The sequence below is a fragment of the Cetorhinus maximus genome, chromosome 15, assembly GCF_964194155.1.
Source record: "Cetorhinus maximus chromosome 15, sCetMax3.hap1.1, whole genome shotgun sequence".
NCBI lineage: Eukaryota > Metazoa > Chordata > Chondrichthyes > Lamniformes > Cetorhinidae > Cetorhinus > Cetorhinus maximus.
The window spans coordinates 21,765,505-21,837,593 of NC_135893.1; the positions used below are offsets into that span (position 1 = coordinate 21,765,505).

Below are 72,089 nucleotides of genomic sequence, written 5' to 3' on the forward strand. Positions count from 1 at the left end.
TGCTTGATTAGAAGACTAAATTGAAGATAAGCTGAAACCAAAGACAAATCAACATTTTTAATAATCTAATTGGTACAGGACCAGTTAATACATTGAAAATATTGGGAAAAACCAGGAAAAAAAACATACAAAATACTCCAAAAACTGTTGGGAAAGCAATCTGATCAAGATGTGGACATCTGGCTGAGTTGTTAAAGAATCTAGGTCTCTTAGTGTTTTCCTCCTCCTGACCTTAGAAGATGTCAGCTAATCCTGTTTGTATGCATAGGTTCAGTGATGCATACCGTGCAGAAAATTTGAATCCCTGAAACCCAACCCTTTCCCCATCAGTAAATCCATTACGACAGTTTTTCAGTGGCCTCGGACATTTAATTAAAGTTTGAGGTCAATTTTGGCGCTGCTTCCACGTAGAAACTAAAATTTTAATTTGCATACCGCACCCTAAGCAATTTGACAGGCTGCTCAAAAATGGAGGAGGAACACAGCAAGGCCATACCCTGGCTGATTATCCCATCCATCCTGGCACTGAGACCAATAGAGGACCTCTACTTGGTTTTGGTTGAAATCAGTTAGCTCAGTACAGAACCAAACTCGGGACCTTCTTGGTCTCTGTGGCAGAGTTGCTCGCTGAACAATATGTTACTGAGACAAAGCTGACCCTCTACAGCAGACAGTGCCACCAACTGGTACTGCAAATCTACCGAATTACATATTAAAAAATTCAGCAATGCCACAATGAAAGATCTTGGACATTAAGTCAAGCCATGGTGTTTACTGAAACACTATGTATTGCAATTTATCACTGTTCCATTGTGAAGTTCACTGCATACCAAAATCACTAAAATATACATACACGTTGACAAATGAAATTCTGGTATACACGTTTTTTGTACTGATAATCTTGAATTAGCAATGCCGGCATTCTTCCAATCGTTTGAATTACTCCAAAGGGTAATTTTGTCACAGTAACACTGACTTCATTTATTTTTAATACATTTTTTCTCACTTCCGGCACAGACACGATGGGCCAAAGGGCCTGTTTCTGTGCTGTATAACTCTATAACATGGAATTTAGTCGCAATCCCTGCCTGACTCAACTGACTTTCCTCAATCCCAACAATCCTCAAAGTATTTTACTTCAAAACATAAAACATTTAAATAAATTTCATGTGCTTTTACTGACCAAAGTGTAAATTAACCAACTATTTGCTTTCCTGCCTCTGTCTTCTGCCCTGTACAGGTCCCCGAACTCTTACTTTCTCCTCCCATCTAACTAAATGTTGTCCTCCTATTCAGCTTCACTCCACCTACCCTCTGGTCCTAATGGCCATTTGGAAATTGGCACCTTCTTCCTCCCCTTTTTGCTGTGGTATTCTTTACTCCTGCACTTGCCTGTTCTATACTTTCCAGCCCATCTCCCCACACCGCCCCCCCAAACCTGAGACAGGTAACTGACAGAATGAAACCTGTGACCTCAATGAGCAATAGCATAAGAGATCTGCTAATATATATATATAAAAATATACTTTCCTCGGATCTGCTGATATAAAGGGGGACTTCTGCTTAGCAGTGGAGCTGGAACAGCTCTGAGGAAATTTGGCACTGTTGTTTTTAATCAGAACACTTATTCAAATGCAATCTGAGCAGTTCAGCCTTCAAAGTGACAATATGGTTCATGACAACCATATACCATCAAAACAGTTTGCTGAGATGCTTCACAACCTGATCTCATTTCAGACTCAATTATTCATTTGTAACCTGGTTTGATCACAAATCAAACTGTGATTAATCTTTGATTGAAAAAGCAGGCGCCAAAGGCAATTTTTGCATTTCACTCCAATCTATAACTAACTCCAAGGTGAAGTTGATACACAGTCCTTTCCTGGGGAATAAGAGGGCACTGCTGGATGAGTGGCCATGTTCTGTGTGCATCAACATTCCCCTTCCTGTTACTTCAGTAAATATGACAATAAAAACCAGAGCAAGGAAAATTCGCTCAGTAACACCTCTGTACTAATCACATGCTTGTTTATTTCCACTCATCCTCAGAAAAAAATCACTCTTATAGTCCCTAACTGATCCACTAATTAAATCACACTCTGCCCTCTAAATATATTACTCACTGTCCCTCCATGAATTATATCAACACAGTACTCCATATCAATTATATCACAGAACAATCTTCAGTTATGTAAACACAATGCCCTGCATTAATGATATGAACATGCATTCCTTGTCAATGATATTTACACACAGCTAAACCCAAGAATGCTATTAAATTCCTGCCCCCATCCCTTTTACATCAACATACTGCCCCATCAATAATACCCACAGTGCCCCCAACAGTAATATACAAACTCCCTCAATGATATCAAGTACACTTTCTTCATTCATTAACTATCTCAACAGTGTGCCCTCCACCCCCAGCAACAATCTTAATGTCCTGTCACCAACCTCTCTCCCCCCACCCGCAACTAATAATAACCACACACTACCCTCGCACCAATGATACTAACACACTCTTTCCTAATAATATAAGTAAAACTGTGATTCAACATGTTCTATCATCACAGAACAGCAAATAAACAAAACTGAAAGAATGCTGAACTGTTGGAAAAACAAGAGGGGACAGGTTGGAGGAAATCATGCTGAAATGTGAACAGATCATATTTAATCACAGAGACATTAGGGTGATCTTTAAATCCTGGAAGCAGTGCAGAAAATAACCAAAACAAATTACCCCACTAATGATAACTGCACAATAACACTACCAGCAATAAACACGCTGCTTCCCCGCGTAACGACAAACACACTGCTTCCCTCATCAACGATAAATGCACTGCCTCCATCAATGATAAACGCATTGCCTCCCCGTCAGTGAAAGACACTGCTCCCTATCAATGACAAATGCACTGATCCCCAGCAACAATAAACACTGACATCCTAATGATTTTGACACATAGATCTCCTTAATTATATCGGCACTCTGCCTACCCATCCCAAATCATATTAACGTGTAAAATTAACATTACATACCTGCAGTGCTTGATTCAGTTTCATTAACTTAAGCATTCGATATGTACTAAAAAACCTAAGAAATAGGAGATGTAGGCCATTTGGCCCTTTGAGACTGCTCCATCATTCAATAAGATAATGGCTGATCTTCCATCTCAGCTACACCTTCCTGCACAAAACAGATCCAGATAACTACATTCTTGATAGCATTAAATCAAAACTGAACAAAATAAATGATCAGAAGTAACATGGAGATTGTCTATTTGATAGTGATCTAGTAAATAGCAGCTAACAGGTACAAAAGAGGATGATTTTGCCTAACTAATCTATTTTTCTGCCTTGAAGAAGGGGCATGCCATCCCAAACGGATTGTAGAAAAACCCACGATGAGCAGCAGAGGTATCCCACCAGAGATGTTAAAGGGTGAAGTTGAAACAGATCTAGGTGTATAAGCGGACTTCCTGCTTGGCATGTGTAATCACTGTGAAGAAATCAATAAAGCAAAAGGAAAGCTAAATGAATTTTTACAAGAGAATAGGAGTTGGAGGAAGTCATAATAAACTAGTGCACCAAGCAGACCACATCTGGCCACCAAGGCACTAGGGAGATAGTCAAGCATTGGAAGTGATGCAGAGCCACTAGACTGATCCAATGTCAGATAATCTGAGTTATGAGGAAAGACTGGAGAAACTTGAGGCTTTCAACCTTGAAAGGAGGCGACTATATAATAAGTGATGGAATAAAAGAAAAAGTTAAACCAGGAACAGTAAGTTTTGACAGCAGCACAATGAGCTGAGGGCTTAAACTAATGGAAGGCAAATTAGAGTTGATGTCAGGAACATTTGGGTACCACTGAATCATTGATGAAACAGTTGGATGCTGTGATGGGAACGAAGGATGGAGCTGTAGGATTTTTTTCCATGAGTGAGCTAAGATGGGCTAAATGGCCTTCATCATATGCAGTATCATTGGATATATGCAGAAGTCACAACCACAAACAAAGCAAGCATATAAACAATTTAAAAAAGAACAAATGTAACAAACTCATTCACTTCCTGACAAAGAGTTAGAAGGTTTCCTGCAAATCTCTTCATAAATGTTGCATTCTCACAAAAAGCTGCAATTCCTGTGGGGCACAAGTGCTTTTCTTTCTTGCTTGTTTGGAAAAAAGCAACCTGGACAACATAAATCAGGATCAGACAGCAAAGTTCCGCTCTCCAGAAGAAAAATTTCAAGAAATCATTCGTATTCTTTACATGAAAATTCCATGTCGCTTGATGCAGTTACTATACTACCAATCTAATAATGGAAGCTGTACAGTGCGAGATGCAGCTGCAGGCTGCACATGGCTGTGACTCACATTCCATCTGTCTGCAGATTGCTAACATCTACAAGCACAGCTCCATTCCATCAGTGTTTTTTTAATGTTACTAGAAAGCAATGTGCCCAGGAATCTAACAAACCACCTTAGCACTTCTTAAATTTGACTTCACCCTGCAGTTATGGGCACACCTGCATATTCCTTAAAACTGCTTCACTCCAACTGGGATTATATTCCACCCAGAGTAAAGCACTTGTTCCTGTTGGAGATCTCACACTGTTTTGTTTTGTAGTGCTCTAGTGTCTCAATGAGACCTGACTACACGGAGTAATATTACCACTTTCATACTGATGCACTTTAAAGCCATCTTGTATGAATGCCTGGATGACTGAAGGTTAGCAGAACCAGGAGAATAATCACTGTTGAATATCATGCAGAATCTGGTTGTCTGTGACAGCCTTTTGGTGAGAAGTGCTCGGATGCAGAGAGCAGATCGTCCCGATAGCTAAACTGAGACTGCCAGTCCTTGCTGTTTCTTAACAGTTCACTGTTCTTGTGAGCTTCATAATGGAAACGAGATCCTTTCATTTCATACCTGAAAAGATGCAAAAATCAATCTCCTCACAATTCATCAAAAGCAAACTGATCCCAGAACAATAATCCCAAAATGTTATAGATCCATTTTGGATACATGGAACCACCTTAACTTATCTAAAATCTAAAAATATCACTGGGTCCCCAAGAGATTGCACTTCAAAAGCCTAAATCATGACAGCAAATGTGAAGTAATTTTTAAACTATTGTCTGAACTTCAGATTAAATTATACTTGTTAAATTGTCTTCCTTTTTATTAATAATTTCTGTTTGTAGAATTTGATGACTTCTAAAGAAAATGGCGGCTGATTCTGGCTTTTTTGCGTTCAACCGAGCACAACATCATTTTGTTGCCAGGAATGACAGAAACTGTCTAATTGCAACAAGATCATACTAATGTTCCTTTCTGATTGTAATCAATCCTAGACTGTGATTTATAACAGATTGCAGTCAGACCAGGCACTGGCGATTTACAACAGGCTGTAACTAGTCACAGATACCTATGATTAATAGTACAGTATACAAATTTTATATATTTCACACATCCTTGACTTGTGGTGATAGTTGCAAATGAATTATGCCTTGTTCTTCCAGCTTACCAGAACTCCTCAAGAAGATGAGTGCCAGCAGTCAAGCATTTTGTTTACATTCTGTGTTTTTTTTATTCATTCATGGGATGCGGGCATTGCTGGCTAGGCCAGCATTTATTGCCCATCCGTAATTGTCCTTGAGAAGGTGGCAGTTCACTGCCTTCTTGAACTACTGCAGTCCTTGTGTTGTAGGAACACCCACAGTGCTTCAGTAAGTATTGCAGTGAGACTTGGTTAAGTGGTGGGGTGCCTGAGCACTGCAGTGTCCCCTTCGGTTATGCAATGCCTCATTACCCTTTGAGGTGTTATCTACCCTTCTTTACTCTAGTTTTTAGTTCCCCTATCTTGGATCACTTTATTAGGTAAATTTAAACTCCCTGTGTCTTTGACAGTGTCGGCACCAGCCTTGTTATCAGGGAACGATACTGCACATAAGGGGACCATTAAACCCATCATATCGCGGTAGAGCTATCCAATTAATCCCACTCCCTTGCTCCTTCCCCATAGCCCCATAATTTTCTTTTCCCTTCAAGTATTTATCCAATTCCCTTTTGAATTATTCAATTGAATAATGAATTGATTCAATTATTGAATGGTTTTTAATCACCCTTTCAGGCAATGCATTCCAGTTCACAACTTGCTGTGCAAAAAAATGTTTCTTCATATCACCTCTGGTTTCTTTGCCAAATACCTTAATTGTGTCCTCTGGTTACTGCCCCTTCTGCAACTAGAAACTGTTTCTCTTTATTTACTTTATCTAACCATTCATGATTTTGAACACCTCTATCAAACCTTAACTTTTTCTATTGTAAGAAGAACTCCAGCATTTCCAATCTCTCCACATAACTGAAGTACTCAATCCCTGGTATTATGATCTCTTCCATATCCCCATCTAAACCTTAACATCCTTCTGAAAGCGTATGTTGCCATCTGGTTATATATTCAGTATTTTAAAACTATGTCTTCACAAAAATCTCTTTCCAGTCCTCAATAAGCAAAAGCAGGGAATAGCAGGCTCTTTAAAATGTCCTACATTGTGCCTTATTTAAAAGGGACCACTATCAAAACAAAGCAATTCAGAACTGCTTCACATCTGTCACATTCCTCACTTACCACTTGGGCTGTGGGCCCCGGATTCTCTCCAGTTCTTGTTGCCGTTTCAGCTCCAGGAGTAACTCTTCCTCTACACGGAGGCGTTGCAGCCTCAGATTAGAAAGTTCTTGTTGGTACGGAGACATTTCCACCAATGATTGTCTGACATCGCCATCTGCCAGCGACTGCAGGAACCTACAGGAGAGTAGACAAAAAAAGCTGACACACGGAGAGTGTTTCCATCACAAAATATTTCTTTCCTTGCTAGGTACTATGTCCTGGAATCACTGAATATTATTTGTTTCTCTCCTAGATTTTACCCTAATAAATATAATCTGTTGAAATGTAAATCAGCTTTTAGAAAAAAAAGTTTCACCCTACAAATCTGCCTACTGGCCATTTATTTTGAGCTGTTCTTGCTAAGCTTTGTCACAGCACCCATCTTTGGGTGATTTCAAAAGGTGAACAAACTATTCAGTATGTCTAATCAGCCATTTTCAAATTTAAAGTAATATTTACTGTAAATTGTACAATTTTGTGATTTTAGGTTTGAATTAAAATGAAGGCAAAGTAGAAGAGATTAGAACACTAAGTATTAGATTATCAGCTATAAGTGGAATTCCCCATTTTTTTGCATATAATTTAATCTACAGGAACAATTAGGTGGCTCTCTGATGTTCAATGGGTTAAAGCCAGTGAGAATTTAATTAACACATTGTTATGACATGGCAGATGATGTGTGCCAGGTGGACCAAGGAAAACTTGGTCCCGCTATCACAATGGTTTTGCAATTTGTATTTATTACGAGAAGATGTATGCACTGAATTCAGTCTTCACCAAGACCTTTCGAGATTTAAAAAATTAAATTAAAATATTTATTAACAAACTAAAAGATTTCAAGCACATACATAAGGCTACAATTACTTACTACTATAACAACTCCTAAAATTCCTGATTAACCTGACTTCCAGTTACACACCCACTTTGAGGCAACAGTCCAAAATAGATTTTAGATTTAAAAGAAAACCAGCAAGTTAACACAGTACCCACCTGACAGTGGGTTTCCAAATGATTTTCTCCAATTTCAGTTAATGGACACAGCCGACTTATACACTAATGGCTGGAAGCTTCTTGAAGGCTGTTTCACATACTCCTGTTAGATCTTACATGGTCCTCTCCTCACATAGCCTTTCATTCTCCTTTATATATGTTTCTCACCCTTTAATATGTAAATTCTATTGTTCCATATCTCTTTGGAATGGTACATTTCCCATAATATAAAAACTTTCATGTTGCCAATATTGTCAGTAACCTTTGGGAAAAATAAACACTCTCCTTAGCCTTGCCTATCTAACTAGTTGTAAACAGACTAACATCCCTTTGAAATACAATCAATCCCTTCGCTTATCTAAAAATGCAAATTCTCTTCACACCTTGCATGCTAAGCCAGGATCCATGTTTACTCATTAGCATTTCAAGCACATTTCTACACCTAGCTGCTTTTGATAATTCCAAACTTGCAGTCTACATAACTCCAAATGTAACTAAATCACAGACAGACCCAACTATACTCACACCCATAAACCTACTTTACAATAAATCAGAAAAATATTATGAAAATGATTATACTTTCAAAACACACATGCCCAAACTAGAAAAGGTTGCGAGTTTAATCCCTAACCTGTACTAAATTAGCCAATGTCAGGCCAAACATTTGGGTACTACAATTGGCCTCAGTGCCCTTGGGCTATATTGGGGTGAGGGGTGGTGAAAAAAGTACAAAAAGAGCTTATAGTGTAGCAGTAGTAGTGCTACAAGAAAGAATCGTACAATGACTAGAGAGGTAGGAGCAGAATTACAAAGGGAGAGGTGCTGCAGCAACACTGCGGTGAGAAGGGGCAGGAGTCACAAAAGGAAGGACAGGAAGTAATGGGTGGAAATACTAAAATGTAATAGTATTAAAATGGTTAGTTGGATCAAGTCACTAGGCCCACTTGGTTTTGCGCCTAAGAAAACTGAAGGAGGTTTGTTAGAAAATATCGTAGGTACTAAGAATAATTTTCAAAATATTATACAGAAATAAGGATTGTACAAAATGTGGGGGACAGGAAGGTGAATGTTATACTCCCGTTTATAAAGGGAAAGTTTTGTAATGATAGGTTAGTTAGCCTAATGTCAATAGTAGGGAAACTATCACTTAGAAATGCACTAGCTAATCACAGATAATTAATGTAAATTTGTAATGGACAGATCAGGTTAGACTAATTTAATTAAATTCTTTTGAGGAAATAGATTAAATCCAGTGCATGTGATATATTTGGGCTTTCAAAAAGTGATTGAAGAAGTGCCATATGAACATTTGTTGGAAATTTGAAAATGGCATTCCGGACGGAGTGATTGCATGGATAGAGAGACAAACTGAAGTATATAGGCAGTATTAAGTGGGTGCTGCCTATCAAACTTATTGGAATTCTTTGAGGAAATGACAGACCTTAGAAATGGAAATGGAAAATTCTATGGAAATATGATATTTTTAAATTCATCAATGCTTTTGGTACCTTGCTGTACCAACAATTGGTCCATGGGCTAGAAAGATATTGAATAGGAGGCAGGTTTCTGCAGTGGGTTGAAAATTGGCTAAATCAAAGAAAGCAAAAGGTGTTTGTGAAAAGTGATGGGTTATCAAAGGGACAGAAGCTGGGTGCCACAACGATCAGTGCTTGGAGCTGTTGCTGTTTACAGTGTATATAGAATGTTTTGGAGTTGGGACAGAAACAAGACTACCTTATGTTTGCAGATAATATCAACTTGAGGGAAAGAGGAAGTTAGAACAATAGGAGAGGGATCCCAGAGTACTGATGGATAGTTCACTAAAAGAGACAACATAGTTTGTAGGATGAGTAGCCAAAGGAATAGAGCACAAATCACTGGAGATGAATCTGTGCAAAACACTGGCAGTAATGGAGTAATCCATGGAGTAATTGTACACCATTCTGGTCACGGTGTTACAAGGACATTGCAGGCAGTGCAAAGAGGGCAATGAATCTGATGCATAGCTTAAGCTTTGGGAACAGGCTGAAGGATTCAAGATTTCTTACTGTGGATAAGAAGGTTCAGGAGAGATATTAATCAAGATTCTTAAGGGAGTAGATAAATTAAACCCCAGTCAAGTGTTCGAGATCACTTTTAACTCTAGAACCAGGGGCACAGTCTCAATATTAGAAGGGGAAACATGCACAGTTTCAACAACATTATGGGGAGGATCTTCCGGTCGGCGAGCAGGGACGAGGCCCGCTCGCCGACACGTAAAATGATGTGGGACGATGTTGGGCGGAACTCCCGACGTTACCCCGTGTCATTTCCATTTTCAGATCGGCGGGGGCACAGCCGAATCAGCTGTGCGCCCGCCAACCTGTCAACAGCCTATTGAGGCCATTTAAAAAAGTGCTCATCATTAATGGACCTGCCAATAGGGTTGGCGGGCAGGCCGGGAGCCCTGGCGGGCTTAAGAAAAAGCATGAAACCTCATCCACGGGCGGGATGAGGTTTCATGAGGGTTTTAAAATATTTAATAAAGGTTTCAGTAAAAGTGATGGACATGTCCCAATTCATGTGACAGTGTCACATGAGGGGGCATGTCAGGGAAATTTTGATATCGTTTCTTTAACATTTTTAAATTTGGAGCCGATGCCTCAGGCAGCACTTAGCCTCAGGGAGATCAGTGCGCTCTTTCACGCGCATGCATGATACAGCGCACTCCCGGCTGAGAGAATCCCCCCACCCACTAAAGGAGCGCAAAGCACTTCCTGGCCGACGTCACACTGGGCGGGCCTTAATTGGTCCGCCCACATGAAATCGCCCCCTCCTGCACTTCCCCCCTAACGGGGAGAAAATTTTTCCCTATGCAAAGGGCGTAGACATGTGGATTGGACTACCTAGGGAGGCAGTGGAAGCAAAAAGCATGTAAAATGGTAAGGGAGAAGATATTTGAGATTGTTGGTAATTGAGAGATATTCATTTTTGGTACTGGATAGATTGTCTGCAGGATCTTTCCCAATCCTGTAATTGTCCATGATCCTTAGTTGTGGAGCACAATGATGAATGCATCGAAACTGAAACAGGGATGCCTCAGGCAATGAAATGGATTTTAACCTAGCTCAGACCCGAAACACCAATCTAACCCTAAAGAGGTCCTAGCTATCATTCCTGAGGGTCAGAGCTGGGACTGTGGGCTTTTGACTGTTTACTGGTTTAGCATGAGCTTCTGCTGCCTGAAACCACAAAATTGATGTACAATTTCTACAACCTTGTTTGCAGCTGTATAGTATGAACTGCTGGAGCAAGACTACCTTTCACTGATTTGCTGAGAAGAAAGAGATGACACAGCTGGGGCTGTAAAACTGTATGGAGTCCAAAAGGAGCTCGAGCTGTCATCCAGGATCTGACTGGGCGCAAGTTGGAAGCTTGAGCTGAGCACTCCTGGTCTATAGGAATATGATCTGGTCAGTCTGTTGGAGGTCATCTTCTTGCTTCCTGACCTCTGCCTGTTAATGGGGGGAGGGGGCTGCCCACATGCATTTACTTTAGCAGAATTTGGTCTCCACACGGGTTTGGGAGACTGGGAGCGGGACTGTTGCCAATGACTTCTTTTGGAAGCTGGGGACAGAGATCGTGATCGGATGCTTCTGGAACGTCTGAGAGTCTGAGATCGGTCTCTGAGGAATGATGATCTGCTCCTTTCAGGGGATTGAGGCCGGACAGGAATCTGAGGAGGAAGAAGAGCCTTGACTCCAATTACATGTGGTGCACCCAGCCTAAGCGGAAAGCTTTCTCTGGAGGCAATGTCCGGTGAGATGGCAGAAGTTCTGTAGTTATTGCTGGAGAGCTCACTCCCAGTAAGATTCACCACTTGATCAACTGGTGACATGGGGCGAACAGGAACACCAAGGCCTTCAAGTGCTGGATATCTACCCAGCGACTGCACTAAATGCCTCGGCCTCAAAAACCAATCTGACTCATCAGGATTTTTTGCTTGTCCACCTACATCCTCCTCAGGTAATGTCCCATCAGCCGAGGCTAGCCAGTCACCGCTCTTGCCATTGGATCTAAAGATGCTCTCTGACTCTCCTATCTTCTTGTGCTCTGTCAATAATTCAGGATTCAGAGTCTCAGTAAGGCCTTTTACCTGGACCTTTAGTTCACTTAAACTTTGTTCCAACTCATCAATGCTGGGGCTATCCTTCCTGCTGCCAGACACAAGCATCTCTAATTTAAAAGATAGAAATAACAAAAGGTAAACAACACAAAATCAACAACACTTAAGCCAAATGAAAACTATTTGGTTCACATCCAAACATGATGGCTCCAACACAATATTTAACAAGGAATTCTATAAACATTTCAAGGAATATATTAAATCATAGGGAAAGGGCAGAAAAATTGAGGTAGGGAAGATATCTCTGATGCAGAGGATAAATGGCCTCATCTGGTACTGAAATGTCTATGATTACTTAATGGGACATTGCAGCTCCATCATTTGGTGCTACACAACATAGTGATTTGCAATGTTAATGTTCAAAGTACACCTGAATAATTGGGCCTCATTCTTTAAACCAGCTTTAATTCTCGGTTATCACACAGAATCATCACAAAATCCAGTATTAATAGGCAGCTGATAAATGTAGTTCCGGCAATATGGATGCAGGGATGCTCCTGCTTGGGCGCTGTGTGCACCTGTAGCACTTTGAACTGACCTCATATGGTCATGCAATGCCAACACCTCTGCAATAATATTGCTGTGGTCCTGAAGCACAGTCTGTGAAGCAAATGGCACATTACTTGGTGCCAGGAACTCTTAAAGGAATGTTGGTCATTTTAAAGCTGGAGTGATATTGAGGAATGGAACTGTCTGTAGTAAAACCAGAATGAAGAAAGAAACCCGATTGCAGATTTACCAGTCCTGTTGCAAGAGGTTCCGAAGAGAAGGGTGATCGTTTCTGGACCATAGCCCAAGATCAGTCTACATGGACGTCACAGTAAGAGTGAGTAATATCTTACGTGGGATGAGATGCTGTTGGTCTTTCAGGACTTAGTTACTGAGCCAGTGAAGTTAGTGCAGGAATGTAGTGCAAAATATCTAGTATATAAATTTTGCTGGAAAGCCACAGATACTTTTTTTTCCCTTTCTTCTTTCATGGGGTATAGGCATTTCTGGAAAGGCCAGCATTTGTTGTCTATCCCTAATTGCCCTTGAACTGAGTGGTTTGCTAGGCCATCTCATACAGCAGTTAAGAGTCAACCACATTGCTGTGGGTCTGGAGTCACATGTAGGTAAGACCGGGTAAGGATAGCAGATTTTGTTCCTACCAGATGGGTTTTTACAACTATCGATGATAGTTGTCATGGTCACCATTACCTGGATTAAATTCCACCAATTGCCGTGGTGGGAATTGAATTCCTGTCCCCAAAGCCTGGGCCTCTGGATTACAAGTCCAGTGACATTACCACTATCTCCTTGATATACAAAGTCCTTACAGTGAAGCTTTCTTGTTGTTCACTTTGTGCCCACTTCTCCCTTTATTTCTGCTCTTTGGAATTCTTTACCCCAGGGGGCCATGGATGCTCAGTCAATTAATGTATTCAAGGGAACAATTGACAGATTTTTGAATACTAAGAGAATTAAGGGATATGGGGATAACACGGGAAGATGGAGTTATGGTAGATCAATCTTGATTGTATTGATTGGCAGAGCGGGCTCAAAGAGCAAAATGGCCTATTCCTACCCCTATTTCTCATGCTCCCTCTCCATTAGCAGCACAAAAAGCTATTATGTCAACCCAAAACAATCATTGTTCAGATTGCCAGCATTGTTAAGACCTGATCCAATCTTGTGTAAAATGCTGATGTCTAAGTTTAATTTCTTATGCTGTAACATCATACCCTTCAGTTTATCATCCATGGAAGTCTTTGTTGAACTGTTATGGAGTCTCCAGGCTGCTGATAGGTCTCTTGGAATTTGTTGATGCGTGGTGAATGTCCTTTGGGAGTTTGTAAGATAACCATTTGGTTTCTTCCTGAAAATGAAACAAATATATTGGCTACAATATTTGATATACAACACTAAATCTCAGTTCTGCTGAAGGGTCATGAGGACTCGAAACGTCAACTCTTTTCTTCTCCGCCGATGCTGCCAGACCTGCTGAGTTTTTCCAGGTAATTCTGTTTTTGTACTAACGAAGTCTGATGGCTCTAGGCTGACAAACTAATCTGCTTACCCCTGCAGGATTGGACTCCAAAGGCTCAACCAAATATGAATTAACCTACACTGGGCAAATACCGCACTATTCCATTTTCCAGTTCGGCACAATTCCAGCTTGTCCACCTCGGACAGATGGAGCCATGTTATAAAAAGGGAGTTTCCACAGAGGCTCTGGAAGCACTCGTGACCCAAATGGCAATCTAACCACAATCAGACTTACTGCTCATTAAATGCTCCTCCTTGTATCAGTATTTACAGGACATTATGGTGACCAAGCAAAACAAACTTGCATTTATATCACACCATTCATGCCCTTAAGACATTTAAAGCACTTCACAACCAATTATGTACTTTTAAACTGTAGCCGTGTTATCAGGGAAAATTTGCATCCAGCAAGGTTCCACAAACAGCAAAGAGATAAACTTTGGTGAGAAAACTCAGCAAATTTCCCTGCTCTTTTTCCAATAGTGCCATGGGATCCTTTACGTCTGTACAAAAGGGCAGAAGTGGGCCCCAGTTTAATGTCTCATTCAAAAGTGAGCAGGACTTGACACTAAAGCGCCAACCTAGAACAAGTCTGATGTGGAGTTTTAATCACAACTAAAGTTTACATAATTACAATTTCATTTTATCACCTGTCATTACAGGATTGGGGAACAAGTGCTTTGAGAATTAAATTTCATTCATTTATAATTAGGTTCCATGGTTTATGGTGGCTCAATAAAGCAACTCCATTTTTAATACCTGGGAATAAGAACTTTTTCTCTGATTTTGAAACTGTTTTAGGAATCATATTCCACAAATAGGTCTATTTTTCCATGAAAAAATCACAAACCAGGAGCTTGAATATTTAGCATATTTGACCTCTTGATTTCATCTGCACATTTTGTCAGTCCTGTAAAGTGTCTCATTTACCTTGCCATTTCAGTTCTATCAAAGGTTTGCTACACAGAATGTTAATCTGTCCTTTTTCTTCCAAATACTGACTGACTTATTGTGTATTTCTAGTATTTCTTGTTCTCATTTCTGACTTGGAGATGGAGGCAGCCACTCATGTTCAAACTGGCCTGTCTAAACATCCCAGCTATTAGCAAAGTCCAAACTAGTCTATAAAAGCTGAGCATGTGCAATCGCTGGCTATTTGAGAGCCTACTCTGTAATACAACTGGCCTTTTTTAAGGAATGTTTTACTGGCCAGATTACATTTACTTCCCTTCTTTTGCTGTCCTGAGGAAGCGTCGGTAGGTCTTCTCCTTGAACTGCTGCGGTCCTTGTGACGATGGCGCTCCCACAAAAGGTATTAAGCAAGAAATTCCAAAACGTGACCCAGCAATCGACGAAATATATTTCAAGTTATGACGACGCGCGTCTTGGAAGGAAACTTGGGTGAGAGGACACCCATGGCATTGCTACTTTTCTCTTTCTTGGCGATAGGGGTAACTATTGGCGAGTTACTGCAGTGCCGAGATTATAGAACCGTCTTCAAGGCCGGAGACTGAGACGAATTCTGTCTCGAACCAAAACCATTCCAACCACAGTAACCAGAAACAGCATTTAAAACCCTCTAACACTTTATTTTACTCTTTAACCGGTCAAATCCTCTCCTCCCGCTTCCAATGAAAGTAAACGTGAGTACCCACGCAAACACAACACAAATATTTAAGAGTAAACGGGAATAAACATCACTCTCAACCATATTCGACATTCAAATAGTCTCACTGCTGCTGCCTCAGCGTCCATAGCAACCGCCCCAGCAACGGCCCGTAGGGACGGTCCGGCACCGCTCAGGCCCGAGGGCCGCCGTTTATGGCCTGGTTACCATGACCAGGGTGAGACCCGGGCACCAACTCCTACCTCAGGGGGCTCCTGAGCCCGTGCAGGACAAACTCCGGATCCGAGCTGAGAGCCATGGCCGCCGGAGCAGGAGCCAGCTCGAAACATCCAATCCCCCCCACCCTTACCAGAGTACCCAAACCTCTGACCTCCACGGATGACCAATCACAGCAAACCCTTGATTGAGGAAGACCAATCGGCATTCAGAATCGCCCGGCGCTTTGACCAATGGCGGCAGCGATGCTCGTTGACCAATCGGCGCTTTGGGCCGTTCGGCTCATTGGCAAATCGTTAGAGGGGTCAGGGGGTCAGGCTGCTCCGCGCCGACGCAGTGGCTGTGGAGGTCACCGTGCGCGTGTGGAGGCGCCGCCATGTCTTGGATCTTCGGTTTGAACAAGGGGAGCCAGCAGGGCTCCGGCGATACGGGCTCGCCTTTACCGCCCGTACCACCCGCTTTACCCCCTGCTGGAGGTGGGAGCGATGGCTCCGACCGCGATCGAAACAAAGACAAATGGACCAACTTCGACCCGACCGGCCTGGAACGCGCGGCCAAGGCGGCCCGGGACCTGGACTCATCCCGTGAGTGGCCCGAAAGCCTGGGCTCAGTGAAGACTCAGCATAGACTCGGGGTGCGGGGGGTTCACTGGGCCCTGACAGTTGCCTCAATCGGATTCCCTTTCAGTTATTTGGGGGGAGGGGAGAGACGAACTGTGACCTTCAGCATCGCCCCCCTGGATAGGAATAGCCAGGCCGCGCGGGGCGGCGGCGGGGGGTTGGGATCGGTCTGAGCGAGTTTAGATTTTTCCGGCGGGGCGGACGGGGTGATCGAGCCCCGAATATCTTCACTAACTTCCACCAATTTTCCTTTCTTTGATTCAGGTCACGCCAAGGATGCGCTGGATCTCTCCCGGTTACAAGAGCAAACCCTACAGATGGAGCATCAAAGCCGCATCAAGGTATGGCACCAGGGAGGAAATGGGGTTAATGTAGGGAGACGGCGGTACCTTTGGAGGTGAGGTGAAGGCAGGGTTTGGGGGAAATTGCGTAAGGTCAGGGGGGTAGTGGTACAGAGCTAGGGGTGGGGGACAGTGGGTAAACATCGTTCGGGGTTGCATGGGTGGAGGCTTAGACCAGCTTACTGTTTGGTTGCAGTGCCAGGAGTTCCATTGGAGGGAGAGCTGGCGCAACAGAGCTTACACATTTACTTGTTGACTCTGACCGGTGCAGGTGGCCTGTAGTGTGGACTTTGAAATTGGTAATTCGGAGATACAACAGTTTGGGTTGATTTAACCGGTGATATGTGGTTTACCCTGAATAGGTAAAAATGGAGCTGTTCATAGGTAGTGATTTAAATGTTAAAATCATTATTAGCTTTTGGAGTGAAGGCTTGATATTTGATGGTTTATCTGAAGAGTTCTTGATGTTCAAAATGACTTTGTTGCCTTGTGCTCATGAATCACTCGTGTGTTTTAGAAAAGTGTGGCTTGTATTTTTTTTTTTTAAATCTTTTTTTGTCCAGTAGATTTCCTGCAGCTGTGTGTGTGATTCGCAGAATATTTAATTTTTATATATTTCTAAATTCCTAGTGATAATTTCTAATCTGCTAATGTCCCCAAATCTGTTCCTGGATTGTTCCACTGACTGACTGGGTTTGATGTGATTCTGTCTGCAGGAATATGAAGCTGCTTTGGAGCAACTAAAAGGCGATCAGATCAAAGTACAGGGAGAAGAGAAGCGGAAAACACTGGCTGAAGAAACAAGGCAGCACCAGGCAGTAAGTTTTTTTGCACTGGTATTAATAATTTTTCCATGGGACCCTGGGGATGAATGCCTAAAATGAATGGACAGCAGCTTATGCGCATGAGTTCATGATTCTCATCTATTCAGAGTGAAGGCAGGTTGGGTGTACCTCAGCAAGACTGGGATTCAGAGGCAGGCACCTTGGGCCATTGGTGCTTGGCTCCTAGAGAATGGGTAAAATCACAATTCAGAGATACCTGGGAGCAGAGTATATCACTGTCTGGGAGCAGCCTCATCATTCCCTGAGCTTAGGGAAATGTATGATGTAAACATGAGCTGTAGTTTAAAGAGGAGAAGATAAAACCCTGGGAACATTTAGTCATTGGCTGTAATGTTGTGGCAGCAAAATTCTATGTGCATGTATTAGACATGTGATATTCCTCTGGATATAAAGATCAAGCTTTAAACTTGGGAATTCAAACTAAGCAGTGGATATTATCAATGAGACTCATCCACTGGTGGTATAATCACTTCAGTTGGATTGGAATTTATCTTGATGCTGATCCAATGTTTCTGTTGATAGGCGATGGCATGACTGGCTGTTCCTGTATCTATCAGAAATTGGCAAAGTTTCAAGTCCACAAACTAAATTTGGCACCTTGTTTTACAGCGAGCTCAGTATCAGGACAAACTAGCAAGACAACGATATGATGACCAACTCCGCCAGCAAGTAAGTAGCATGTAGCTTTGTTGTATGGTGACAGAAGACTGGGTGGCTTTCTTTTCAATGGTTTGGAGGTGTAGGAAATCTTTTTTTAAAATCTTTTGTTCTTTCTGAATATAGAACGTGAGTATGAGTAGTGGCTAACATCAAAGGGAACTCAGAAGTCTTTTATAAACACAATAGTAAAACGATAGTTGAAATGAAGAGTGGGGCTAATTAAGACCAGAAAGGGGGCAAAGAGCATGGATAAGGAGCTAAATGAATATTTTATACCAGAGAAGAGGATGCTGCTAAGATAACAGTAAAGGTGAAGGCAGTAATGATATTGGATGGGATAAAAATAAATAGAGAATGTACTTAAAAAGTTGGAAGCCCTTAAAATAGAAAAGTCATTCAATCCAGGTAGGTTGCATCCTAGTTTACTGAAGGATGTAAAGATGGAAGATGTGGCCAGAGCCTCTGCAGTGTTCCAAGTTTCTTTGGATATGGGACGGTACCAAAAGACTAGAGAATTACAAATGTTGCACTTTTGTTTAACAAAGGCTGGAGGGATAAACCCAGCAATTGCAGGCCCAGTTTGCCTGATGTTTGTGTGTGGATGAGCTTGGAGACAATAATTCGGGACACAATTAATTGACATTTGGAGAAAGTCAGTACGGATTTGTTAAAAGCAGATCTTGCTTGACTACCTTGGTTGAGTTCTTTGAAGTAATAGAGAGGGCTTATGAAGATGATATGTTTCATGTGTACATGGACTTTCAAAGGATGTTTAATAAAGTATCACGTAATAGTCCTGTTAACAAAATTAAAGTCCATGGAATAAAAAGGATGGTGGCAGCATAGATACAAAATTGGTTACGGGACAGAAAACAGAGTTGTGCTGAACAGTTGTTTTTCAGACCAGAAGGAGCTATATAGTATTGTTCCCCAGCTCTCGGTATTAGGACCACTGCTGTACCAATGATCTGGACTTTGGTATAAGAATGCAATTTCAAAGTTTGCAGCTGGCACAAAACACAGAAATGTGGTAATCGATGAGGAGGATCGTAACACTTCAGGGATCATGGACTGGTGAAAGGGGAAAACACATGGCAGATGAAATTTAATGCAGAGAAGGGTGAAGTGATACACATTTTGAGAGGAAGATTGAGGAGATGCCATATGAACTAAATGGTATAGTTTAAAAAGGGGTGCAGGAACATAGAGACTTAGGGCTGTGTGTTCAGAAATCTTTGACGATGGCAGGACAAGTTGAGAAGGCTGTTTTTTAAATGCGAATGGGGTCCATGGCTTTATTAATAGAGGTTTAAAGTGCAAAAGTGAAGAAGTTATGCTAAATCCCTGTGAAATACTGATTAGGCCTCAACTGGGCTATTGGGCACCAGATCTCAAAAAAGGCTGTCAAGGCCTTGGAGAGAATGCAGAAGAGAATTACAAGATGATGAGGGTCTGGAGAAGCTGGAGTTGTTCTCAGTACAGTTAAGATTAAGAGGAGATTTGATAGAGATGTTCAAAATGATGAATGGGTTTTAATAGAGTACACAAGAGACTTACAAGTGGCAGAAAGTATGGTAACAAGAGGGCACGCACTCAAGGTGTTTGGCAAAAGAGCTAGAAGTGATACAAGGAAAATTGTTTTTTAACACAGCGAGTTGTTATTTGAAATGCCCTACCTGGAAGGACAGCAGAAGCATGTTCGAAAGTAGCTTTTAAGTGAGCATTTGATAATTGAAGGGGAAAATCTGCAAGACTCAGGAAGGAATACAAGAATGGGGCTAATTGGTAATTCTGTTGAAGGGCAAATAGTCTCCTGTACTGTTATCATTCTATGATGTATGTTCTCCCCTCTTTTTCTGAAGATCCTGACTCTTGCTGGGCTTTATTTTTTTTACAAATGACGTTCAAGCAAACACATCGTCTGCTGAATAGTGAACGAGGTGGGAAACCTGGTTGACATTTTTTGTCCCCCTCTCCCTTCCCAAATCCCCCCAGAGTGCTGATTGTAGCGTGACTCCCGTCCCAGTTAAGTTCAGGTAACTAAACACAGGTCAAGGGTGGAATCTTCCTGGTCTCTGTGGTTCAGTTTTCACAGGGTGGTATAATCCTGGCCTTTGTGTGGCTCAGACAGCAAGGGGTGAGGGATACTCACTTGTAATGTAGGATAGTTGACAGACAGTGTGCACACAGCAAGATCCCACAATCAGCAATTAAATAATGATCAGATCTGTTTCACTGAGGTTGGTTGAGTGATAAATATGGGACAGAACTCTGGGGATAATTCCCCTGCTCTTCAAGATAGTGCTGTCGGATCGCTTCCATTCATCTGATTTGAGCAGACATGGCCTTGATTTTAATTTCGCATCTGAAAGATGACACCCTTGTCAGTGCAGGGCTGCAAGAAACGGTAGGCTAGATTTTTGTGCTCAAGTCTCTAGCTGGGTCTGGAACCCATAACCTGACTCAAAGTCTAGAGTGCTGCCAAATGAGCCACGAATAACAGGTCGTGTGCTGCAGTACTGACTTCTGCCACCAGAGGAGGTGCTAACACTATTCTTTCACTCTTAACAGGCTCCTGGTGACACATGCCTGACACTGCAGCTGAGTACAGTGCAGCACTGAAGACAGCAAATGGCTGCACTGTTGGGAAAGAGTTTAAGCATGTTTGAGGAAGGTAGCAGAAAGTGCAACATTAGATCAATTAGATTATGACATCTAGTTGATCATGTTAAAATGTGAACTGCCCTCTGAAGACAAGCTGCTGAAATCAGTGCAACTAGGGATTGGCAATAAATGCTGGCCTTGCCAGTGATGCCTACATTGCTGAGAATAAATTATTTTTTAAAAGGTTGACATCGTACATGTTAATTATGTAAGAGAAAGACCATTTGACCAGTTATCTATCATGAATGTTCAAATTATATATTAGCAATACATTATAGCTGCAAGCTGAAATGTCTCAATGCTTCACACGATAAATGAAGTGACTATTGGACGCAGTAATAAGCATCATTGTTTCAAAGAGTGATTACTCCTTGTTTTTATTAGCAACTGTTGAATGAGGAGAACTTGAGGAAACAAGAGGAATCTGTTCATAAACAGGAATCTATGCGGAGAGGTAACATATTTCAATTGTGTCCTTGGTAAATAATTTAATGTCTGGGTTAATTTAACATTAAAAAGTTAATTTAAATTTTAAACAAAACAAATTAATCTTGAATTGGTTACTGTTTTTTAAATTGAGTGCCTGGTGGATGAGCTGAAATGAATCAGAACTGTTCGGTCCTGTAAAGGAGCTGTGCAGGATCAGGGAGCTGGAGGGTAAATGAGCTGAGATCTGTTTACTATTCAGATTAAGGCACTCTGATGGAAAGGAACCGACTCCGAGCGGGCTGCTGAGTGAAGCTTTTGGGTTCCAGTTGGTTTTTACAATGAGCCTTCAGGTTTTTGCAAAAGTTATTTTAAAAATGTGGGCAGCAGTTCCCATTGAAAAAAATGTGAGAGATCAGGACACCCATAATGGCACATCTTGAGTTTTTTAAACCAACATTTAAAATATTGACTGGCTTTGTACTCTTTTTATACCTAGACTTATTTATTCGCTACTGCAATTACATTTTCCTGTAGGTGTACCCTCCTTTTATTGCACCTGCACTGGGTGGTCCTTGCACTTTAGCTTAATTACAGAAACTGGTTCCATTTTGAAAGGGGATCTCTGCTCAAAAATGGTGCTTTAGTGATGGCTGATGTGTTGAATCAGTGCTTTTAAAACTGGTTGTGAAAGAACACTGCTCCAAACTGATGAGGTGGATGATGCAATCTTTGTTGAAAGTTTATGATTTGTAGATTGGAATGAGGCTGTTCACCTCGCTTTGCATTCCATCAAGATTTGACTGTCACTGCCTAGTACTCTATCCAGTGACTGGCCTTTTTTTTGTCTCTTTGCAAATGTTAAACTGGGAAGTGGCAGTGTCTCATCGGGGTAGTGGAGGACACTGTCCTCCTGGAATACAAAGGAAAGTGTAAAAGTTAAATTAAGAAAATAAACTAAGGAAAGAGTAAAGTTTTTTAGACCTAAAAGGTTAGCTGTGTGAAGGCAGAAGACATGGGCATGATTCTTAATAATTACTTTGTCCCCCCTCTTCTGTAAAGCAGGCTCAGTGGAGACATTGTAGTCGAGGAGTGTGAAATGCTGGTATGTGGTAAGCCATTGTGAGAGGAAATATTGAGGAGTTCAGCATCTTTAAAAGTGAATAAATCAGCGGGACCAGATGAAATGTATTCCAGGCTGCTAAGAAAAGCAAGGGGGGAAATAGTGGAGGCTTTGACCAAGAGTTTCTAGTCTTCTCTGGCTACAGGTGTGGTGCTGGAGGATGGCTAACATTGTACTGTAGTTTAGAAAGGGATAGACTGAGTGGGTATAGGTCAGTCGTGACTGATTATTGGAAAAAATTCGGAGGGGCTGTGTTAATTGTCATTTAGAAAGGCGAGGGTTAATCATGATGTTAGGACAGTCCGGATGGATTTGTTTGGGAAGGTCATGTGTGACTCACTGGATTAAATTTTTTCAGGAGGTAACGTGAAGGGTCTGTGCGGGTAGCACTTTTGATATAGTGTACATGGATTTTTAGCAAGGCTTTTGACAAGGTCTTGCTTGGCAGACTGATCAGAAAAGTGAAAGCCTTTGGGATTCGAGGGCAAGTGACAGGCTGGATCCAAAATTAGCTCAGTGGCAGGAAGCAAAGGGTAATGGTCAGCAGGGTGTTTTTGTAACTGGAAAGCTGTTTCTGCAGGTCTCATTACTAGGTCCCTTGTTTTGCAAAGTATTTATCAATGATTTAAACTTAAATATAGGGGCATGATTAAGAAGTTTGCACATGGTCCAAAATTTGGCCATATGGTTGATAGTAAGGAAGAAAGCTGTAGACATCAGGGAGATACCAATGGACTGGTGGTGGGTAAAAAAGTGATAAATGGCATTTAATCCAGGTAACTCTGGTAATTCATTTAGGGAAGATAAAAATGGCAAGGGAATACACTAAACAGTAAGGCACTGAAAAATGTAGAGGAATAGAGAGACCTCAGAGTGAATGTCCACGGATCCATGAAGCTAGCAGGAGAGGTAGAGAAGAGATACTTTCCTTTATTCACAGCTGATGTTATTGCTGAGCAAGCCAGACCCCAGAGTGAAGTCTGACTCGCTGATTATAACCTTTTTATTTTATTGTGAAAGTGAGGAGGAAGAGCTACTGACCTTAAAAGCATAGAACTCCAGTAACACCTTTAGAATTTTAAAACGTAAAGAATTTATTGAAAAGGGGAAAAGAAACTTAAGCATACAAGATAAAAGTTACACTGTTAAAATAATCTCACAGAACAACCCCCAAGAAAGATGCTTGGTCAAAAGTACACAATTAAGCTACCTTTCTGGCAACAACCCCTTATAGACTTTTAACCATAAACACCCAGTAAATATTACCCAAGTTATGGAATTGTTGGCACTTTAATAAAGGTACACCTCACGACTTCTCAAACATTTCCACTCTGATGTGGAATTCCAAAAGGATGCTCAGAAACAAACTGTTTCCTAAAACAAAGACTCACCTGGCTTAATATTGGGTGGCTGCTTCCAATTCAAAACATTCACAGCTTCTCAGCAGCTCACACACAGAAGCTGGCCTTCAGTGGGTTCCCCCACAGCAACTCTTAACAGTTAAATATCCCTTTTCTTAAATATCTCTTTCACCTTTCATCTCAGGTTCCATTGTCCTCAAACACCTCTTTGAAACTCAACTTCCCCAAATATAAAAAATCTTTCATGTTTTCTATTTTGCCTCTACTTTCAAATCAGTAAAATTTAATATACCTTCCCCTGTTTACTTGTGGAACCCCTGTAACATGCAAATGTTCCTTGTCACCTCTGAATTCCCATTAGAAATTCAACAGCTGAAAAATCAATTTCCCAACTTATCTCAAAATGCAAATTTCAGATCCAACCTATTTACTTGTAACTCAAACCCACCATAACCTGTCATTACAAATGCACAACCCTAACACCTTTAACCTTTCATCCATTAGACCTCCCAGACAACCTGTCTCTATAGTAACCTTCCCTCTGTTTAATTAACCCACGCACACAGCTTTCTACACAGACAACATAATCACAAAATTATACATTTCTCATCACATAACCAAGTCATAGAATATAAGTGAAGGAGGTTATGCCAGAACTGCATAAAACACTAGTTAGGCCATAGCTAGAGTGCAGTTCTGGTCACCATTTTACTGGAAAGATGTGGTCACAATAGAGAAGGTATGAAAAACATTTTCAAGGATGTTGTCAGGGCTGGAAAATTTTAGCTATGAAGAAAGATGGAATGGCTGAGGTTGATTTCTTTGGGACAGTGGCAGCTGATTGGTGCTTTAATTTGTGTGTATAGAATTGGGGGGCCTAGATAAGTGAATAGGCAGGATCTCTTTCCCTTGGCAGAGAGGCCAATATCCAGGGGGCATGAATTTAAAGTATTTGAAAATGATTAGAGGAGAGTTGAGGAGAAGTATTTCACCCAGAGGGTGATGGGTTCTGGGTGCTAGGACAGATACCATCACCATATTTGAAATGTGCATGAATTCACGCTGAAATTGCCATAACTTTCAAGGCTGCCAACCAAGAGCTGGAAAGTGGAATTAGGCTGAGTTGCATTCGGCAGAGACGCTATGTGCTGAATGACCTCGTTCTGTACCATAAATGTCTGTTACTTCCAATAGTACTAATGGACCCTAACTGATAATAATGTCCAGCATCAAGGACTTTGTCTTAACTGAATAGATGAAAATTCAATCCCCAAACCTTGGTGAAAGATATTCTGATTTATAATTCTTTTCTCCCCTGTAGCCACTATTGAACATGAGATGGAGCTCCGACACAAGAATGAGATGCTTCGAATTGAAGCTGAAGCCAAGGCCCGTGCCAAGGTTGAGCGAGAGAACGCTGATCTGATCAGAGAACAGATCCGGTTGAAAGCTGCAGAGCATCGTCAGACTGTCCTTGATTCCATTAAGTAAGAGTTAAGCAGAAGGAAGGGTTGATTTCATTCAATAAAATGGGATTGATCCATTCTCTTTCTTCCCCACCAAACCATCACATCACTTTCCTTCCCATCAATATCAGGGCCTTGTTTTATCTGCTCCGTCTTGTGTATACAGCCAATCAAGGTGCAGTGACGTTTTGCAGGGTAATAGAAATGGCCTCAAATGGATGATAATGATAGTAATTAAAACACTTGGCATTGAACTGCCAAATGTAGGGCCTGAGTGACTCATCGTTTGCTGAAGAAATTAACACTTCCTAGGCACCTAATGTTTTAGCATTAAAATGTGATGGTAATCCCATAGTTGTGTCATCTTCTCCTTTAAAGAAAAACTGCTGCTGCAAATACACTTTTGCACCCATAACCTTCTCTTATACTGGACCAGATTTTCCCTCACTGGTAGTTTATTGAGTAGGACTCAGTGTTTGCTACTGCTTACAATTCCATGCAAGGTGATGTGATATAGGTTGGGATCAAAGTATGTTCATTGTTTTAAGTCTGTTCAGTTCTTGGGTCCAACTTCTTAAGCCAGGTTCTTGTCACATGAAATAGCTTCAAGCAAGGAAATATCTTGTGAATCTGGGTCCCTAAAATGTTTGGCTGACTTTTGCATTCTGAATGTATAAATATGAACACACCATTCGCAGCATGCTGCTGCATTACCAGCAGTGGGGAATCCTCCCTGTTTTCTGTTGCCACGTTCCTTTGTATTGTTTTTACATAAAATTTCATAGCACCAAAACAGGCCATTCAGCCCAACAGGTTAATGCTGGTGGTAATGCTTCATACAAACCTCCTCCCACCTTACTTTATCTCACCCTCAGCATATTTTTAACAAATGTTTGCAGGCACAAATAGTTACGGCAGTGAGTAACTGTCATGCTAACACAGTATTGACGGCAGGATTTTAGGACAGTACATTATCGTGCGGTGCACGGGCAATGATTACTGAGTACGTTTAAAATTGGAAGCTGTTTAAAATTAAAATGTACACAAAGATTTCCTTAAGGTTCACTGCATTGGGTTTTTCCACAAGCTATAAGATAGCTAGGGATTAAGGTCAAGATTTGTTCCGTTCATAAAAATGAAAAAAATTCTCAACTGAAAATATAGGAGCAGAAGTTTAACAAAGAGGCTGACACACACACAAACAATGGGACCAGTTTCATGCTGTAAAATCTAATGAAATTTTTGATTACCTCACTTTGAAATGGGGTGGATGAGTGAATTTTTGTTGCTTGTCCAGTCCTGATTCAGTGAGTGGTATAATGCAATCCCTGTCCCAAAAGCTTTCTTCTGTTTCCTGCGCTCTGTTTTCTCCGTTCCCCAAGAGGATGTGACTGTGTTTCCACTTTTGTGCAGCTGCTCATGATGTTTTGAGGTGCGGTGACTGCTCTACTTTCTGCTTTCACTCAGGACAGCTGGTGCAGTGTTTGGGGAAGGATTCCGTGCCTTCGTTTCTGACTGGGACAAAGTGACGGCTACAGTAAGTATGAAGGAAAGATGCAGTATTCCCTTAACACTTGTCAAATCTCTGGGGTAGCAATGAAAGTAAAATGCTTAATTCAATGCTGGGTCAATTAAGTGTAAATCAGAAGAACCCAGTGGTCTTGTAAACTGGATTCAGTTTTGATCAAGACAAGCTAAACAGTAAAGCCCAAGAGGCTATGCAGAGAAGGGCCTCAAGACTGGTGCTGGTGTCATAAGATTAATCTTTTGTAGAGTGGAGAAGCTGTTACTTGAGCTTTAAAAGGAAATGACTGAGGGGGCAGTTTGTAGAAGTCTACAAAATAACTGGGATTGATTAGATAAATCAGGAGCATTTTGTCAGTGTATGCCACAACATAGAACAAATGAATGTAGGTTAAAACTGGTGAAAGGTTATGACAGATGTTGGGAACATTTTTACACAAGAGAAGCAGTGGCATCTGGGGTGGTTTCCAGATGGGCTATTGAAGACAAAATCTCTGGAACTGCTCAAGAAGCATTTGGGTGATATGATGAGGAAACATTGTTTATTTTACTCCATACCAATGAATTAAACTAGACCAAATGCCTCCTCCAACTGTACCTATCTTGTGATCTTCAAGTGCTGCATTTCCATAGGTGCAATATCACATTTCAAGCACCAGAGGGTACCTGTACTAATGGAGATCCCTGTGAAGGTTGACTAAATATTGCAGTGAGGGACAAGATTAGATGTGACAGCATCAATAACTCAAGGAATCACCTTTTGAAGTTGTATGGCACATAGGAACAGGGATAAGCCCTTGAGTCTCGTCGACCATCTAATGCAATCGTGTCTAATCTCTGAACTAACTACATAACTGCCTTTGCCTATATCCCTTGATACTTCTGGTCAACAAAAATCTTATCAATCTCAGCCTTAAAATTAACAATTGATCCAATGATTTGCTGTTTGCAGAAGAGAGTTCCATGCTAGTGCTTTGTTTAGTGACTTTTTACTGCGTTCTTATCTGAGCTGTGCGGCAGTTGGAAACCTTGGGTATCCTTATGGCCAAATGCCATGCACTGTCAAAAGTATTTAGTTGGTTTTGTTACTGAAATGTGCTCTATTTTTAAATTTTAGGTTTATATTCTTCTCATTGTTGAGCTGAGATATACTGCAGTTTTAATTGGCAACTCCAAGGTTTAAAAATGAATTGACCCAGCAGGAGATTGGTTTCTTATTTGTTTTCTGCTTGAGCATTACACAAGTGCTGACTGGGAACTAACAGCTGAAATGTGCACAGTTAATGGATAATCTGATTTGTGGCACCCCTGTTGTCAACAAACAATCTCTTCAACTAAAGGATGCAGATTTTGAGTGAGATATTGAAGCTGTGGATCATGCTGATTGTGTGTGCAGCAGTTGGATGTTTTGGAATGAGTGTGCAGTTCTGCAATGTTGAGCAATGGAGGGCTTTCCCTCTCTAGAAAGAAAGAAGCTTGAGATCCCATACCAAGACTTGTTCAGTTCATGATCCCAGACAAACCACTTGATCACTTCCAGTTTTTGTACACTGGTCCTGCCCTGGCTTGGCCTCCTCTCTTTGGCAACAGGACATGTCCCCAGACTGTAGTGAGCTCTCGGAATGTTTGGTGCAGCAACTTTAGTTGGTAGAAGACAAATGTGGATTATTTTTTCCATGACATTCCTAATGGGCAGAAAACATTACCAAAAGCCGGAGATGGTAATTGGTGACACACCAGTGCAATGAAACTTTAATTTTTAAATTTCTGTACTCAACAAGAAGCCTCATAATATCCACCTTTCATGGATGCCAAATATTACTGCTGGATTATTGCTCTGACTTTTGGTGGAAATAAAGTTGTCTGTACTTGATCTAGAAATGGTTGAATATTCCCTTTGTTGTTTGTACACATGAATCAGCTGAAGGTTTGACATTTACATGTACTTGTCAAACTGAAAACTTAAGGTTTATTTATGACAACTTTGGGCTGTAAATTATATTGTGTTCAATGTGCCATCCAGAGTATCATTGAGAGAATGGGCTGTAAAGTGCACTCAGTAAAGGCACAGTGATTGCCCTTGAATCTGAAGCATGTTCTTTTACTGTATATTAATATGACAGTGTAGTAAGCATCAGCTCTTTTGGGGCTAGTGAAAATGGACTCTTTTCAGCAGATCTCCTCAGGGAGTTGTGCTGTAGTGTTGATCTGTCTTAGAACTTTGTGGGGAGATTCTGCAAGTGTTGGTATTTGTCCACATTCATCTTGTGAAACCACAATACCTGTAAACATTGATCCTTATCTGCCCAGTTTGACCAGTTCTTTATCACAAGTTAATTTTGTAATGCGATAATGTTTGATCTTTTTAGTTTACTGCCAAGTTACATGGCAATTTATTTTTTTTATATTAGGGGCTAGCTTAAGTGTTTGCAGTTGCTTCAGAATCTCTTTAAGGTTTGGAGCGGTGATGTTAATTATTAATACTTCATTAAAATGGGTATGATGCAGAATTTTAAAGAAAACAGAGAAGTCCCAGACCTGAATAGAAGCAGTTTGGACAGAGCTGGTGACAATCTACATGAGTACTTAATGTAAGAACAGTTTGTTGTGATGGGGTAATAACAACACCCCTTGTTTGACTATTGCTCCTCTGAACTTTGCTCTCCTGTTCCTTCTAAATTCCAAGTAAACCTTGCCCCACACACCCTCCACCATCTCTGCAGTCTCAACATTAAAAAGTAAGGCACACTTCACCATCCCCTATTATTCAGTTAATTCTTCCCTGCCTGATATCAGTTGATTTCCCTGGTTTGCTTTCTCTTCACAGGCCTTTGAAGCCCAAGCTTGGTATTGTCTAATCATTGTTTCCCAATTAACATCACCTTTATTTTTTGAAAAATTTTGCTAGTGTAGTGCTGTGTGACTTGTACCCTTGCTCTTTTTAAAAGAAGAGAGTAAGGTTTCCTGCTAACTCTCAGTGCCTTCTAAATTCAGAATGCTTGGTGTCGCTTCTTCAAAAAATCAAGCTGTATAAATATCAGAATTAACGTGGAGGCTCTAAGAATTAGAATAGATTAAGGGGGGGTTGGGGCTGGAGTACTTGATGGGCCACAATCAACCTGCCATAAGTGGAAGGGCAGCGGTTAGTGGAATATAGGGATGGATGAATATTCTAGATTTTCACTCAATTACACTTTGGGTATTAAACATTACCAAAGGAGAGGAAATGGCTGGATTATGTGCACAATGGGGTAGATTGTACTTGGGTTGTAGAGTAATTTTAATGGGGGTGTAATGTCCACGATTGGATAGAGAACATGGTATTTGGAAAAATGTGTATGATGGGTCAAATATGTGTTGTTAAATATCTACGGATATTTAATATCTTTACCCTCTGAACTCTTAATTGGCTGTACAAAATATGCTTAGTAAAAGTGCCCACATGTTGTATAAGCTGAATACTTGTGCCACCCTCCAAGGAATGGTTATAACTCATTATGTTATCTATTTTTTTTTTCTGGCATTGTTTTGCCTTTAGGTGGCTGGGCTCACACTGCTGGCTGTCGGTGTTTACTCTGCCAAGAATGCAACGGGAGTTGCTGGGCGATATATTGAGGCTCGGCTGGGAAAGCCTTCCCTGGTTCGGGACACCTCCCGCATCACATTAGTGGAAGCACTGAAGCACCCAATCAAGGTAAGGCAGCTTCTTGGAAAGATTTGTGAGCTTTGGTAATCTTTACTCAGGCCCAGACTGATTCTATAATGGAGAACACTCTCGCAATATCTGAATAATAAGGACCAGTTGCATTATGAAACCCGGCATAGCCAAAGGGTTAATTCTTGCTGATATAACCCTCCTCACCAGCAACAGCTATAATCTCCAGCCATTCCAGAATAGCCGGAGCTTTTCTACCTGGTACCCGTGATGGTTTTAAAAGTCAGCACTTGTATTCCCAACACTGCAGTATAGAAAAAAATGCTGGAACCTCTCAGCAGGTAAGGCAGCAATTGTGAAGAGACAAATGGAGTCAACGTTTCAACCGGTGCAAGGTCATTAGCCTGTTTCTGTCTCCACAGATGCTGCCTGACTTACTGAGTATTTCCAGCATCTTCTGTTCTAGTGTCTGAAGTATTTTGCTTTTGTATTCCCTTGCACCAAGTGACTTCACGTGATGTAATGGGTTTTGCTTAAGTGCCCGTTAAGTTTAAAAGATAATGTTCCATTGTGAGGTTTAAACTGGATATGTGTTTTTTTACCCCAGGTTGGTAAACGTGTGATGAGCAAGCCACAGGACGCACTTGAGGGAGTGGTGTTGAGTGTGAGTTGTTGTATTTCTGCTGATTTTTAAAAAAATTTCAGTATGCAGTTCTGTGCCTGCAGAAATTGAATTTATTTATTATCTGATTCTCTTCATTTTCCACTTTCATTCACTTCTCATTTCCATCTACAGCCCAAATTGGAGGAACGTGTCAGAGATATTGCTATAGCAACCCGAAACACAAAAAGCAACAAAGGACTGTATCGAAATATCCTAATGTATGGGCCTCCGGGTACGGGGAAAACCCTTTTTGCTAAGGTATGGTCAGTATGAGGAGGGGGGGAAATTCCTGACCATCTTCTGCACGTCAGAGTGACGGATGTTAGTGTTGGGGAAATGGATATTTCAGATAGCAATGCAAATGGGGCAGTTCCTTGGGTAAGAACATGTCAAAGCTTATGTGGGTAGAGTACAATTAGAGAGATATAGTATTAATGTTTAGAGCTCAGAGCAGTTCTTTATGAAATCTTCAGGTGACCGGTTACCAGCAGAGAAATAAAAAGCCTTAATGAAATTCTTCTTTCATTCCCTCACCACGACCCTTCCTCTATCCTCCCCACTTCAGTTGATGATCTCTGCAAACCTACAAATAGCAACACTAATTGCCATGCATGATCAGTGAGTCATCTCTCTGTCAGTAGCCCTGGTATTCACATTAAATGCACTGTTAAATTTTAGGCAATAAAATTCCTGAGTGTCACAGGCTTGCAGCCTGAGCAGTTACTGTAACATCATGTCTTATGATTCCCTCTAATTCCTCTGTTGGAAGTTTTGAGGAAGTTGGTGTTAAAGTAAGGCAGAACTTGCATTTTTATATTGCCTTTCACCTTGGGTTGTCCCAAAGCTTTTTACGGCTAAGTTATTACTTTTGATGTGCAGTCACTGTTGTAATGCAATAGCCAATTTCTGCAGAGCAAGATCCCACAAGTTAAATGATCAATTGATGTGATTTTGGTGGTGGTGATTTGTGGGGGAAATTTTGGCAAAAGCACCAGGAGAACACTTTTTAAAAAAAAATAATGCCACAAGATCTTTTACATATACCTGTACAGACAGATTTAAGTTTAGTATTTCATCCAGACATGATAGCCATTGGAAAGAGTATCTTTTGTCATAGCTAGAGTCAGGTCAGAACCAGAGTTGACAACAGGTCAGTTAGATAAAGGGGAAGCATAATGTATTTATCAACTTGCTGTGAGTTGATCTCATTGCCTCATACTCTCTAGTGTGTTATTTGCTTTTTTTAGTTCTAACCATGCCAGCAAGTTTCTAGATACAAATCTCCTCGGGTTTTATAGGCAGCTTCACTGAGGCAATTGGAGAGGTTTGTGTGGCAACTGCAAAAGAAAACTCACACTGTGTTTGGATCTTCTTCTGTGACTAAGGTTGTGGCATATTGTTGGGGCAGTGATGTGAAAATATTATTCTGTGTACCTGCAGTGTTGTACCTGACCTGGGCCATCCCATCTAAGTGCCAAATTTCCCAGCAGTAAATTTTTGCCTTAAAGAACACAGAATGGCCCAAACAATTTCTACCACTATTTCCATCACTCTAATTCTGCAATTCTCACAACCCTGTCCATATTGTAATGTCAATTCAATCCAATAGATTTGGCTTTTTTTTGGTAGAGTTGGGAGGCCTCCATCTTGGCTTGGGTTGTGAGCAATATGAGGTGTAGGTTGTATATAATACTTAACATGCAACTTTGTTCCAGAGCGGAATTGCTAATAGAAAAATGCTTCACAGATTGGGATGTGCTGCTCCTATAGAATTGAAGTTGGATGGTGATGGTTTGTGCATGTGGTGGTGGAGAAGGCATAGAGATATACAAGAGAGTGGTGTAGCGGTATATGTTGCAGAAGAATTTTCTTTCAGGAGTCTTTAAATTCTATTGGTTATAGACGTCATAGCAAATTTTCAGAAAAACTGAATAACATGCTTCAGACTACAGGGCTGAAGTGCAGTAAATGAAATGATGAGTTTACAGCAAGGCAGGATTGTTTTCTGATCCGATCCCTGCTGTGTTTAGAAAATCAGTGTGAAATGATATTTTAATTGGTGCTGTTGTAGATTGTGTAAGTTTTTTTATGATTGCTTTAGTGAGTCAGCACTTGCCCCATGGTATTTTGCACTCATACATTGATCTAATAACTCCCAGCACAAATATGAGAATTAAAAATAAAACAGAGCAATTTATTCCATAATTGGGTAACACAATGACAAGTGTATTACCAGGTGTTAGCAAACAGTATGAAATGTTCTGAAGTTTTTGTGTTTAACATTCTTGAATTGTGAATCAATGTTAACTGAGACAGGAAACTTGTGGAAAAACCAATTAATAAATAGGAAAAGTAAATCTTCAGGTAAAGAAGAGCGTAGGGAGGAGACTCTGTTGGTCAGACTGCAATCAATTTTTCCAAATAGCTTCAGTGATACCAGTTAAGTTGATGTATACGAAACTGTCATCAAATGTATTAGTACTGTCCCTGTTTAAAGAGGTTTGTGCAGGTACTCGAAATGCTGACCATGTAGCCTTGTCTCTGCAAGTGAATTATTCTGGTTAATTTAAGAAAGCTGCTTTTGCCCATGAAATATTAACTCTGCTTGTGAGGGAGATTTCTGGTTGCATGAGACATGATTGCTGAGTGTGTGCAATGAATGGTGGCTGCTGTGTGTGGCACTTTCCTATCAGATTTGCACAGTGCTGAGATGTCATTTCCTTCTCAAGGGCAGATGTTTAGCAGCATCGCCTGCAAAGTGAACACCAACATTTGCGAGTTTAATAACCACACTGACACCTCTTGCGGCAGTTCCACCATTTCACAGGATTTCTCTCTCTTGTAAATAGCCCGGCTGCTTAATCGCTTTAATCGTGAAGATTTACCTCAACACTTTTAACTGTATAAAGGGAAATTAGTCTTAAATTATAGAGTGCAGTACAGTTATATTTAGAAAGTGTAATTCTTTTTATATAACACTGCAGTGACTCATTTTATACTGGCACTTGAGTGAGAAATACTGGGCACTGAGGCAGAGCCAAAATACTAATGTAACTGTACATAATATCATTAACCTAACAATGCACTTTCTCAATGTAACCACATTGATCTGATATATTAAAAATCTTGCTTCTACATGCAACACCTGTCATTTTTTCCCCACTATAAATTCATATGTTCATATTTGAAATGGAAAATGTGTGTAAACACTGTAACTGTGTCCTCCTGTCAGTGGCAGCACCTCCACTGGAGGTGAAATTGCTGTATGCCAGGTTTGCTTTGGTGGTTTTCATTATAAATGTGGAATAGGAAGTATATAAATAAGGATAATGTATGCACTTAACATGAGGGCTGATGTATAATCTGGGCACCCTGATCTAGTTCTCCCCCACTTCACCTGAGGACTACACTTATTCACAACTTCCTGTGTGCTGGTATGCCAATATTAATGGGACTTCATGCTTCAGCATTGATGTAATGTTAATGCAACTATGCATGAGTTTTAATGTGACCTTAGAGAATTTGGAAAATGTCAATTGGTCAGATCTACTGGTGGGAATAAAACTAATGTGGAATGTAAATGGCAAGTTTTTAAGAGCAAATCTAAACTTATGGAAGTGGTGTGAATCTCCCATACTCAAAAGAAGGGATTATGGAAAGGAAAAGCCAAGATTATGAACCAAGATAAATAAGACATAAACAAAATATTATTCATAAATTGAAAGACAGGCACTAAAAACAATTTAAAAAATCTACACTGGTTATTAGATCAACTTAAAGGTTGCTGGAAAAGAGGATCATAGACAACTGGGAGTTCATGGGAATAGTTTTTTTCAGCTATGTGAGTCAGGACCACCAAAGGCCACTAGATCATTGAAAGATGCTTAAGGAGAGGTCAGGAAGGGCTTCAGGCATGGCAGAGATACTAAATGAGTGTTTGCATCAGTCTTCACTCCACAAGCTGGCACACCATTGCGGTACTGAAGGAGTGTGCCAGTGGTGCCATCTTTCATACTAGATATTAGACAGAGGCCTTGTCTGCCCCACCAGTGGATGTAGAGGATTCTGTGGCACTATTAGAAGAAGAACAAGGGAGTCCTTCCAGTCTCCTCACCAATATTTATCCTTCATTTCAACCTCACTTTTAAAAAAAAAAACCTGATAATCATTTTATTGGTTTTCGTTGAGACCTTGCTGTGCACAGATTGGTGTGTCACATTTCCTACATTACAAGCAGTGACTACAACTAAAAAAAAGTTGGCTATAAAGCGTTTTGGGGCCCACTCCAGAATAGTGCTATATAAATGCATGTCACATGCACAAGAACCTGAATACTGCCTACGACTGAGGTCAGTGGCTTTTTTCTTTGACCTTACAATGGGGAGCTCACTGTTCAGGAGAAGATCTACTTTCAGATTGATGTTTCTTGTGTTTTTGTTTTGTCAGAAACTAGCTGTACATTCCGGCATGGATTATGCTATTATGACAGGTGGCGATGTAGCTCCTATGGGTCGTGAGGGTGTCACAGCCATGCACAAAGTCTTTGACTGGGCATCCACCAGCAGAAGAGGGTAAGTTTGTCATATTGGTGGGGTAGGGCACAGAGGGAAGTGAAGGACTCCTTCTGTATTTCAGCTCTGCCAATTTTTGTTTTATGAATATTTGTATATTAAACAATAAATTAATTGCATGTGTATGATGTTTGGGGGAGTGATACTGAAATCTTGCCAATGCAGTAGGGGGTTTGGTCAACTTGCGCTTTGTAGGACGGTGATTTTGGAGGACTCTGCTACTTAATTTTAACCTGATTTGTGCTTGTGAGATGAATATTGCTGCTGAGCATTTGAAATGTTTCTTTTAATTTGTTTCACCTAGTGTTTGCTTCCAGGTGGATGCCATATGTTTTAGATTTAAAATACAAGTAGCAACGCACCCTCCCCCTTCTGTGCCAATGTTGAGATTTTAATTTTCTGTACAAGACCTGTGCTTTAACAAGGTACTGTTGCTAAGTTAGGGGCGGTGGACTTATGCCTTTAAGAATTTTGGTGAGACTGCCCAAACTCATTTCATGTAGGACTCTTGTGGCCATAAGGTGACAGAGACTTTCATCTGAAGTACAGTGTGCTAATCCTCTTTGTGTCACTTGGTCCACTTACACCAACCTGCTTAAAAATGTGGGTGCAACTTACTGTTTGTTTTCTGGGAGTGCTTTATTCTTGGATCAGTGTTCCTGGCTTCTGCACCTCAGGAATTCTAAATAATGGGAATTAATTATTTTGGGCTTCTAGGTTTTGAATATTTGGATGTGTTTATCTGAAGTCAAAGGAATGATCATAAATTGCCTCCTGTGCACAGGCTTTTGCTGTTTGTGGATGAGGCGGATGCGTTCCTTCGAAAGAGAGCAACAGTAAGTCTACCCACGTGTCCTTCTGAAAATTTTTTTGAACAGAAATAATCATTGGGGAAGAAGATGCTGCTTGTCCCATAGCCCTGATTAATTGTCAGCATTTAAAAAGAATGAAATTTGTTGTCCAACATCTTTTCAGTTCCCACTTTTTTTTTCCCTTCAATTTCTGTTTTATTCCTTTCTTAGTTCCACTCTGCCTTGGGGCACCATCAATGGACCTTAGTTGACACGGTAGAGGGTGGCCTTGGTTGATCAAGTGGGAGTGTATGCACTGGCTGGGTTTACGTTCATTCTCCTCCATGAGTAATTGGGTACAATGGGGAAGTATCATTCCCGAATACAATCCTTTTGTTAATCTCGGGTTTGGGGTTTTCGGCCATGTCTAGTGGTTTTTGTGTCTGAGCTGTTGCTCTTTCTGTTTCACATGTTTCCTTATAAAGTTTATTGAAGTATGAAAGAGAAAAAAAGTTTTGCTTTTTTTTTCCAATATTTTTTCAACCTCTGGGAGCAGCGATGCAGGCCTTGCACTTGTTGCTTTAGAATGAGTTTAACATTTGGAGAAAGAGACAGATTGGTAATAACGGCACTAAAGATAAATTAATGGAACTGCACACCAGAACTTCCTCTGTTTTATCTTTGTGATCTGGTTGAGAGAGTGCACCACAGGCTCCTTTATACTCAATATCTAAGTAAAGCAGATAAAATATGAGCTATTTGGATGCATTTCCATTTTCAACAGCTGCCAGTTGTTGGTTTATGAATTGGAGAAAGTGCTCCTTGTCCATATTTTCTTTCTACCTTGATATGTTTTTATAGGAAAAGATTAGTGAAGACCTGAGAGCGACACTGAATGCATTCCTGTACCGAACGGGAGAGCAGAGTAACAAGTAAGTATTACCTTAAAAATCAGAAGACAATAGGTCATTCAGCATATGAAAGAAGGAGTAGGACCCTTTGTCAGAAGATGTCTGTTTAAACAAGACGAAACATAAAAGGATTAATGTGCAATAAATTGTTGGGTGTGGCTTTTGATGTGGAGGGTTAAGTTGTGTTTCAGGTAAACCAGGATGAGATTATTTGGAAAGGAATAATATAGTTGAAAATCTAATTGATGACTATGCTTTTGCTTCACTTCATGAAATTGTTGCACAACATACAGATGACTCCCTCCAGAGTTGATAAGTGGGATTGGATACCTGAGATATAAGAAATGTCTACAGATAATGTTTACATTAGATAAAGGTGTCCTGAGGATTTTAAAAACTCATTCATGGGGGTGGAATTTAATGCTGTCCCTCCCCCGAGGTGGGTTCAGGAGTGGGGGTTGGCGGGGGGGCAGGAGGCAGGATGGGGGGATGTGTTTAGAGAGGAAGGTGTGGAGTCCTGCTACCATCCCACTTTCTTCCAATTTAGTCAAGAGCAGGAAGGCCATCCCACTGCTGCTGGTATTTAACCAGTGGTCGACAGGGGCTGTGACATACAGGCAGCCTGCCAAGTAAACCCAGTGGCTTGGTGAGGAGGAGCCCCTTCTACGTGGACACCCTATGACTAATGGAGAGACCTTTCAGAGCCATGAGCCATCCCGGGAGATCCCCACCTGCCCTAAATACTAACCCTACCCCCATCTCCCTGAATGGCTGGCAGCTCTCTCAGGTAGGACACCTGCCATACTATGATTTCTGGGGGCAACTTCTGGGCCAATCTGGGCTTTCCTTCTCTAAAGGACATTACTGCACTGGTTGTTTTTTACAGCAGTTCAACAGTTTCCTTATCACTTTTACTGCTGCTAGCTTTTTTCCCCCAAACTTAATTCAAATTCTTAAACTGCGATGGTGTGATTCAATGGATTAGTCCAGGTCTCTGGATTACTGTCCAGTAACGTTACCACTAAGCTACCATACCTGATTTTACTGAGATCCTAAATAGCATAGGTAAACTGGGTCCTTGAGTGTGTTGATATTAATAAGAACTCCAGGGCATGAATTCAAATTTAGACAGGGTGAATATACACCAAAATGCAACTTTTCCATAAAGTGGCAAATACATGGAACATGCCAGCAAGCAGGCTGTGCAAGTTATAAATTTTAAGAGGGTGATGGCAAGTATAACTATGGAAAATATCAAGTGGAATAAGAAATCTGTGCTCTTTGGAAGTGGTCCAATGGATGGATATGGTAGTTTCCACTCCTGTACAGTCCGTATTTCAGAGGATATTTAAACTTGCCTGAGGTTGAGTAGTTTAAATATATCTAGCAATGATTCAATGCCTGCTAGAACTTTACTAGATTACGTTACTTTAGGAAAATGGGGAGCAATTTGACTTTTCCTGAAATTGGCCACTGTTATTTTGCCACCCCCAGGAGTTAGCTTTACTAACAGCTGGGGACACAGGGCACAATCTGCGAGGCATTGTAAGTGGTGTTGAGCCTTTCGTCGTCTTTTTATGTTGATATAGACGTAGATACAGCCCTTCCTTTTGATTGTTGAGACAGACTAAATTGGCGTTTTTAAAATATGGTGATGCTAAGCACCTCCCATACAGTGCTGCGGTTTAAGTTGCAATGGAGCTATCAATGTGTGTGGTAGGGTATTCATGCTGATTTTCATTTTTAAACACACTGTTCCCAATCACAGCCCAGATCAATGAAATCGGTAATCTTCAAATCAAAAGAATGTGCATTTATTCTTGAACAGTGTTACTGGTCTCCATTTCGGGGAAGGAATTTTAGTATAAATGTGATCATGTTTAACATATACAAGCGTACTAAGGCAACGTTTCACTTGTACAGACTGCAACAGTTGTACGCCATCATCTGCCTTTTGGCAGGAAATTCAGTTGACCACCCAGTGCAGCTCAATCTTTGTTATTCTTTTTTTTTCAAAAAAAATATTGATATGGCATCCTGGTACTGACATTCGAAGTGTGCATAATTGCATGACTGAGGTAAATAAATTTGTGGTTCTTGGCCACATGCTTTTATGGTTATTGAGTGAAGTCTGAATACTAACGCGCTTATCAGTTAGCGGTCTTATCAGAGCTTTCCAGCTAATGTCTGTCACGCTTCCTGCTTATTGATCGACTCCCAGCCCTTTAAGCCTGCTTTTTAATATGGTTGATTGAAAGGAAAATCGTCTAAACTAAAAAGACATTTACAGTTCAGCTAAAAGGAACTGAGCCAATTACAAAGCAGCAGCTCGCATTTTCAATTTGAAAGGTAGTTCCTATTTAAAGATTAATTCTTATTTAATGCCTGACTGCCTATCTGCCTTTAAAAAGCGTCTTGCTTTATTTTTGTAAAATTGCTGCAATCCAATGGTCCTGCTCATGGTGAGTTGAGATTATCATAGGATTTTGAGGCAAAAAAGTGGGAAGATGATAGCAGGGTTTGTGATTTGTTCAAGGGCAGCCCAAGAAACCAAATCTTTTTTTTCCCTTTCCAGGTGTGCACCTGAAGCCTTGCATTTGTTATATAACTTTTCTGGGTTTAATTTCACTTCTCTCCGCATTTTTATTGAAATATAGTAAAAGACAGTGACCACAGAATTGTTACGGTGTAGAAGGCCATTCAGAGGCCATTTGGCCCGTCGTGTCTGCACTGGCTCTCTGAGCATTTTAACTTGGCTCAGAAGAGATGTTAAGCCCAATTCAAGATGGTTCTGATGCAATCTTATTCTGTTGTTTTGCCTCCCTTTGTTTCTGCAATTCTTTTAATACTTTTCCCAAAACCATAAGACTCAGAAATTCCTCTAGCTCAAGTTTTCTCCTATGCCATTCAGCATTCGTGTTTCAAACACAAATACTGAAGTAAATAATCAATTTTATTTTAAAAATCTGCAGGAACATAATTAAGTTTCCACTTGCAAAATTACTTTAAGTTCAAGTTGTTGGCTTGAAAAGAGAAGTCAGTTTTTTTGCAAGGATATTTTGACCTCTAAGATTGTTCCCATGTATTTGCATGGAAAGAGCAGATTTTCATTTGCAAGGCGTTACATGCACATAGGCATGAAAATCTATACTCATCTGAACAAAAGGGATGGAAATAATGAAATTACATAGAATTTTATCTTTAGTTCGCCTCCAAGCTTGGAAGGGAAACTGAGCTGCCCACCGTTGTATCAGTGTGCTCAAATTTCCGAAATTAAGTCTTGAAATAAAAAGTGTATGAGTGTTCAGTTTCTCCAGGGCAAGCCAAAATGATGCTTTAATTGTGATTGTAAATAATGGTGAATCAAGCATTAATATTTAGTCACTATGATCACTCTTCTAAAAGCTACTGGAGATCTTGATTGGGTTCACTTGACACTTACAGACTCTGGTGCTCATTTTCTAACCCCTCATTAATGAGGACACTTGGCTAACCTTCATCTGCTTTTTGCACCTCAGAGTTTGACTTTTGATCTGAAGCCATTTGGTTTTTAGGCCTGAAACACCAGCTTGTTTTAAATGTTCGATCCAGGTGTTGGGCTAGCATTAGGGCAAAGTTAGGTTTCAGAAAATAAAACTTTTAACAGTTTGTAAATTTTTTTGAAAAATCCAAAATAAAATTGCTACCTCATTTCTTTGTCAAAAAGGGGGGAAAATCTGGATGGCAACTGGTTTGTTTCCAGCTTTAAAGCACGTTGTTGCCCAGGAAGAACTATAGGGAAAATGTGATGTTGTTTAAAAGTCATTCAGCAAGAGGTTGGACTGGTGGTGTGTAGACCACTATGGAGTAGAAGCATCGGAAAACACCCACTGCCAACTGGGCAGTAACATGTGCAACTTTGAGGGCTTCTCGCGAGAATGTCACCAATGACCCTCCAGGGAAATGTGTGCAATGAGTAGAAGGACAGAATTATTTCAAAAATGAACAGGGGGATGAGAAGAGCCAGGATCCTAGTGTGAAACCTGTATTTGCTCACCACCTTCTTGGAAGCTATGAGCAATAAATGTGGCCTTGGCAGCATCACCTGCACCTAGAGAACTGTTCTAAAAAAGCTAACCACTAATATCAGTCCAGAAAGTAATGATACATTGAGTTTAGATAGCACCAGGAACATGTCAATCCAGATAGACTAGCAGCATGCCAGTCCAGACAGCAATGCTAGTGCCTGAGAGACCACTCAGGAAACCAGTGACTGCCTACAAGGTTGTTTGCACTATTGCAATCTGTCAGATTAATTATTTAAACAGTGTATTTGAGTAGCATCCTGCCCATGTGCAATTAATTGCTTAACAGTGACATTGTTCTTCAGGACAGAGGATTTTGCTGCTTTTGTACTCTGGTGTTGCAGAGTCTTAACTCCTGTGCTGGCCGCAGGTGTTCTGCTGAATCGATGCCCTCGGTGGCTGGAAGTATTGACTTTTTTCTGAGGAGATTTTCTCCTTGATTGAGATTAGATCTATTAAGTACGTGTAAAGCTGTTTGCCTGGTGAGTCAGCAACTTAATTCAATGTGCAGCTGTGCCACACAGACTAAGAAAGTCCCAGGCAATGCATGGTCTGCATTGACTTCCCTGATCTCTGTTAGAGCAGAGGTTGGAAGCAATACAGTTGACCACTCAGATCTCTTATAAAGCCAGCCTGGATTCCCTTGACTGACCACCGGTCAGTAACCCCTGAGAAACTTGAGTTTGGGTGTTTTGAGAACAGGGTTTAGTTCTGCTGCGATATCCCCTCCCCGTTCTGAGATATGACATGCTAACATTTACTATCTTAGCTTGCACTTGGAAGTTTCCCTTTTGGATAGGTACTAGAGGATGATCAGTGACTCTGAAACCATTGCCCCAGCAAGGAGTACCACCTTTGGCCAAAAGGAAAATGGTAATGATGCACATAAAACAAATAAAATCTGTACCGTACATTCACATTCCAGCAAATGTGTTTTATGTGAATTTTACATTTGGATACTTTCATTAAGCAGCAAAAAACTCTCACTGTGCCCTTGGTTTTCCTTCAATTAATATTCTTCACATTAGCAATCACATGCAAATATTAATAGCTAACTTTCTAGTTGGGCTATTTCATAATATTTAATATGAAACATGCCAGAATTCCGTGCAGTATTCTGTTCATTAGTGCATGTGCGGTAGGAAATATTTGCACATGAAACTGGAAATTTAATGGTCTATTATATGCATCCCCTTAAATTTAACCCCCTATTCATGGCGGGTCAATACTCCACTTATTGTTGTATATCTCAAAGTGCTTTCTTCAAGCACAGTACAAGTTTGGAAAAACATCTTTAATTATGCTTCTGAGTATTTTCACGGATGAAGTAGGCACAATGTCAATTTCACACATCCGCCATTGCACTTTACTGAACTCCCAGTGACACTGATTTTTTTTAAAATATATGTTCCTTGGCAAAATGAGGGGAGGGGACAGTTAACTTGGTTGGCTAGATGTGGATCAATTAGTGTCTACAGTGTGGGGTTCGATCCCTGTTCTGGCTAAGGTAGATTTGGGACCTGCCTCCTTAACCCACCCATTGTAAAAACCATGCCACTTTGCTGTGGTTCAGCGAATAATTGCCAAGGACTTGCCTTCAGGCAGAAAACTGAGGAAGAAGCAGGAGCAAATTGACTGGACTCAACCTTGCTGGGAGCTGGGTTGACTGTACCCAAATTCAAATCACTGAGGGCCAATAACAAATATCTGCAATCCAAGATATTCATCCCATCAATTCCTGTTCATTCAAGTCAGGTTCTGGCCCTGTCTGCCATCCTTCCTCCTATCTTCTCTTCTGCATTCCACCCTCCTTTAGTGTCTTAAAGTTGAGAGCAGATCCTAGCTGTTTCATCCCTACGTACAGCTTCTTCCACTAATCCTGGTGTTCAACTGTTTTGTTGCTTTTGTGAATTTGTTTGCTGCAGAAACTATTCTGGTAAAGGATGAATTTGAAGCATGGTCTGGGCTGTTTAACTCACAGAACCAAATATGAGGAACATCATGAAATGAAATTAGTAATGATTTGCCCTTTTAATGCTCTGTCGTGTAACACATTGCAATCTTCAAGTCGCCATACACTTCCACTGTGATGATGCCAACCTGCCTTTAAAGATTTGTTTTAACTAATCTCCTGGACACTTAACTCACTAATGTTTATCTGTTTTTCCTAACAGGTTTATGCTGGTGTTGGCTAGTAATCAACCAGAGCAGTTTGACTGGGCTATCAATGATCGTATTGATGAAATTGTTAACTTTGATCTACCAGGACTTGAGGAGAGGGAGCGACTGGTCAGGCTATATTTTGACAAATATGTCCTGAAACCTGCCACAGAGGGAAAACAGTACGTGCTCTAATTTGTCTCGCATTTCTCTTTTAGTGACTTGGATAATATTGCTGTGATCTTCTGTTCCATTTTAACTTCTTGTTCATTTTTAATTTCTCTTCTCCTCCCTTGCTCCCATTTTAACCTGACTGCCTTTGAGCTACCCACCCTGAATTGTGTTGAGACTAAGGCTGGACTGGCAACTGACATTGCTGCTAATGAGCAGTGTCAGGATGTGCACAAAGTTTTGTTCTCCTATTTTAACTGAAGCTTTTTGTTCCTGAGGAGAAACATCCCTCCAAATATTTACTGAGGCTATGCACTTGCCGGGCAGTAGCTCTGTCTGGCATAAGATTAGTGTAGGCTACCACTTATCAAGGAGCTGCTGTGCCCTTAATCTGGCCTGTTGGTAATTGGAAACACTGGCAGCAGTTTAAAAATGAAAACAGAATAAAACAATTGAAAAATACAATTTTTTTTGCTATAAAACTCTATCACCACTCTATATGTCCACAAGAAGCTCCTGATAATTCAACTAGTTTTGCAGTAGTTAGTGTTAAGTCTCCCTCATTTGCAGAAGATCTTTTGCTAGGGTTTAAACATACTGTAGTGACCAGGATCTGTCGAATGGACAAAACCTTTGGGCCAATGGTAACAATGTCCCACTTATAAATACAGCTCCTTCATTTATTTGCTTAACCTGTTTTTTCCCTTAGTTCCACACATCATTCACTGAGTGATGAGGGATCTGTGTTAAGGACTGGGAGGTGAGAGCAGAGCTTGGGGTGAAATGCCCCGCTCTGCTTTTTCACTTAATTGTTCTTTCTGCCTTCAAGTGAAACTGAATCTTTGCTATAAAATAGAAAGCCAGTGATAATACCCTTTTTGAGTTCAATTTTTTTTTCCCCCTTATTCTTTCATGCGATGTGGATGTTGCTGGCAATGCCAGCATTTGTTGCCCGTTCCTAATTTCCCTTGAACTAAGTGGCTTACTAGGCCATTTCAGTGGGCAGTTAAGAGTCAGCCACGTTGCTGTTGGTCTGGCATAATATGTAGGCCAGACCGGGTAAGGATGACAGATTTCCTTCCCTAAAGGGCATTAGTGAACCAGATGGGGTTTTACAACAGTTGATAGTTGTAATGGTCGCAATTACTGAGACTAGCTTGATATTCCAGATTTATTGAATATTGAATTTAAATTCCACCAGCTGCTGTGGTGGGGTTTGAACCTGCATACCGAGGGGAATGACCTGGGCGTCTGGATTACTAGTCCAGTGACATTACCACTACACCACCATCTTCCTTCCCTACCCACCACTCCCCTACAGACTTGGCTTCACAGTAAAAAGAAATTACTGCCCCAAGTGTAACCAATTGTAGGAAATGTTGCACCCTAATTTTGCAATGCTTGTAACTTATGGATTGAGCACAGTTTGGATCCTCTGACCAAACTATAACTCATAACTCATCTGAGTCTTGTGAACAAGATGAATCTGTCATTTAATTCCACTCCTCCCTCGACCCACCCACCCTAGCTTTTTACAGCTGTTCAAACACAAACCGTTAGTCCTACTCCTCAATTAGATGCTTAGATTTCTCATTGCAGGCCAAAGCCTACAGTAGACAGAAGTTGCTGTAATTATTAAGTAACTGACTTTTTTTCTACCAATATGAAAAGATACAATATCGATCGCAATAACCATCAGCTGTTAAAGTCTGACAGTGACAATGCTATGAATGGAATGGGGGGCTGCAGGTTTAAAATGTGGGTGCCCTACAGATTTGTACAAGTTCTGTTTCTGCATCTGATCGTTTGGTTCAATAGCTCTGCCTAGAAAAGCAGAATACTACGGCTGCTGAAAATCTGAAATAGAAACAGAAAATGCTGGAAATACTCAGCAGGTCAGCCAGCATTTTCTGTTTTTAGCTCCACCGAGAATCCTGTTCACACCAGAACTGGTGTAGTGGGAGTGGATGTCCAATTTCAGGATTCACCCACCCACTGTTTGGTACTTGCAAAGGATTGCAACTCCATTCAGTAGCTTCAGAACTCAAGATATTACACACTGTCTGTTCCTTTTCTACCTCAAATACGCTTCCTTTTTTTTAAAGCTACTACATTCCTTTTGAAAGTAGTGATATTCTTGAAATCTCTTCATAGATAAAGAATAATCTGGTTTATAATCAAAATGGCTTTGGGAACTTTAAATTAAATGGAGGTACAGTGGAGCTAAGTTTTTTTTTTGAAGCACAGCCTTGTACATGATTAACACTCATGCGCAACCCAGGAAGGGCAAAAGCAGTGACAACTAACGCTAACAAGTGTCAGAGCTGTAGTACAGATCAGTGAGTGTGACAGCTGTCTGAGTGAACATATAGAAGTTTGAGCCAACTTGAATGTTCGTCCTTTTTTAAATTGCGCCTTGGGTTTTATCCCGTTAGGCAACCACACTTTTTTTTTAAATTTAAAAAAAAAACACATTCATGAAAGAATATTAAGATGAATCTTGTGCTGTTTTCAAGTTATTTTATCTAAATGTTGGTGTTGTGGCATCAGACAAATTGACTTGCAGCTTCTGCATCCAGACTGCTGGTAACCCAGGATATATTACTGATCATTACTAGTTCAGACATGTCTATGTTCAGTTCCCTTATTGTAGCTCAATAGCTCAGCCTGCAATGGGCAATCACTGTTTCACCCCAAAAGTTATCAGTGGGTGGGGAGGAAGGCCTTTGTTAAAGGAATGGGTGGGAGGATGATCTTTGTTCAAAGGACAATGCTGCTGAGAGTTTCCAGGCCCAACTCCTGAAACCTTTTGTGATCACTCCGACCTTGAGTGAAGGATCCAGTGAAACTCTCAGTGGCAGTGATTTTACTAGAATACAAGTTGCCACATTTCAACATCCAGCTGCTCAATTGACCAGTACATCAACTGCATTCTACAGCCTGACATAATGCTTCCCTGTAACTTTCCAGAGCATCCCAAAAACAGTTTGAATGGCTGTTTATTGTTCTTCCCATTAACCATTGACTTTTGAGGGGATGGAAACTAACCATCTAGCACACAATTAAATAAAATATAGACACCCCAAATTTTACCTTGATCACTGTTGTCGGGTAACATTTTACAGTGGTCTAACAAATTATGGAATTACCACTTATTCTACATGTGTGGTTTGTCAGTTTTTACAGAATTGAACTCCCAGAGGGACTAGGCTGCAGCGGTCAAAAGAATGAAGAGTCTTTCATTTTATCAATTTAGGCTAGATTCCAGGGACAACACGTTAGCTCACTAAGCTACGGGTGTCTTTTGCATGAAGTTTGAAAATGTCAGCAGAAGCTTGACATTGAGTTATTGGCTTAACTCGATTTAAACTCTCTGCCAGGCACTCCCTTTTGTATAGTGTAGTGAAAGGTTGTATGACATTCTATTTATCTCGTTGTATAAACTGCACTGCTAAGCAGTTGAGATGATGAGAGATGAGATGATAAAATGAGGCTGTCCACATGTTCAGGAAGACAGATAAGCTCCTTGGACCTATTTGAAGAGGAGGAGGGTGTTTCTTATTATGCCCTGACCAGCCTTCATCCCTTAACAATCACAACCAAAACAGAATAACTGGTTATGCATCTCATTACTATTTGTGGGACTTCCTTGTGCACAAAGTTTCTGATGTGTTTGTCCACATTACAGCTATTCTCAAAGTATTTCACTGGCTGTGAAAGGTTTTAGGGGTGTTTAAGGATGTAAGTGCCAAATGAGTGAGAGTCCTTGTTTTATGTAAACTGCAGCCCCTAGCTTAAAGTTGATTGTTCCAGTGTATAAGTTTGACCCCTTGGCTTGATGTACTTTGTCCCAGTATATAATCTTAACCCCACAGTTTGAAGCTAATAAGGCACTTGAAGGTGCTGTGTAATGTTAAATATAGAGAAGCCATTATGCCCGCACATTAGTAGATGGAAGTTGAACCTAAAGAGGCTCACTGGCCATGGCCATGTGTAATTTACATCACTCTGTGACCATCTGATTCCTCTTCACAGGCGCCTGAAAGTGGCACAATTTGAATATGGCAAGAAATGCTCTGAGCTTGCTAGGGTAACTGAAGGGATGTCGGGCAGAGAGATTTCCAAACTTGGAGTGGCCTGGCAGGTATGGCTTTTATTTATTTCTCATAATGTCATTTGAACATTTAACGTCTGGAGCAATGGTATATCCACTTACTGTGGCAAGATCTGGAAAGGTATATGAAAACGGTTTGTTCTCATTAAATAATACAAACATTTCCCTTCCCTCAGGGTTGGGAAGTTTGTGCAGATATTCTGAGAGTCTGTCTTTCAGGGTTAAGCCCTTGTTGGTCAACCCCTCAAATCCAAGTGACGAAGCTTTCTGTCTTTCAAGGGGAGAGGGTGGGAGACTGCTGAAATTTGTTGATGCTGAAAACATTGATTTCCTCACCCACTGTGCTGCTTTTATTTCAGTTTAGCTTAACTAATGTCTTCAGGAACCAGATACTCGGGAGCCAAAATCTGAATGATATTCAGTCTTTGGGGTGTGCGAATGTTTGACTTTTTTCTCTTTCTGCATCTTAATGGATTGTGAAATGCTGATAAGTTCTGATTAGAGTTTCTGTGAAATTGTAGCCCTGGAAGATTTGATTGCTTTTGGGAATTGGATTATAAATGTCAAAGGGAAATATTTGCAGGGGAGTGGGCTAATTGGGTGGCTCTTTAGTGCTGGCAGAGGCATGATGGGCTGAATGGCCTCTTGTGGCATATGATTTTTAAATACACTTACGCTTCACGAGTGGTGTTGTGGGCCCCAAATTACGTGGATGAGCAATGACCAGTGGTCTGCCTGGGGGATGTCACCCTTATATTTAAAGCCTGATTTGCTCACCCAAAGCCTACTAAGATACCAATTCAAAGGAAGTTGCCATCTTCAGCAGGCAAGATTGGAGCGCTGCTTCGGCTGGAGCCGAGATCAGTTGCTTGGCACCCCTCTCTGTCCTGGACAGATGCTGTCACCCAGAGACAGTGGACTGTACTGCAGGAGACCTCAACCCTCCTAGTACCTTGGGCCCCTGTTCTGTTTCCTGCCACTGAGTTGATATCCCGCTTTCACTCTGCACAGGGCAGGCCTAGAGTCTAGTTAAATCTACTACATATTTGAGTTGGCCGGATGGCCTCTGGCTACCTCACTATGCCTCAGCTTGATGCTGGCCCCCATAAAGTGGGAGATTGACATGAGGAGAAAAAAGTTGCCTGGATGTTTATTTGTTCTTTTTAAAGGTAGTTACCTTTGCTGCATTACACCTTTTAAGGTCGCAGCAAATGCAGTCTCTATATCAGGCTAGAGCTCTGATAATCGAGACTTCGCTCCCTTCAGCATTGATCAGCCTGTTAAATGGCTTCATGTGTACTATAAATGGTCCCTGTTTTTCCAGTTGTACTTCCTATGCCTAATTCCCAAAAGGCACTCACTTTCCCAGGTGATTGGTGATTAGAATAGATGGGACTTGTCTCAGCTTTGTGACAACATTGGCTGTCACTACACATTCTCTACCCTGTATGTGATTTTTTTGTGTGATAACTGTTTTGTTGCTCCTGACTGCTGTTAAATTGAGTACCCTATGTAAATACACACTGGTTATTCTTTATCCCTATAGTTGAGAGTGAATTTCTGGCTGCTTCTCAATTTAACTAGATATTATACTTAATTGAATTCTTGCTCTCACAGCACATTGGATTATTAACACTTTTCCAGCTGTACTGTATTATTAATCCTATTCCAGTTGTATGTTTACAGCTGACATTTGCAGCATTTAATGGAAACTACTGTCAGGTCTGAAAATAGCAGGACATTTACAGAAAATGTCTCTTGATCCTGAGAGACCTGTGCTTAATTTCAGGTGAAGAATTGTAGCCTATCAAGTCTGTTGGGCTGAGTTTGCCCAGATACTTAGCCTCTGTCAGATTTACAGTTGATGCTTCCACATAACCTATGTCATTGGCTCTACAGATATGCAAGTATCTGAATTCTTAAGTAGATCTAGTCAACACTCCCCATGGAATGAGAGTGACAGAATTTTGACGGCAGGCTGGGCACAGCCATACTGTGATTTTGTTTTTCACTCCATTGGCCTGTGAGGCTGTGCTGAAGCATAATGACTTTCTTCAGGGTAAAAACAAAAGGAAGGAGACAAGGTGCAAGGAGCCTGCAAACAGGCTTCAGCAGCCATGTCTGCTAGCCAATTTAGTTTACTTAAATTTAGCCATAAGAAAGATGATGAACAATGTTTTAAAATGAAATTGAGAGAAATTATTAAACTGATGAAGTTGTTTGTTTAATGTTAATGGTGGTATCCTTTGTGCTGTTACCACACTCTGTATTGGAGGAGTAAGGATGGAAGGTTTGATCAAAGCAAAAGCCAGCAAATGACTGAACAGATACTGGCTTATAGAAGTGATGACAGGCTGCAGTGGCTTCAGGTTTTTGCATTATTACCCATTTCGCTCATTAAGTGTGGACTCAAGTCAATTTTAGCATGCTGCAGATATTAGACAGATTGGCTGCTCATTTGAGCAGATGGTGTCAGATCCATAGTGGGGTTATTTGCTTGACAGTGAAGGATTTTTTAAAGTTTGAAAAGTGAGCATGCACATACTTTCTCATTTTGGAATAACGAAGATAAGCGTTTGCATTTATGTAGTGCCTTTCACATCCTCGGCACTTCCCCCAAACGCTTTACATGTCAAAAGTATTGAATTGCTGTAAATGCTTATTTTAGGTTAGGGCAATGAGATAAATAAGTTAATCTGTTGATTTAAAGAACTCCCCATCTCTTCACAGTAACATGCAATCTTTCACATCCACTTGAGTAAGAAAGACAGGGATTCAATTTAACATTTTATCTGCAAGGTGGAACCTCCAACGATGCAGTGCTTGCTCGGTGCTGCACTGAAGTGTCAGCCTTGATTATGTGTTCATCCTGGAGGAGAGTTTGTAAACATAACCTCCTGACTCTGGTGAGAGTGCTATCACTGAGCCAACCTGACATTCAGCAAGGAGAAGGTACAACTACTCTAAAAGCTCAGGTTATCAATGCTGCTTGCCTCCTGACTCTGCAACTGACTGCTGAAGAAGATGGCTAGTGATTTTTTTTTTCCCTTGGCAACTCTAACAGATACAGTAATCTAATACCTGAAACGGGCAGGTCCCATAGTACTCTGGGCTTGAGTAGTGTTGAAACGAGGGAAGAATGTTTAACCCGTGTGAGATTCATTGGGTAAAAGTATTAACATTTTTATTTTATTAACTTCAATTTAATTAATTTTAGCTGTTCAATATTAGGAGCTAATTTAAATAGGTTTATTTGGTGTACTAGTTTGGATTGGCAATAGATTGATATATGAACATACTCGTCCCATCACTCACCTCAAAGTATTGGAACGTTCATTAGGATTATCAGCACTATAACTCCCACTGGCAGGTGTTGGCATTTTTCAAGTAATGTCGGCCTGTGCAGATTTTGAAAAATACTGTGCGCTTATTGGATGTTTCACATGCCAAAGTCTATAAGCACTCAAGCCTGACACATCCGCATCTAAACCCAGTGGAATCTTGTTCTGACGTCAGCACCAGAATTACTACTTGTTACCATTTCTTCAACTTCTTAATGTCCTGTAATTAACCAAAATACTGAAGTGTCTCTCAGTCAGCATCTGTGTTCTTAACTGCCAGTTTGGGGAAACGATTGAATTGATCAATCTGTGTAAAAATAAAACACACAGTTATAATAACTTCCAGAACACATTTTCCATTCAGAGCTTTAGTTCTGGTTATTTTTCCAAATTTAGTCCACTTTTTACTCTTGTCTTTTGAGGCAGAGGGTAAAAAATGAAGGGTTGCTCTGCACATCTGTGATCTTATTCCATGTACATGATTGCTTTCTTTTAAATGCTGGGTGTGAGTACGATGTGTTTGGTTGGACTAGTGGTCTGAGGAAAGGGGGATTGAATTGATGAGAATTTAAAGATAATGAGTAGATGCCACAGTGGCGCTCATGACTACTGTTACTATAAAAATCAATCTCAATAATTTGTCAAATCTTTTCCTAACTGAAGTGGCTCCATTCAGTTTTAAATGCACTGTCTGCAGGTGTAATTAAAGCTGTAAATCTGCAGCATTTAGACACAGGCCCCATTCTGATGGATGAGCTCGTCTTTCATTGATCTGACCTCCGTGCATTTAGATTTTCCTGGTGCAGCACTGAGCCACGACGTGGGCGCATGCACTGCTCGGTGAGATACTGAGCCATAAAGTGGGTGCATGCACTGCCCGGTGCAGGACTGAGCCTTGAAGTGGGTGAATGCACTGCTCAGTGAGATACTGAGCCATGAAGTGGGTGCGTGCACTGCTTGGTGCAGCACTGAGCCATGAGATGGGTGCATGCACTGCTCAGTGAGATACTGCACCATGAGTTGAGTTCAAGCACTGCTCAGTGCAGTACTGAGCCTTGAAGGGGGTGCATGCACTGCTCGGTGAGAATATGAGCCATGAAGTGGGTGCATGCACTGCTCGGTGAGATACTGAGCCATGAGATGGGTGCATGCACTGCCCGGTGAGACACTGAGCCATGAGATGGGTGCATGCACTGCCCGGTGAGATACTGAGCCATGAGATGGGTACATGCACTGCCCGGTGAGATACTGAGCCATGAAGTGGGTGCATGCACTGCCCGGTGAGATACTGAGCCATGAGATGCGTGCATGCACTGCCCGGTGCAGGACCGAGCCTTGAAGTGGGTGTATGCACTGCTCAGTGAGATACTGAGCTGTACCCAAAAGTTCCAGGTTTGATTATATTTGTACTGATTTCACCTTGGATCCACCTCAAACCCCCACACTAGAAAACAGGAAAATCAGCAAGGATTTCTGCTCCTCATTAGTATCCAGTGACCATTTTGATTTGGCTGCTCAAAATGCCCTCTGCATCTTAATGAGCCTGCTCAGCATGGCCAGGCCATTCAGGCACTGTCTCTGAGGTGCTTATGAAACTGGCACCCAACGTTAATCCACTGCCTGTGGAAAAAGAGAGGAGGAAATTGGAAAGAAAGAATAGTATGTGAATGTCGGCTCAACAGGGTACCACTCTGCCAGCGTTCGTGACTGTTGGTCTATTACTTCGGAGTGCCTCTGTGTCCTGGGAGCGGTCAAGGTCTGGTTTTCAGCAGCCTGTGGGCTGATAACATGTTGTATGGAGATGAATAATTCAACTCACTGTTGAACATGCTCTCAATGGATTCTGGAATACTGGCCCAAATCACGCAGGTATTGGCATCACCCGTGGTCAATGTTCTCTCAAGGACTCCAACAAAATAAACTAGCTCTCCTTGGAGCTTAGAACATTGGTGCCCTCTGGCTTGTTTGAATCCAAATGCCCAGGTTCTTTGCTTTCACTGACAGTGGAGTGGATGGCAACTCCTAGCCTGTTAGCACTATGCTTATATTCTGCTCAGATCTGATTCACTTGTTTAAAAGCAAAATCTGCAGCGGAATGCAGAAAAGCAGGAAATAAATCCCTTTTGTAAAATGTCTGAAAAGAAGGGACTTCTCTTAATAAACCTCACATTTGATGTATGTTTGTGATTTGTCACAGTCTAGAGAAAGTCCTATCGCGATCTCTTTTTTTAAACATCACCTTTTTAAAAGCCATTTGTTGGGTTTCACTTTTATTGCCTACATAGTGTGATCTGAGATTCTGTGCATTCTTGGTAATAGATCTGCTTGTCCTTTTCCTCTTCTACAGGCTGCAGCATATGCCTCCGAGGATGGTGTTCTGACTGAGGCAATGATCGATTCCAGGGTGACTGATGCAATTCGGCAGCACAAACAGAAAATGGAGTGGCTGAAGAATGAGGGCAGGGAGAAGACTAAAGGCGTAGAGCATCTTGTGCCACCCCTTCCAGAGGGCACACCGGTGTGAGCATCCAGCAGAGCAGTGTCTGCACCCAGCAACTGGGCTGAGAATCCCTGAATTGAACTGAACTGCACCAACGTAAAATGTGCTTCAGCATGCACTGTGCACTCTCTAGGGTTATTCATCTATGACTTTCCAGTGGTACGAGCAGTTTTGCACATGACTTCAACCCAGGCAGCAGTCAGTTGATGCCCTGTTGGACCTCCAGCTTACACTAGTCAGACAGTATTTGTCTGTACATTGTGTAACCAGTAGGAAGCAGCTTGTTAATGAGAGGAGACTTAAAATGGCATTTCTGTCAGTCTCAGTCTGTCACACCAGCTGTAGCAACTGTATGTCCTGTGTCATTCATCCCTTGCAGCTGTTGAGTATTCAGTGTGGACAGCCTGACCTAGGAGGAGAGTATGATGGTGAAGTCTGTGCAGCTAAGTATCAATGTGTAGAAGATGTTTTGCGTTGATGTGGTGCGTTTTTGTTCTGGGCTCCTCGACTCATGGCACTGGCCATGATCTATAATCTACAGTTGGATTCATCATGTTTGCGACCGTATCCCTTATTGGCCGCCTACCTCAAATGTCTTTCTTGAAATGGACATTTTCACTTTTTTTCAATAACGATTCCCACAGATCATGGGGATTCACTGCCATTTTACATCAGTGGTGTGATCGAGCAATTGTTAGTTTGCAACTCAGCAGGTCGCTGAACTGAGTTTTACTGTGAGAAAATAAAACCACCTCATAACAGTTGCTGAACTTTACAAATAAAGTGGGAATGAGGACTATCAGGGAAGTCTAATTCTGTTTCCCTTGTCAAATATAATCTCCTGTGGTTGTGGCATGTTAACATAGTCTGTATGGAATTAAAAGAGGCTGCTGGCTGGGCCCTTTACATCTGTCCTGTTTGTCTCCTTCCCAGGCTGATGACCAGTAACTCCACTGAATATCTGATTATAGAATTCCTGTAGGTGGGATTAGTGGGGAGGGGGATTGGCTTCCTATTTAACCTATTGTGGATGAACATTATAAGAACTAAAACCTGAGATTTTTAATATGTTAAATTTGAATAAATTAAACTAAACACTAATTTAACTGATCCCACTACTACTTTTAATCATTTTAAATACTTCTTTGACAGAAATTTCTTTGCCAGCAAGCCATGCATTTTCTAGAAAGTGAAAATTGCGCTCAGGCCTCAAAAGGTTAAATGCCCTGTGGTTCTGCACTGACCCACCAGCAATACTGATTGCATTGGATTAGAGCCAATTGGAATTGATTTTAAATGGAATTTTAACTTAAAACAGCCCAAATGGTGAGAAATCTCCTTGCAATTTTCCTCATCCCCATCCCTCACCCAAAAATTCTCATCCACCCTGTTCCATGTGCCTCTAAGCTTATCTAATAGAGGATACAGGGTGTCACATCGAGACTCATTTGACCCCTTCAGTCAGAGAATGTTTTCAGTGATACATTGGCACTAAAGTTGAATGAGGAAAGCCAAGTCTTGGGCTGCTTTACGGAGTGAAGCCGTACTTTGCCTGCTTTCCTTTCAGGTTCGGGGGGAAGGGCACCTTCTCAAGGGCAATTAGGAGTGGGCAACAAATGTTGGCTGTGCCAACAACGCCCACAGCCCAGTGACAAGTACATTTAAAAAAAGGTTTGAATCAATTTGATCTCCAACTTAAACCAGTGACCCCCCCCCCCACCCATCCATTAAAAAGAAATAAAAGAGGTTTCTTCCCAGGTTGCCTTTTTAAAAAAAAAAGGTGCCTTGCATGTGCCAAGCTGTTGGCATTAATAAAACAAAAGTATTAATTTTAAACTAGAGTAGAGAACTCTGTCCTGATGAGCTGATAGTTATGGTCTTTTTCCAGAGTTGGATCTGTGTAGAATGGGGTAGGGTCCCAGTAGTTTCCACACTTCCACTCCTTTGTCCCTTTTGTTTCTAATGATGACTACACATATTTATGGATGTTGAGCTACGTGCAGAGAACCCGGTTTGCAATTTGCCATGTTAATTGTTCTGTATTATTTATGATGATTCTTGTTTCCCATGATTTAAAATGGGAAAGCCTCCTATAATAGCCTGTTCCATATGACCTTTGGACTTGTGGAGTCACTCATCTAAATTACTACCAAGAAGATCAAATGTACTTTTAGCTAGCCTGTAATGCCCCTTGTGCCTGGAATGTTCAGAATCCCTATGCCCCTTGTGCCTGGAATGTTCAGAATCCCTCTCCCCAGAGTGGCTGCAGATGTTGAGTTGTTGTTGAAAACCACTGGTGAACTTCATTGAAAGACTGAAGTGGAAGTAGCAGGAATGCTTTAAATGATGTTTGGGCATGGGGGCCAAGTGGGGTTTCCGGCCTGTCATATATATTCTAAGTAAGCCATTAATTGTTAAAATGATCCTGGTGATTTTACAATCTGGAAAGCTTGAGTTTTCTTTTGTACATTTATTAGAAGGTGAACAGAATCCCATCAAGTTTTTTTTTAAACTTGCCACATCACCATATTCCAAACATGAAATGATTTTAATTTGATAAGTCATTTTTTTATTGGATTAAACATGTAAATCCTGCTTTATCTAATAAAAAGATAAGCTATTGGAATCAGCCAAATAGAAAATGGTTTATTTTGCAAGAAAAGACAAATCAAGAGCTGGTTCTCGCTGAAAATGTAGACCTTTGTCAACATGCAGGATGTTATTACCCAGTGTGGAATTTTCCTTAATTTTGTATCTAACCCGTGTTAACAGTCAGCATTAAGTAAAGCTTCCTCCAGGCGGGGCACAGCAAAGCTTAAATGCAGATTACAGGTCCTTAGGCCATGTCTGCTGTTAGTGCCATTAATTTCCCCACCGAATATAATCACACCCTCCAGCCAAGACCAATTTAATGGCCTGTTTTATATAGTGGGCTACTGTGCCCTTGAGATCTGACTTGTACCCCACTCTTTTATATGAGGCCTTTCATCCAGTAAGGTGGGATACAATCATGTCAAAACCTAGGGTGTCCAATCTCTTGTGGCCCATACTGTCTCCTGTGTTAATGCATTTATTGTTAAAGCACCCCCGCGTTGTAACAGTCTTCTCCAAGGGAATCTAGCCCTGTGATTGTTGGTACTAAGTCATTTCAGCATAAAAACAGCCATGAGCAGCCCACATTTGGTGTCGTGAGCCCATAGGCAGTTAGTGTGTTCACTGCATTTGTCCATGTGTCCATTTCTGTGGTTATAACAATGAAATGATGAACCCTGTGGCACCTCTAATTCATGGTGAAGCTTTGTTCAAATTCTCACTCAAAAATGCCCAACCTACACTCATTGGAATATCTAATGCTGCAATGATTACCACTAAGGTATTTGTGGTGCCTTGTAAGGTCAATAATTTTGGGTGAAAGTAACTGACCATCAGAAAATATTATTGAAATATCAAAAGCAATACTCACCTGAAAATGCCAGCACTGTGTCTTCTCCTATGGGGTGAAGGAAAGAAACATGGGGTCATATGTGAAATTTCCTAGTATCTTGAGCTCCAGGGAGCTATGGAGAAAATAAAATTTAGCACATTGATTCTAGGTTAGTCCTTTTATCCACCCAAAACCATAGAAATGTTACGGTGCAGAAAGAGGCCATTCAACTTATCGTGTCTGCGCCAGCCAAAAAGAGAAAAAAGAAACTAGCCACTCATTTTAACCCCATGTCTACACTGTGCCTGTAGAATCTCGCCTTTGAATGCCTACCACTGATTTGACAGTTTTTCCTTCTAATACCTGTATCCAGCCCACTCTCGCCAGCTCACCTCTCAGCTTTGTAAAACTTGTCTTCCCCCAATTTAGAGCTTTCACTCCTGTTCTGTCTTTGCCCTTTTCCGTAATGATGCTAAATCTAACTATATTATGGTCACTATCTCCAACATGGCCCCCCACTGCTACTTCATCCACTTGCCCAGCTTCATTTCCTAAGACTAAATCTACAATTGCGCCCCCTCATTGGGCTTGTTATGTGCTGGCTGAAAAATTTCTCTTGAATGCAGTTCAAGAATTTTGCACCCTCTGTGCACCTCACACTGTTCGTATCCCAATTGATATTAGGATATTTGAAGTCCTCAATGATTACTGCCCTATTGTTTTTGAACTCAGAAATCTGTCTATATATTTGTTCTTCTAACTCCCTTCCACTATTTGGGGGTCTATAGTACACTCCTAGCAGTGTGGCTGCCCCTTTTTTATTTCTGAGCTCAACCCATATGGCCTCATTTGATGCTTCATTTAGTATATCATCCTTCCTCACAGCTGTAATTCATTCTTTAACCAATAATGCTACACCCCCCCACCTTTTTTATTCCCCTCCCTATCCTGCCTGAGAAGTCTATACCCAGGGCTATTGAGCTGCCATTTTTGCCCTTTAAGCCAAGTTTCTGTTATAGCGATGATAACACGCTGCCATGTATCTATCTGTGCCCTCAGCTCATTGGGTTTATTTGCTATACTCCTTACATTTACACACACACCTTTTAACACCATCAAATTCCCGTGCTGTACACTTTTTAACCTGTGCTACTTCTGTTTTTCAGAGTCACTCACTGATTCTCCATCTTCCATTGCCTGCTCTGAATTTGCCCTCAGGTTCCCTTTCCCTTGCCAATCTAGTTTAACCCCCCCCAACAGCACTAGCAAATCTCCCTGCGACGATATTCATCCCAGTCCTGTTCAGGTGTAGACCATCCAGCTTGTGCAGGTCCCACCTTCTCCAGAACCAGCCCCAATGCCTCAGAAATCTCCCAATTCCACCCCCCCGCCTCCGCCTCCTACACCAGCTTTCCAGCCACGTGTTTATTCGTTCAATTCTCTTATTTCTATACTTACACGTGGGACTGGGAGTAATCCTGAGATTACTGCTTTAGAGGTCCTGCTTTTCAATCTCCTTCCTAGCTCCCTAAGGTCTGCTTTCAGGACCTCATCCCCTTGCTTACCTAAGTCATTGGTACCCAGGTGGACCACGACCTCTGGCTGATCACCCTTCCCCCAGAAAAATGTCCTGCAGCCGCTCCATGACATCCTTGACCCTGGCAACAGGGAGGAAACATACCACCCTGGAGTCGCTTCTGTGGCTACAGAAACACCTGTCTGTTCCTCTTAACGAATGAATCCCCTGTTACTACTGCTCTTCCCCTCTTCTTTCTCCCCTCCTGTACAACAGAGCCGCCTGTGGTGCCACAGACTTGGCTCTGACTGCACTCCAAGGAACCAATGCCCTCACCAGTATCCAAAACGGAAAACTAATTGGTGAGCGGGACCCCAGGGGACTCCTGCACTACCTGCCTAATTTTCTTCGACTGCCTGGCAGTCACCCATTCCCTCTCTGCCTCCAGGCTCCTAAGCTGTGGGTTGACAGCTCTCTGAACGTGCTATCCATATAACTCAGCCTCGCGGATGCACCACAGTGACTGCCGCCGACACTCGAGCTCCGAAACCCGGAGCTCAAGGTCCTGCAGCTGGTGACACGTTCTGCACATGTGGTTGTCAAGGACACTGGTAACGTCCACAACTTCCCACATATTACAAGACACGCATTCCACAGAACTGAGTTGTCCTGCTATGGCTTCAATTTACTTCCCTTGTGTTAACTTTTATTTTAACCAACTTTGGTTTACTCATGTAACTTTATTTTACTTGGCCTCGACTTAACTTTATATCCCTATTGCTTGTGTTTCTTTCTTAAATGTAAGTAGCCCCTTTTAAAAAGAATGTGTTTTTCTAACTCTCAGCTACTTGATGACACTCCCTAACAGCAGTTTCTCACCAACCGATGAACTTATGTTTCTCCTAGGTTAGGTGCAAGGTGCTGCTGAGTGCCTGACTCAGGGTCCTTCTCTCTCACTCTCCTAAAGAATGGAGAAAATCTCCAGATAAAGATGGACAGGTGTGCTGGTACAAGGGAACCACTGTGTGATGGTGCCCACAGTTTGAAATTGTTTGAAGCATCTCCATCCAAACCCTTGAAATTAACAACAACCTGCATTTATAATAGTGTCTTTAATGGTGGGGGGGGAGGAAAAAACATTTGAGTTTTTAAAAAATAATCTTGGGGCAGGAGTTATATGTTGATGTTGGCTTTAAGTGGAAAAAGAAAGGTGGTGGTCAGGGAGTGAGTTCCAAAGAGTGAGCCAGGTGGAGCAAAGGGAGGGAGGTTCACAGAACCCAGAGCTGGAGGGTTGAAGAGTGTCAATGGGGCAATAGATTGGAAGAGATTGCAGAGATGGGGTGGGCTGAAGCACTGGAGCTATTTTCAGGTGAGGATTAGAATTCTAAATGCATTGGGGATGGAGCAATCCAATTTAAAGTGCAATCACTGTTATATAGACAGATTTGCGCCAATAAGATCACACAAGGTGAAATAAATGTATATGGGAGGAGGTGTTTGATACAGAGGAGTTAGGGAAGTGACCTTGATTGAATGTGGGGTTTGAATCTCAAACCATGGTATCTTGTCCAACCCAGTTAGGTGGACTGATCCAGTCTGACTGAGTAGCCAGGAAGGGGTAAGGAACCAGCAAGGGAGCAGAGTTCAGGCTGGAGCCTAAAAATATTTTCAGTCTCAGTGATGTGTAGCTGGGGGCAATTTTCAGACCGTATGTGAGGGATGAGGACAGGGGGAAGAAGGAATGTCTGGGGAATTCGAGAAGCTACTGTCCGGGGCAGAAAAGACGCCATGGCAAAAGTGTACTAATGGTGTGAGGACAGGTGAACCATGCAAGGGCAGTCTCACAGCATTGTACAGTCGCTAAATTTAGCTGTTCAAGATTCTAGCTGAATTTACTAATGGGATAGTGCACTGCAGTCATGGGACGTCTGTGTCTTTGGCCAGGTCGGTTTTGGTGCTGTGAGCAGAGTGGAAGCTGAACTGAAAGGATTCGAATAGGGATTCTTGACGGCTAATAAGCAGATTTACTCAAAGACCTTAGAAGATTGAGTTGGAGCAATATTTAGGGAGGCTGAATGGGTTTAAGAGTGGACTTTTTGAGGAAGATGTGATAGCAGTTTTGAAAATATAAGAATTATGCTCAAGCAAAGAGCCATTAATAAGGTCAGCAAATACAGAAACTGGAATAATTAAGCCAGTTGGGGTGGAGATCACAGGAGAAGGTGATTCTTTTGGATAGGAGAGAAACTAGCCTGAAAAGAGGTGCAGAAGATATGCTGAGTGGGAAATTTAAGGGTGAGCAGGAGGAAAAATGGGAGGTGGCAGCAGACAGCTGCACAACATCGCAATCTTGGAGAAATCTATCAACTCTCTTCTGTTGGAGGGTAGTGTTAAGAGGACAGAAGTCTGGAGATAGTTTATTGTGGAGTAAAGGAGCTGTGGATTGTTCTTGCCCTCTAGGCTTTCAGACAATAACATAGAGGTTTGACTGAGTGAGGGACAGTAGCCACAAAGATTAATTAATATGCTTCATTAGGACTATCTGGAATCTCAGGGATATAACTTTCTCAGGAAAATTGCAAATGCTACAGTGATCAGCGGTAGGGGTGGGAGTGGAGAAAGGGAGTCTAGTGTAATGTAATCTTAAGGTTTGGAAAAACTGGATAGGAGAAGAGACTGGCTGGATTGAGAAGATTGGCAGATGTGGAGGAATGGAATGTGTGTGTGTATACAAAGTTGAAATGCGATTTTTTAATTCTTTCATGGGATGTGGGCTACACTAGCAAGGCCAGCATTTATTGCCCATCCCTAATTGCCATGAACTGAGTGACTTGCTAAGCCATTTCAGAGGGCAGTTAAGAGTCAACCACATTGCTGTGGGTCTGGAGTCACATGTAGGATAGACTGGGTAAGAGCGACAGATTTCCTTCCCCAAAGAACATTAGCAAACCAGATGGGTTTTTACAACAATTGATGATAGTGTTGTGGGGAGAACACCTTGAATTACTAGCCCAGTGACATTACCACTACGCCACCGCCTCCCCACAAATGAGATTTTGGAAGAAGATATTGCAACCTTGATTACAATTATTTTGTCATAAGGATCTGTTGAATCATCAGCTTCAGTCAGCGGTGGTATTTTAATGTGTTGTTGAGATTTGCAGGAACCTAGGGAGCAGATTATTTATTTGGCAATGACTGGACAGTGAAGCTTCCAATCAATGCAAAACTGCTGTAACCAGGCTAATCGACAACATCTCAAGGACATTTGGGTATAAGTCAAAGCTGGTTATTAAATCTGAATCATTGACATAGTCACAATTTTAACGTTGGTGCTACTTAGTGCACAGCTTCAAAAGAAGTTTGATTAACAGGAGAAGGATGATTCAACAATTTAAAAAGCAAAATAATGAGGGAAGCCTCAAAACTGAAAAGAGATTGTGATCCTGCTCACCACCACCTTCCAGAGGGTAGTTAGTATTGGACAGTAAATGCTGGCCTTTAGTAATACATACGTTTAAAGATTAAATTGTGATAAGCTGTCTAGTGGTCTTAGTATGTAACTAGCTTCACTTATAGTGCATCAGAAATATTACATCCAACCCAAATATAGAATCATTCCTGATTTTAATAGGTAACATTGTCCATTAATAATTCTTTCAAAGGAGTTGGGAGTATTGAGACCATGAAGGGGTATGGAGCATGAAACTGCAAAATATTAAAAGTATATGGAAGGGGGCATAAAAAGATGAGGGAGAATAAAAGGTTGGTGATCAACATAAAGGTAAGCAGTACAACCTTTTTATTTAAGTGCAGTAACATGATAATTAAAGAAGCAGTCATCCTGTGCTTAAGAGCGAGGATGTGGTGGAAATGCTTACAATAACCGGCATTAACATAACACAATTAATGTGGAAAAAAAATTCCCAACCAGCTTCACAAGAGCAAAAAATAATGAGCCAAATGCAGTATTACAGATCCCGCCAATTAAAACATCCACTTTTAAAATGGGAAGTCACTTATATTGACCAAAATATATTAACCATTAACTATTTGCATTAGCTTCATCCCTGTGCATGGCTGAAGTACACATTAAAAACTGATGCATTTTTTAATAACTGTTACAACCGGTCCCGGGTATGGTCTCCCAACTTATGGATCCCAGATGAGGAACTCCAAATTATGCTCCCAGGTAAAGCGGGATGAACTGGCTCCCTTTCCTTATTCAACCCCCTCGGTTGGACGCAACAGGGTTAATTTAAAAAAGGATTCCTGTCCCTCATGGGTACCTTTTCTCAGTCCAAATGTATTTATGTTTTAAAAGGAGCCAATTTAACCAGGCTTTCTTGAGTTAAAGAAGGAGAGAGTTTATTAGTTACTAAACTCGAGAAAAAAATAATAAAAACGCAACACATACACACACACTAGAAATGTGAAATTGAGTCCAAAAATAAAAGTTAAAAGATATACGAATCAGTCCTTTGGCTTGTCCATGAGGAGTAGGTGGCGAAACGTTACAGCCGTTAAGTTAGGGTGATTCCGGTAACGCTGACTTTGGCAGTTGAGCAGTTGTGTTGGAGATTCTTGGTTCTGCAGGTTAGCTGAAAGGAGTTGTCCTGTTTCTTTTTTGACTGTGGCTTTGCTGACTTGTGACTTGCTTCCAGCAATCAGAAAGAAAGGACATTTTTTTACCTGCAAGCAGAGGGATGGCCAGTTGGTGTCCTTCAGCTGTGATCTTCACAGCACACACACACACACACACACCAGAACAGAACACCAGACTAGCGCACACAACTAGGGTTGCAACTAGCCTTTTTAAACCCCTTTCCTTGTTTATTCCTGGAAGGGAAAAAACAAATATGTCTTTTGCCCAGATCTGGGTGTTTTTTCAATTCAGTTCATGTTCACAGTCTGGGATATAACTCAACAGGTGCCTAGATGGCAATCATTTTCCATTATCTCCGCAACCACTGGAGATTACAGTTCAGTTTACATTGTATCTTTTCCTTTGAAGTGCCTCTGTCTGAAGTAAGCCATGTAACCTATTTTAGGTGCGACATTCTGTTCTCCCTGAACTAGTTGGTCAGGTAATCCACATAGGAATTTTTCAGCAAGTGATTACTTTACAGTCTTGGCCAGCTTTTGCTTGTTAAAAAACACATGCCTTACTTGAAAGTTCAATATGTCCATAAGTAATTCGGGGATAGGATCCATGGCCATGACAAAACAAATTTTATATTTTTAAAAAAAACAAATCTCAGCAGCTGAAATTTAGTTCCTTAGTTTGGCATTTGGGTTATTTAAATGATTGCTCAATGAGAGTTAAGATTTGTGTTTTCCCACCCTCTCTAGATCTTGCTGTGATTTTTTTACCCGTTATTGGCTTGCTCCTGAATGGCAGGTTCTGCTCCATTGTCCTGATAACGATCCCAGGATGGGTTAGTCATGTGAAGCTTGAGGTTGGTTGGGTTTAGGGTCTGGCAATAAGGGGATCTGTTAACTGAGCTTTGGATGCTGATGAACAACAACAACATTGTGTGTTGTGTAGCACTTAAAGCACCCATCACGTATAATGGGCAAATTGTGTTTGTACAACACGCCTGCTAAAGCAGTGGGGACCCCTTAGGCAGAGTAACCAAAATCTTAGTCCAAGATGTGGCCCATTAATTTTAAATGATCACTAAGTAAATAAGTGGGAGAAATTTACTTACGCAGAGAGTTATTAGAGCCACAAGAAGCAAATTAAGGCATAGACCACTGCATCTTTTAGAGTAGACAAACGTTTGAAAGAGGAAAATTAAGAATAATGGGAAAGTAACAAGGCAGAGGGAGGAGGTGGGAGGTGGCAAGGCCAACATTTGCTGCCCTAATTGCACTTGAACTGAGTGGCTTGCTAAGCCATTTCAGAGGGCAGTTAAGAGTCAACCTGATCTGGAGTCATATGTAGGCCAGACCAGGTCCCTAAAGAACAGTAGGTTTTTACCATAATCGATGGTGGTTTCATGATGACCATCACTGCGATGAGACTAGTTTTATATTCCAAGGTTTTATTAACTGAATTCAAAGTCCACCAGCTGCCACAATGGGATTTGAACCCACATCCCCGGAGCATAGGCCTGGGCATCTGGATTACTGGGCCAGCAACATTACCACTACACCACCATCTCCATGTTCTTATACTGAGCCAGTATGAAAAGTTGAACTGAGTAGCTAACTACCTTCTGCGATCTAAACATCTATAGGTTCCTCAGTCCTAATAGTCTTAGGACAGTTAGCATAGATTTATCACATTTAACAATTTGAATTTGAGTTTAATGACAGTGGATGTGGTATAAATGATAAGGTACCAGATAATTTTTTAGCAAAAATCAAAGGCATGTGAATATAGCTGCATAGATTGTGATGGCTAGGGGGCGTGGGAGTAAAATAAATGTATTTGGATTGAGTGATATATGGGTAATAGTGTATCTCACTGATCTGTGCTGGTATCTCGTTTTTCCCCATTCATTTAAACATTATTCCAGGTTAGATTGCATAGAAATCTAATGAAGAACTCAGGAAGTCATTAGTAGGTTTCAGAGAGGTGCAGGGACATAGCAGATACAGTTTAGTGTGGTAAATGATGCGAGAAAGAACAGTAAAAGTATACCCCAAATGCACAGATCCAAGGAATGCTGATACAGATCTTGAAAGTGGGTTTGGAGATCTAAAAATACATAACAAGGCAAATAAGATTCTGGGTTTTATAATCGGGACATTGAATATAAAACCAAAGAAGTGATGCATGTAGACTTTGTACAACACAATGGATAATCCATGGTTGGAGTATTGTACATAATTCAGGTACCCCATTATAGAAAGGATATGAGATTTGTAGAAAGTGTAAATCAAAATTTCGCTACAATAATACTAGAAATGAGATGTTAGAATTATGAAGACAGACTTAAAAATTGTTTTCCACTATAAATCAAGTAGACATCTAATAGAGCTTTTCAGAATTATGAACAGTTTTGAGAGGGTGAACAAATAAAGATATTTCCACTGATTAGCAAATTCTTAATAACTATCAGAATTATCACAAGAATGAGAAACAAGGGGTTATTAGAATATGGAATACTTAATAAGATATGGTTATTGAGGCAGATGAGTATTTAACAGGGAATTTGTGAAGGGAAGAAAATGGGATAACACAGTTAAAGAGCTAGCAAGCAGCACCGGCACGTGGCCTCATCTGCTGCAATTTCTGTGGTTCTATGTTATCTGAATTGATACGGTTGGATGAACCCAGTGATATTGCTCCCTTAGCACTAAAACAACCACCGACCCTTTGGGGCACAGCTTATGCTCTGAATACACGATTATTGAAACAGCATACCTTAAACATCTAACACAATATTATAAATTGTTCGAGTGACACCGATGAATAAAAAATGGAATAAGAAATGATGCTGCACATTTTATGAATCTTGATGGCTCAGTGTCATTAATTAGAATGTTAAATAAAAAACTTCAGTAATCCACAAGAAACCAGAACATTTTTCAAAATAATTTGCCTTTCACATTCTCCATTTAAAGGACACAAACAGTAGTTGTAGCTGTCGTTCTATCTCACTTGAGGCATAATTGCTCCTTGCTGCATTCTGTGGTGTAAATGGATTTGGACCTATTGCGGCTTAATTATTGCACTGGGATTAAAATAAAACTACCAGGGCTGAAAAATCTTGTAGTTGGGATTATTCCCGATGCTGTAATAATTATAACTTCCATTTCTATTTATAAGTAAAACTTCACATATCTGAGCCATACAGACCAGATGGTCTCAGTGAGGGTTCCTCAGTGTCCTTGAGTTAAGGATGAGAAAATCAGTACTAGCTTCTCATCACTATCCACTGATACTGCCTGGAAGCTGTATGTGTGCGCTTGGCAGGTGATGACAAGCACAACCTCAGTGAATACCTGCTGACACTTGCTGTCTCGGCTCACACATCAAGAATGGCCACTTGGGTGAAGCACCAGACATTTAGTATCTTCAGGAGAAATGGGAGGAAAAGACATATGACTTAATAGAACAGCTACACACTCGGGAACTTCGAAAGGGTTGACCCATTTACAGAGCTCATTTATGTAGGATGACTGACTTCTACCCAACAGCACTGTACAGGAGCAGGTTACTGTCTGATATGAGTCTTGTGCTTACTGTTCAGTTACATTCTTTCATCTCGGTTGCAAATATGTTTTGAAGCCTAAACTAATTTTAAGAGAAAAGTCTCCTTTGGAAAAGGTCAGTGATAACTCCAAACAGTTTCTTCTGTGGTTACAGGTTCTTCAGATTGAAGAGCTGTATCTGCTACAGTGATAACCAGTGATGATATTTGCTGCATCTCGTAGGTTTTATTTGGTTTGATGGAGGGAAAACACAGGCCTGGGATAAATCCAAAGAGCTGTCTTTGGATTGTAGTAGAAGAGGTTTACAAAAATGGTTCCAGGGATGAGAAACTTCAGTTATGAAGATAGATTGGAGAATTTGGGACTGTTCTCCTTGGAGAGGAAGCTAAGAGGAGATTTGATAGAGGTGTTCAAAATCATGAGGGGGCTGGATAGAGTAGATAGGGAGAAACTGTTCCTGCTTGTAAAAGGATTGAGAACGAGAGGGCACAGGTTTAAAGTGATTTGCAAAAGAAGCAGATGCGATGTGAGAAAAATCTTCTTCACACAGCAAGTGGTTCGGGCCTGGAAGTGTGATGGAGGCAGGTTCAATTGAGGCATTCAAGAGGGCATGAGATGATTATTTAAATAGAAATAGTGTGCAGAGTTACAGGGAGAAGAGGAGAATGGCACTATCATAACGCTCATTTGGAGAGCCAGTGCAGATACGTTGGGCTGAATGGCCTCCTTCAATGTAACAATTTTGTGATGGAAAATGTTTGCATATTTCATAGTATTTACAGCACAGAAACAGGCCTATGCCAGTGTTTATGCCCGCTCAGTAAGGCTGTTTTAGATTATCTATCCAGAAAGCCCTTGTGTTACTCTTGCAATTTAATTTAAAACCATTTTCCAAATTTATCTTTTCCGTGCCATTTACAATTTTACAATCCTCCAATGAAGTCACCCTTCTAGGGTCTTCTGTCAGAGTTGAAAATCCTAACTTTCTTCAATTTTTCCTCACAACTCCATTACCCTGACACCAGGGATTGGCTTTGTGGCCCATCTCTGCATTCTCTCCAATGCTTGGATAACCCCCTTCTGCGTCAGTGACCAGAACTGGGCTCAAGGTACAGTCTGACCCGAGTGCCAGAGTTTGATCACAAGTTCTTCTGACTTGTGCTTTTTAATTACATAGTTCAGTGTTCCATTGGCTCTGTTGATTGCTGCTCTTAACTGGTTGAACATGTTGAATATCAAGTCGACCGAGACTTTGGGGCTTCTTTCTACTTTAGCCTTAGCTGTCTTAATGTCTCAATTATGATGCATAGATCATCCATTTCCTTTCTGTATATTTTACACTCGTCTTCATTAATTATTGTCAGCCATTGTTCTGCCCACTTACATATTTTGTCCAACTCATTTTACAATTTCTGAGGCTGCCTCCTTTAATTCTGTTGCCCCTCTTGGTTTGTTTTCATCTGCAAAATTTGACCACTTTGCTTTGAGTTTTTGAATCTATTGATGGAAGTTGGTTGGTTGGTTGGGTGGGCGGGCAGTGGTGGTGATGACAGCTGTTCCAAAGGGAAGGGTGGGAAGTGGTGCACAAGCAAAAGGATTAACTCACAACGCCAACCATTAAACTGTTTCTGGTTTCTGCTGGCCGGGGAATCTAAAATACAGGGGCACAGTCTCCGGATAAAGGGCTGGTCATTTAGGACTGAGATGAGGGGAAATTACTTCAGTCAAAGGTTTGTGAATTTTTGGAATTCTCCACCCCAGAGAATCGTTGAATACATTTAAGGCTGGGATAGACAGATTTTTGGTCTCAGGGAATTGAGGGACATGGGGAGTGGGTGGGAAAATAGAGTTGAAGCCCAAGATCAGCCATGGTCGCGTTGAACGATGCAGCAAACTCGATGGGCTGTGTGGTCTACTCCTCCTCCCATTTCCTGGGAAAGATTGAGTGATCAGGCAAGAGGGATGATGTTCAGGAAGACAGTTGAAGAAGATGGAATCAGAATCAAACCATATCACAATATTACAAACACCACAACTTCCACAAAAGAAGTTGAGGTGCAGAGCACCAGCAAAGAAGGACTCAGCAGTCAACATTTTAAAAATTGGATGCACACTAATGTGTGGGAAGATCTCTTAACATTAGGCGCATTGGACCAGATCATCTGCAGACATTTTTAATCAATAAGGCAAAAACATTATTAATAATCGTTGATCCAATGCCCTGACTTCACAAAGAAAGAATTTGCACCTTAATACATAGTAAAGCACTTAACCATCACCCATGCACACTAGCACCCACATCTAGCACCTGCAAACATTGAAAAGATTTGCAAATGTGGGAAATCAAGGAACAAATAAATTCACAGCCTGCCACTCTGAGTTAAAATCGGAACAGCTGAGCAAACCCCCAGAAATCATTCAAATTCCCCACGCAGTGACCACTCCACAACTCCATAAACCCCCAGTGAATCAATGAGCAGTGAGCCTTGAACAAACCCTTAAACTGACCACTAAACATTACCATTGCCATGAATAGGAGATAAAATTCCATTGATTGCCCTTTCTATTGAGGCATTTCCCAGCAGCAGGCATACAGGTTAAGAGCCCTGCATTCCTGTACTCTGAAAACAAATCGTTCAAAGTTTTTCCAAAAAATGGTAACCTGTTCAGTGTGACAGTTAGACCATAGACATAGGAGCAGAAATTAGGCCATTCGGCCCATCAAGTCTGCTCCACCATTCAATCATGGCTGATAAGTTTCTCAACCCCATTCTCCCGCCTTCTCCCCGTAACCTTTGATCCCCTTCCCAATCAAGAACCTATCTATCTCTGTCTTAAATACACTCAATGACCTGGCCTCCACAGCCTTCTGTGGCAATGAATTCCATAGATTCACCACTCTCTGGCTAAAGATGTTTCTCCTCATCTCTGTTCTAAAAGGTCTTCCCTTTACTCTGAGGCTGTGCCCTTGGGTCCTAGTCTCTCCTACTAATGGAAACATCTTCCCCACGTCCACTCTATCCAGGCCTTTCAGTATTCTGTAAGTTTCAATCAGATCCCCCCTCATCCTTCTAAACTCCATCGAGTATAGACCCAGAGTCCTCAAACGTTCCTCATATGTTAAGCCTTTCATTCCTGGGATTGTTCTCGTGAACCTCCTCTGGACCTTCTCCAGGGCCAGAACATCCTTCCTGAGATACGGGGCCCAAAATTGCTCACAATATTCTAAATGTGGTCTGACCAGAGCCTTATAAAGCCTCAGCAGCACATCCCTGCTTTTATATTCTAGTCCTCTCGAAATAAATGCCAACATTGCATTTGCCTTCCTAACTACCGACTCAACCTGCAAGTTAACCTTAAGAGAATCCTGGACTAGGACTCCCAAGTCCTTTTGTTCTCCAGGGAATGTACACAACTCTGATCTGGAAATGTGCCTCAACTAAACCTGCTGTCCCTGCACCTTGGTCCCATACACATCAGTGCATCCCCAGGTGTATTCGTAAACACCTCCACAGATTCACTGTTCCATAGATGTATCTTAAAAAAATATGAAAAGATATAATAGGAATGTTAAATTAAACAAACCAGGACCTCACACAGGATTAACAAACCCCATCAAATCATAATTCCACATTACAATTTGGGCTCTCCCCCAACCCTCCTTTTACGCTTCAAATTGCAGTTTCCATCAGGGACTTCTGCCCCTTATGATCTGAAACTTTAAAATACTGTGAACAAGAGTAGCAGTCACAAGATTAATAATTACTCCTTATAGCGATGTTCAGACTAGAAGTCATGGTCCTGATTCTATCTCAAATTAAACTCAGAAAATGTTCAAAGTCTTGAAGTCCTTTTCAGGATTTTTAACTGAATAAAAAGGACAGAATTCTTACTCCTGACACCAACAGACCAGCAAACTCCCACAAAGAACAGGGAGTCTGGGGAATGGTCATAATTTACATTAAAGGTGTCACAAACAAAAAGAGAAATCACATTCCACAATGTGATGGTGACATTAAATGTAAAATTGAGAAATTATGTATACAAATGGGGTCACATTGCATACAAAGCAGAAGTTGTGTTATACTCAAAGGGGAAAGGACCACATTTGTACACAAGGGTTATGGAGGTCACATAATCAACAAAGTGAAAAGGGAGTGAAAAGGAAATAGTTTCCAAGGGTAATTTAATAGGGGTAATATTTCAATTTCCAAAAGGCCTTTGATAAGGTTAAGAGTATGTGGAATCAGGGGGCAAGTAGAAGAATGAAGAACAAACTGGCTACAAAACAGCAAACAGTGGGAGTTAAAGGTAGACACTCAGACCTGCAATAGGTGGGAAGTGGTATTCCACAGGGATTGGTGCTGTTCACAATTTACATGAATGATTTGGACTTGGGAATTGAAATTACAATTACAAAATTTGCAGATGACACCAAATTTGGGGGTATCATTAATATCGAGGAAGAATGCAACAAAATAAAAGGAGGACATTTATCGACTTGCAGAATGGGTGCATTATTGGCAAATACATTTCAATGTAGATAGGTGTGAGGTGGTATTTTTTGGTAGGAAGAATAAGGAGACAACATACAGCTTGGAATAAATGGGGTTGAGGAGCACATAGACCCAGGGTTGCAGATACACACATAACCAAAGTAGCAATGTAATTAAGGTCATAAAAAGAAAAGCAAGCACCGGGATTCATTTCTAGAGGGATAGATCTGAATAAGCCACAGAAGTCACGTTAAATTTACATAGAACCTTAGCCAAATGACAACAAAACTTGCATTCATATAGTGTCTTTAACCTAGCAAACACCCCAAGGTGCTTCACAGGATCATTATTAAACAAAATTTGACACCGAGGCACATTAGGAGATATGAAGACAGATGACCAAAAGCTTAGCCAAAGAGGTGGGACTTAAGGGACATTTTGGAGAGAGAAAGAGAGCGAGATGGAGGGAAGAATTTCCAGAGATTAGGGTCTGAAGGCACAGCCGTCAGTGATGGAGCAAGAACCCAGAATTGGAGAAGCGCACAGATCTCAAAGGGTGCAGGGATGTGGGAGGTCACAGAGACAGGGAGAGGCAGAGCCATGGAGATACTTGAAAGCAAGGATGTGAATTTTAAAACTGAGGCAGAGCCAATGTAGGTCAGCAAGCACAAGGATAATGGGTGAACAGGACATGGTGTGAGTTAGGGTAAAGGCAGCAGATGAGCTGAGGTAGAGTGGAGTTGGGCGATGTTTCGGAGGTAGAAGTAGACAGCCTTTGTGTTGGAACACAGTCAGAAGCTGATCTCAGGGTGAAATG

General features: G+C 41.2%; 2 protein-coding genes across 2 annotated transcripts; one reads left to right on the forward strand and one right to left on the reverse strand.

Moving 5' to 3' along the window:
* Positions 1 to 4,155: 4,155 nt before the first annotated feature.
* LOC144691188 (uncharacterized) lies at positions 4,156 to 15,828 on the reverse strand. The gene is made up of 5 exons (XM_078559250.1): positions 15,725 to 15,828; positions 13,552 to 13,685; positions 10,962 to 11,877; positions 6,634 to 6,807; positions 4,156 to 4,931 (listed from the first exon to the last, which is right to left on the reverse strand). The coding sequence occupies exons 1-5, from the start codon at positions 15,778 to 15,780 to the stop codon at positions 4,766 to 4,768; spliced, it is 1,446 nt and encodes a 481-aa protein (XP_078415376.1). The 5' UTR covers positions 15,781 to 15,828; the 3' UTR covers positions 4,156 to 4,765.
* A 193-nt stretch (positions 15,829 to 16,021) lies between these two features.
* atad3 (ATPase family AAA domain containing 3) lies at positions 16,022 to 55,506 on the forward strand. Its single transcript, XM_078558016.1, has 16 exons — positions 16,022 to 16,282; positions 16,583 to 16,659; positions 17,376 to 17,477; positions 18,114 to 18,173; positions 21,213 to 21,282; positions 25,060 to 25,225; positions 26,672 to 26,741; positions 30,267 to 30,422; positions 30,991 to 31,047; positions 31,180 to 31,305; positions 35,494 to 35,618; positions 36,403 to 36,454; positions 37,271 to 37,341; positions 43,559 to 43,726; positions 47,751 to 47,859; positions 53,518 to 55,506. Exons 1-16 carry the CDS (start codon positions 16,075 to 16,077, stop codon positions 53,692 to 53,694), a joined length of 1,794 nt encoding a protein of 597 aa, XP_078414142.1. The 5' UTR covers positions 16,022 to 16,074; the 3' UTR covers positions 53,695 to 55,506.
* Positions 55,507 to 72,089: the final 16,583 nt, after the last annotated feature.

What these genes read in the sequence shown, in the direction of transcription:
- LOC144691188 (XM_078559250.1), bottom strand. Translation starts at nt 15,780, where the DNA reads ATGGCTCTCAGCTCGGATCCGGAGTTTGTCCTGCACGGGCTCAGGAGC. An exon ending in CATGGATGATAAACTGAAGG is followed by an intron (nt 11,878 to 13,551) that starts GTATGATGTTAC and finishes CTTTTAAATTAG; the next exon opens with AGATGCTTGTGTCTGGCAGC. An exon ending in CGGGGCCCACAGCCCAAGTG is followed by an intron (nt 4,932 to 6,633) that starts GTAAGTGAGGAA and finishes GCATCTTTTCAG; the next exon opens with GTATGAAATGAAAGGATCTC.
- atad3 (XM_078558016.1), top strand. Translation starts at nt 16,075, where the DNA reads ATGTCTTGGATCTTCGGTTTGAACAAGGGGAGCCAGCAGGGCTCCGGC. An exon ending in CCGGGACCTGGACTCATCCC is followed by an intron (nt 16,283 to 16,582) that starts GTGAGTGGCCCG and finishes TCTTTGATTCAG; the next exon opens with GTCACGCCAAGGATGCGCTG. An exon ending in CCTGCCACAGAGGGAAAACA is followed by an intron (nt 43,727 to 47,750) that starts GTACGTGCTCTA and finishes TCCTCTTCACAG; the next exon opens with GCGCCTGAAAGTGGCACAAT.